Raw genomic sequence first — 60,948 nt, forward strand, 5'->3', positions numbered from 1 at the left:
AATAGTTCAACAAGCTGTAGATATAATATTGGCAAATTATGACTACCAACAGAAGATAATTCACTAGAGAGGGTGCAACACTTGGACTGTCTCAAAACTAAAAGTCAAGTATTCTATTTTTATCTCTTTTTTTGCTGGTCTCCACCAAGTCCTGAAGAAACTAAACAGCATGTTGGCTGCTAAAGGTCTATAATGTTTGCCAAATAATTGCTTACATTGCTTGTAACCTAGAATATTTGAAGGCTACAGGTGAAGGACCCACATGCAGGACCCTCAGGGTGTTTTCACACCTGAGGTAATTAGTGCGTTTAAATCGAACTCTGGTTCTTTTTCCCACTTGGTGGGGTTTGTTTGTGCAAGTGTGGACACAGCAATCGCAATCCCCTGCGGACTAAAACAACTGCATCGAGACCCTTTGGAAGAGTCTCAGTGCTGTTAGAAATGAACTCCAGAACAATTGGTTTATGGCGTGAATGAGATCCAACCTCAATTCAAACCAACTGCCGGGGTGCATTGCAAGTATGAGCTAAAAAACTTCCCATAGCCATATTTGCTTTGCATTCTGGGATACAGCAAAGTACTATACACATGCAAAAGTCTGCACAGGCTAGCAACTGGCCATGAAATGAAATGAAATTCTCAACACTACAAATTCCTCCTGAATTTACTTCTTTTTCATTTCCGCCCCAGACACATCTGGTCAATAAGTGAACTGAAAATTCTCACGTGGTTTGACAAATTTTGTTAGCTTGGAGTTCACTTAAATTTCAAATTGATTACACCAAATTCTGACCCCACCATCCAAATCTTGCAGCCCAAATTGAGAGTCATTAGTCCAGGTAATGCTTTTCCAATCTTTTACTGTCATATTTTGCTCCATCTATGTGAACTGTAGCCTCAGTTTCTTGCCTTTACCTGACAGGAGTGTCACACGTTGTGGTCTTCTGCTGCTGTAGCTCATCTGCAAGGTTTGACATGTTGTGCAGTCAGAGATGCTCTTCTGAATACCTTGGTTGTAGCAAGTGATTGAGTTGAGTTTATTAATGTTTATAGTTAAGATGCATTTGCCTGCATGTGGAACACTATCTATATTATGCTTAAGTACGTTAAAAATACACCCTGAAACCTTTGACGCCCACCTACTTGTATTAACAAACCCAATGATTTGTTCCTCAAGAACAGTGAGAACTTAATGTCCACATTCAGAGATCTTTGAATTTGGCTTTTTTCTCTGTAATTTGTGCATTGCTTTCATGGGCAAGTAGCTTATTGAGAAAAAAAGAATTAAAATGAAGATGACCCTTTTAAGGCAGACTAGTAAATATAACCATGTTACATGTTACCACAGTTTTTCCCAACCTTTTGGAGCCACGGCACATATTTCACATTAGAAAAATCACACGGCACACCACCAAACAAAAATGTCACAAAAAGCATATTAATCATTTTTCCCTGCACACCAGGCATTGTGAAATTGGCTCGGTTTGTCCCCTTTTATACTTTTTTTTGCTTTCTCCTGACCACTACTCATCCTACGGCCTTCATCTGGGTGGGAACTTTCTCCAGGACCTACAGGTCAGACTGACTACTTTTTCTTTTCAACTATTTATCTATTGCTATTATGCCCTGCATCGTCTCACTCATAGCATGACTATTATGTAATTTCTTCTTCTTCTTCTGTTTTAGTGGCAGTTGACAACCCATTTAATTAGAGCAGATAGTCGTACTGTCCTCTAGTGGAAGAGAATGTAATTGTTCTGCTTGTTACTCACGCCGGTCACTTAGAGCACTAATCAGGTGGAACCAGATAATCTTCCACGGCACACCTGATCATTTCTCATGGCACACCTATGTGCCACGGCACAGTGGTTGGGAAACACTGTGTTACCATATAGACATTTTTCAGTCATGGCCTTTGTGTGTAATAAGAGGACAGTATTGCAGCTGAATTTTTGGATTGATTTCTTGAAACTGGTTTGACTTGGGATGGCTTGCCTCTTTCCTGCTCAGGATGTGTGCCACATTTAGTGAAATATTTTCATCTCCTGTGGTTAGACTGTTCAGTTTTGCTGGCCTAAAATAGAAGATGAGATATATTTTAGATTTATAGTCCCATTTACTCCCTTTAATTCATCACCTCCCAGAGCAAACTCAAAACCCAGGAACATCTGTCTCTGTCTTGAAAGACTACTCATATTCTCTGTTGTCCTGTTTTTGTTGTGTGTGTGTGTAGTGTTCACCTACGTACGTGTGCCTGCATGAATGTGTGCGTACACCACATTGAGCCATCTGCTGGCCAGCGCCAAAGCCAGAGGGATGTTGACTCTGTTATTTTATTGATACTGCAGCTAGAAGACAAAATAATGTCGTCTTCCAGGCCTATTTGTTCAGAACAGACTGTCTGAATCTTTTGCGGTACCTTTCAAATGTTAATAGTGGCCGAGGCCAAATGTCTGACTTCAAGGTTTAAAAACCAAGATGCCGTTGCATCATCAACCTCAACATTCTGTCTAGCCTCTGTCCTCATGTGATCCTTTGCTTCGGCCCTGCTCTCAGTGAAAAACTCCCCCTCGGATCCTTTTACACTATTAGACAGGGGTATTTTTCATACAAAGCTTTGATTTACTTTCATCTCGTCCCCTACAATCCCTCACAGACCCCAGAAATGAAGTATGAACTTTAATGTGAAGCTGACAAAAGCAAAGGATATGGTGAGAGTAAGAAAAAGAGCACAATGTGATGCTAGTTAGCTTCAGGGGGGAAAAAGTAAGTTCATTTAAATTTTGGTGTGGCTAATGCTTTACAGTACTCCTGCTGTTGCACATTAGCAAACCACTGGCTTCAGATGTAGGGGATGAATTCCCCCACAGAAAGGAAAGGACACAGTCACTCTGTAAGACTGTATTCAAGAGGTCTTGCTTTTAATTAAGTATTAACATTAGCATGCTTACAGGTCTATAATAATAGGATACTAATGTTTAGATGGCACTGCTTAGTGTGTCCTTCATCTTAGTTCCATGTTAGTAAGTTAACATTTATCAGTTAAAAAGAAGTCAGAATGTTCTTAGGTAAGCCTATCTGTTCATACCTTTACTCAATTTAAAGGAAATCCTTATAAGAGCTGCCGAATGATGTGAAATTCCATATACTTAGGGCAACACTTTAGGCGCTCACATATTCTGTCTAATGCTACTTTCACATTAGATAAAACATTAGTTGGAGAGTGCAGCATGACCAAATTACTGTGACTGTTTGTAGTAAATGTATGTTCTTGTTGCCACTGAGCTAGCTACCTCGAAAGCAGGGACCAAAGCTGCAAAAACATGTGGTCAGTTGCCATGTTCAGAGTAACTTTGCTGTGTAAAGACGGCATTCAAACCACAATAAGACAGTCAGCCTGCTATCAGTCCAGTCCGAATATCATAGATTTGAAACAAAATTCCAGAAATTCCTTAACAAATATAGTTTCTGTAGTTTCTGTAAAAGGAGATATGTGCTCAGCAACCAGAATATAACCACAATATAACCAGTTAGCAACCAGCTGAGTTGAGTCCCCTGTAGCAAAGATGTGACTGAGAGAAGAGTTGTGCTTACTGGCAAAGACTGTGTCTGCATTTAGAAATAAGTTATTTGCAAACTTCCATAAATCAGTCTGAGAGTGGTTGCAGACTGAGTCTGACATAGAATTTTTGGAGCTGGTTGGTGAAACTACTTTATTCACCAAATGCAAAAAAATCAATACAGCCACCAATTTTTCCTACTTCCAAGGAACTTTTTACTCTAGTGTAGTGGTTTCCAAACCCAGGCCTCAAGGGCCGGTGTCCTGCAGGTTTTAGATGTGTTGATGATCCAACACAGCTGATTTAAATGGCTAAATTACCTCCTCAACATGTCTTGAAGTTCTCCAGAGGCCTGGTAATGAACAAATCATTTGATTCAGGTGTGTAGACCCAGGGTGAGATCTAAAACCTGCAGGACACTGGCCCTCGAGGCCTGGAGTTGGCCAAGCCTGCTCCAGTGGAACTGAACTGTAGGCATTTTACAAGTTTTCATGGTTAGGTCCTGTTTCTGCTGGAAGTTTCTTCCTGCTGAAAAGGAGTTTTTCCTTCCCAATATCACATAGCTTGCTAATATAGGGTAGGGTATTGCAATGTAGGGTCTTACAATAATAACAACTTGAACTAATAACTGAACTGAAATTGAAATGTTGTCATTAGCAGTTCTTAAGTAGCATAAGACCCCCTGAAATACATTTTAGGCCGTTCAACTTGTATTTACTTTGTTGTAGTGATGCACGTGGCCAAAACCGACACTATCAGTAAACCCTGGCAGGATCGTTGAACCATTGATTTTCATTCAGAGAGACCCAGACACTGAACTGGATGTTTCATCTATTTAGTGGTGTTAGGGCCTTGCACTTGTGGACATAAACTGTTCCCTTTGGATGAAAATACAGCGAGGAACCAAACTTCAGCAGAACACTAACATTAAAATATATTGTCTGCACGCATTTTAAGTGTCATCCCAGCTAATTTGCCAATATTTTACTGGGAAAGCATCAACCGCTCACCTCGCCCACTCCCTTTCTCAAGCTCTGAACTTCTTGGCATGCCTGCAGTGTCTCTCCCAACAGGGGCTGCAAAAACAGCATTAGCATACGTAGGAGGGGATTTTTTACCATTACTCAGAATCAGATATCGCACACTTAACCGTGACATAATTTTATTTATAATGGCTCGAGACCGAGGGCTGTGTAAATGTCATGTTCTGATTTCTGCATGTTTGCCCGCAAAGGATAAAGACAGAAGGCGTGGAAGTGGAATATGCAGCAATGCTTGGGCAAGGACTGACCGGCGGCTGGTCATAATATACATGTAATTATACAGTTGGTAGTTTTAGCCAAGCAATCTGATCGGGCGACTGTGCCGTCCAGCCATAATGAAGATCAAAAACTGACTTCCAACCCATCCATTAGTCATCCATTTAACATAACTTTTCTGACTTTTACTAAATATGGAGAGATGATCAGGAAAATTGCATGTTTCCACTCTGACCTTGACTTGCTTACTCTATATTCAACTCTTTTCATTGGTCCAGGCTCATGTAGGCACACTGAAACCTGGGCAGCACATGTGTTTGATAAAATCATTTAAGTTACGGATCAGGCAGTGGTCTGTGCTGCTTACGTAAAGCCATAACAAGGCCCATTTAGACAAACAGAATGAGCTAAATTCACCAAAGCCATTTTCTATTTACGCATAATTAGGCTAATTTCTTCATAAACGGTCAAGCAGGAGAGGTTAAAAAAAAGTAGGGATTGCATTTTGGGTCCCTTTTGTGAGTTTAGATCTAATTGCAGATTTACAACTGGTTGATATACCAAAATGGTACACATATAGACACGATGCCACATTTAATTTAAACAACTGGACGAGTCTCACAGTTTTTACACTTTTCACCATTTTTTTAAAGCCGTTGGGACAAAATAGTTTAGGGCAAGATTGACACATACAGTGTATTCCTGCGTCTGATAGCTCAGTTCTGGCGTGTGATATGTAGACATGCATAAAAATATTTTGACTTGGTAAAAAAGATGGAGTATTAAAGACGGAAAAAGGTCAAGGGGCTACAGCTACATCTGGACCTAATCCAAAGTAGTTTGTGAACAGAGCACAGCAACAAAGCCGAAGATGACACACATAAGGAACACATATAAGGATCCGCATAAAGAGCATTTAAATAATCTGGGCAATCGTGGCTCAAGAGTTGGGAGTTCGCCTTGTAATCGGAAGATTGCTGGTTCGAGCCCCGGCTTGGACAGTCTCGGTCATTGTGTCCTTGGGCAAGACACTTCACCCGTTGCTTACTGGTGGCGCCAGTGTCCGGCAGCCTCGCCTCTGTCAGTGCGCCCCAGGGTGGCTGTGGCTACAACGTAGCTTGCCATCACCAGTGTGTGAATGTGTGCGTGAATGGGTGGATGACTGGATGTGTAAAGCGCTTTGGGGTCCTTAGGGACTATTAAAGCGCTATACAGGCCATTTACCATCTGTGCTGTAATTGGTGCTTATATATATACATATATATATAATATACATATACATATATATACACATATATATAATATATATATATACATAGATAGCTAGATAGATAGATAGATGCACATGTGCTAAATACTTTGGAAGTATACACAAAAAGATGATGTTTGATGTTTGATGATGGTGTGTTTTACATTAAGATGTAACACATGCACAATGATTTTTCAGATATTTTTCAGATATATAACATAAAATAACATAAGAAAAATGTTATTAGTCCCAATTGAGGACTTTTTTGTGAATTTTTCTTCAAATTTTTCCACAGTATTATTGTCGTTAGGTTATGTTTCATTTATTCCTTCTGTTCACTCTGCTGCTGTAACAATAATACTGTGGACAAAATAGAAGAAAAATGTACACTGTACAAGGCAGAAGAAATATTTTTAAAAATACATTTATACATCTAATTTTCTATATTTGTCAGTTGTCTTTTTTCTAAGCTTAGCCAAGTAGTTTTATTGCCTTACTAAATAATAGTAGCTCCTCATCATAACCACCTCAACTGTTAGATTCATATCTAAAAATATTTTAGTTTCGCAATGAATTTGTCCATGACAATGGCACTCCTAATTTCTTTCTGTTTCTATCCTTTCAATTTTGTTCGTATTATGTTCCACGAACCAGGTAATGTGCTTTTGGGAGTTGTGAGTTTCTTATCCACTCCACAAATGCTCCACAAAACCAGTGTTCACCCCCCTCCAACCTACCTGACAACCCATAGCAAAATTCCATTTATTCTTTTTAAAACTGACAAGTGATAACGTACATTGTTGTTTATTTCAGTGTCAGGTAGCAGGCACAAATCTGATACTAACTTCCTTGAAGTCAGAAAACTTTGCCAGGACACAAAACTGCTTTGCAAAACCATCAATTGAAAACCAGCATGGACAAAAGGGTCATTGCATGTAATATCAACCAAAACTGAAAAAACTTATCCCTTCACAATTATCAGATATTATTCTGCAAAACACACACACACACACACACACACACACACACACATATATGGGGGGGCATGCCTTGATTTTTCATGAAATTACCTCTAAAGAAGACGTCACCAGTAACTCTCCCCACGTGTACGTTGACCTGAATAAGGAGCCCCAGGTCCTCTGTCTCAGGCTCAAGCTGCAGGTTCATGCAGGTCACAGGTGGCTGCATGTTGGGGCAAGCAGCTCCAGATGGATGTCAAAGGACACCTCTCAATTTCACAAGTCACCTCTAAGGTAAGTCGGCACAGAGCAAGAGGAAGGGCAGCAGTGTCAGAGAGGGTAACAAGAAACTCACTCCGGTTGCTATTTTTGCATTGCACACTCCACGCAGCATGAAATGTCATAATTCTGGCTTTCGTGGCATTGAACGCCAAAGTGTTTTTTAAAACCCTCTCCTTTTTTTCGAGTCCAGTTCCAGTCTGGACTTCATTAAAATGTTGAACTTCAACGGTACAAGCAGGGAAGGTGCGAGTACCAAAAATGAACCTAACATCTTTTTCACATCACTGTCGGCTCACGTTAGTTACAAACTGATGTTCTAATGCTAGAACACATATAAACAGTCATCTAAATTTAGCTTCTTTTTTTTGTATGTCTGTCTCTGTTTAATCTTTTTCAATGGAATTCAACCTGGGAAAGTCCCTCTTTTTAGACTTTGACAGCTATGTTTTTTTTATTTTTTTATTTTGTAGTTCAGGATAATCTGTGAACTTTAGAGTGGAGCCAGGCCTGTAATTATGAGGTAAATTAGCAATAGGCAGTCATGTCTGCCTTTATACAGCTACTCGTCAAACAGAGAGCTTACAGAAAAAGTAAGCAAGTTACACTACAAGAAGTATTGGCAGTACCTAATCGCCATATATTATTTTACATTACGTTTCCTTTATGTCTTCATCTGAGATCTAATTCAGTCTGCAGAGAATAACTACAAACACAGGCCTCCTCATAGCCAATGTCATGTGAGTGTATAAAACATTATTCAGTAATAAAGGCCGTGTTTGGTCCTTGGACAAAACGGCCAAGTTCTCCTTTGCACTGAGATTTGTGCTGTGATGCTCATAATCTTGAAACCATTTGGTCTGCAGAGAGTCCATTGCCCAGAACACAGTCGGTCCGTGTGGTTCCGATAGCTCAAACCAATTTTTAAAGGCTCCACGTTGCTGAATCACTTCCAGCTGCTGCAGTCAGCATCTTGCCAGGTTAGTCATCCATTGATGTATTACCATCTGGCTGTTACCCAAGCAGCTTCTGCTGCACAGAGTTTAGGTTAGTTTAGATTAAGTGGTAACTACTACCACAGTTTGAGGCTGAAGCCAAAGTACAAGCAGTGCAATGAAGCCATGGCTGCTAAATGCTGGCTTAGAAGAATTCCTGCCTGTAATTTACGCGTCTTTCCAAAAGTGTCACTTTACTTTGCATCAGTGAGTCATTATTGTCTTAATATCTTTATTCAAATTCTTTCTTAAATGTGCTGTTGGTTGTTTCTGAAAATTTGTGCTCGGTTATCAAAGACTGACAGTGGGCTCACTTGATGCTCTGCACTGAATTTTTGGAGTTCCTAAGTAACGAATAAAAATTGAAGTTTGTGGCTAAGCATGTACACGATCAAGGCCTCAAACTCACAGTTTGGTATGTATAATATTACTGAATTACGATACCCGTAATGTTAGCTCATGTGTGGGTTTCCAGTAAGCTAATATAAAAGGTCATTGTGAAATTACACCGCACTTAATCATGGGCTTTGGAAAGTAGGTATTTCAAAAGTGTGTGTGCACATGTGTGCAGTCTTTGGGCTGCTTGGGCTCAAAGGGACAAACGCAATACAGACAAATGAACACATTTAAAGGCTATTATGGTGGCTGTTTTACATAAACAGATGCCTAGTTAAACATTCAGCACAAATTAACATCAATATGGATTTACTTGCCACTGGAAAAATGCAAGTTCAATATTTTTTTTTGTTTCTAAGCTTTGTTTTGGTCTCCACCAACTCACGCAGGAAGTATCTATCTCTTTAGGCCCCAGCCACACAGAATACAACCACCAGTCGCTAAGGAAAATTACTGCAATTGGTTGCTAAAGGTTGTTTGCGATTGTTGAAGTCACAAACCAGACATCATGCAGTCATTATGGGTGACTGAAACAATCTGCAATCACAAAGTGGTTTCTCTTTGCGAATGTTTCAAATAGCGAGAGCCAGCAAAGCGCTTGACAGCTGGTTGGAGAATAGAAATTTTTACTTAGCGATTAGAGGTTGTTAGCTAACCCCAACACCTTAGCTACTCGTTAGCTTTTGCTTTTTTTGTTTTGTGTGATTTGTGAGTTTTTATTTGTTTGTTGTTGTTTTTAACAGCATTCATCTACTTTCAGAAATAAGGCTGATGACAGAAAATCCAAACTATGTAATTAACGATACTAAGTAGATACAAAGTAACTACAAAGTAGAGCTAAAGCATAATATATGAGAGCACTAACTCATTGCTCATAACCACTTGCACCTGGTGTCAAAGTTAGGCATTTTAATAGTTTGCATTTTAATCATTTTAAAGTAATTGCCCTTTTCGCGACTTTGCGTGTCTTATTTAAAAATTCCATATGAATGTTGCTGTAAAAGACTGTTTTATTTTAGCTTTCTGCTGCATTTTAATATAAATTATAAAAACCCTTAAGGGAATTATATAAACGCACAATGTACAAAAGCTAACTAAAGCGGAGTAATCAGTTGAGGTTAAAATAAGTATATACTGATAAAAGAGAAACCAAAAGCACTGGCTCTTATATGCTGCTACTGCAACATTTAAGCAGCTGCCATTAACCTTCCTTCTTGTGTCGTTTGTTGTCTTCAGTTTTGTCTTGACCTGTTTGCCAGAAGGTTGCTATGATGTGTTTCTCTGCTTCGGGCACCTGTGTGGGGTAGGAGCTCCGTCTGTGAGTGTGCCAGCTGCTTGAAAGAACAGCAGCAAGTGATGATAGAGCAGTGAGGCCTAATTAAAGAGGTCTTCCAAAGGATGCAGTGCTGATGTCAGTGACACCACAGCTGCAAAGGCCTTCTATCTCTACTCACACACACACACAGACACAAACAGTATTAAACTGAGTCTATGTCACACACCTGGAGGGTCTGGAGTAGTGGGTGTGAGGTGTGGGGGTCGGAGGAAAGGTGCTGAAGTGTCAATCACCTGCTCTGGCTGAGGGAGATTACGTGCTGACTCAGGAAAACAGCTGATCAACAGTAGTCATTAGCTCGGGCCTGGGCTTCCCCGCTACTTAGCTACCTGAATACAATGACAGCAGTACACCTGTGCACAATATTAGGCAACCTTTCTTTAGTGGGCTGCAAGTTTTGTTTGGGTTTTTTCATCTGGTGTGGGTAGGACATAATTCTCTTCTGTGCCTCTCAAGCGATTAGCATGGCCTATCATGGCTGAATCTTGCATACAGTCCATGTGGCAGTGAGCTACAGCTCAGTAAGCTTTAACTTTATATTATGCTCTTGCCCTTGTATTTAGCATTAGCACTGATTGTAATCACGGCTATCAAAGCTACCCTACCTACAGGACCTCACACAGAACAAAAAATCTAAAAAAGCTACACTCTTTGACTGACATAACTAGCATGTCAGTAACATAATATGTTTGGTGTACTCTCTCATTTCTTCTCCGCGGTATTATTTTCCTTTTAGCTTCCCAATTTGTACCCATCTTCCTCTTCTCAGCCACAGAAACCCAGACTGTTGGAACAGCGTCCGGTACCGCCGCCAAGTCTCCTCGGACTGACTTCCTCCAAAAGCACACACACATCGTATTTGTGCTGCCAATTTGGGGGTTAACAACATGATTCTAGTGCTCAAATTAGGGCCCTTTATCATTCCTCAGCTGACCTCAACATCCCTGCTGGGACCTAATGATGACATCATTAACAAGCAGCAAGTGTTGCTGGCTGATAATGCCTGAGATCATGTACAGTAACTGACGTGAGCAGATTGCGATGGTGGTCGAGAGTGTGAGAGCGGAGTAAATAGTCGAACAGAACAGGATGGTGAGTAATAAAGGTGATACACACATATGTAGATGTTTGCAGGGTTGGACAGCAAATAGTTGGGGTTTATCTAAACCTGAGATGTCTGTGAGGTTTCTGCTAACACTCCAGGACAATCGAGCACATTTTTGGTTTGGACAGTGAATGAATTTTTCAGAAATTTCCAGAGTTAATGTTCTTTCATTGCAGCTACTTTCTATCAAAGAAAGTTAGAGCATGAGGAGGTGATAGTGGCCTACAGTAAGTCACACAGTATTTGAAAGTAATTAAGGCCCATCTTTGGAACTTTGAAGTTTCATTTTTACTTGCCCTTTACTCTCCTGAAATTAGGTATAAAAGTGTTTCTTCTTTAATAGAGCAACACTTTAATTGGAGATAGGTGGCAGTGGCACAAACACTCCCAGTTCTCAACTGTACTGGAAATGGACCATTTCAGTCTTATGCAGGACAGTTTCCCTACTCGGTTACATATAGAGTTAATAAAAAGCAACAATAAAAATGGTAAAAAATGTACTTTTTCTGAATAGCAGTGTGCCAAAATTGTCCCATTTCAAAGGTCATGAGACAGCAGCACACATTTTACATGCACCGCTAGAAGGTGCTTAACTTACATCATAAGTGTAGGCTGTAATAACAGCAACAAGGTGTTTTATTGGAGAGGAAAGAGAACCACAGGTTAGAAACCTCTTGAGGTGACCAGGATGACTCCAAAAGAGATTTTCTGTTCACTTATTTACGCAATAACTGGAAAGTTTCCCACTCTACATAATTTGAGTTGCTTTCTGTTTAGTGCTTATCAGAATGATTGCAAGTGTAGTTTAAAGCTTTCAGAAAGTCTGTCCAACCATCTCGGCAAACTGCAATATTCTTAGTTTGTGCTTGTGTGTGTTTAACACTACATCTGATGTCCTTTCAGTCTGAAATGCACTTTACATGCAAAGATAGTAATGGGTAGAGTAGAGCTGTGCAAATATTTAGGTGTGTTTGCTGCCAAGATTATAACTTTTCTAAGGACTTCAAATTACAAGCAGTCAAATTACAACCAAGAAGAACATGCATGCACTCTTTATGTGAAAGCCTTTTATATATCTTTTTTTTTTATCAGGTATGTGAACATATGGCTTCTGTGCCTGAGTTTCTTCTTGTGGATCTTTGACTGTATTTCAAAAGTATGCTTCCTAGTCAGATGGAACGTGTGTGTGTGTGTGTGTGTGTGTGTGTGTGGTAAGTAGACGTCAAGTAAACAGAAAGTCAAAATGAAACTTCAGTTCAAAAGATGGGCTTCAATCCATCTACCAGCTTTTGGCTGATACTCATGTCATCTGGCTCTGCAGAGCTTGTTAGTTCCTTAAAGTTAAGTGAGGGAAATGATGTGAATGTTTGGAGTTTGGGAAGTTACAGGAACCGCCTGACAGCCGAGCCAAGTTCCCTCTAACCCCAATGGAATCCAGCAAGACACCGAATCACAGTACCTGCTGCACACCTTTAAGGACACACGCTCCGACTGCTGTCATGGCTTTTTTTTGTTTTTTGTTTTTTCCAAGTTATTGCCCCTAATTACTCCTTTCTGTAATGGATGTGCTGAAGCACGTGCCCCTCGTTTGAACGATAAGATCACTTCATGGTCCTTTACTACCCCCACCTGGTGAAATGAGGAACTGCAGTTTTCATGTACTGAGAGACACTGGCGTGCTTGTCGTATATATAATTAAAAAAATTCGGAAGACTGTTTATTTTGCCTAATTACATACTCATAATGTAACAAATCAATTATAACGTCAGTGGACCAAAGCATTTTTTTTCTGTAAAAATACTGACAGACTTCTAACATACCAAGAAAAGATGTCATCAGATGACATTTTACTGCTCTTGAAGTGTATAAACTTCATTTTCTTTAAAAAAAAAAAAAAAAAAAAAAAAAAAGTCTACCTGCATGACTGCTGACATAAAATCCTCGATTTGATAGGAGTAGATTTATGAGCACTTCTAGGATGGAAAAAGCATTATCTCTCCTCTCTCCTGTAAAGCCAGCTGCAGAAGCCAGCTGGAGACACTAACAGATTATAAACTGTAGGCCCATAAAACTCATTATACGTATCAGCAACTATCACAGACCCGCTCTCTGCCTATTTCCTCCATCAGAGAGAGGACAGACGAAAACTTATTGGCAGCTGGGGGAAATGCTTTATAATAGCTATCACCTACCAATACCAGAACATATTTTTAGATCCTTTAATGTCTTTTCCTTTTGTTTAACTGTTTTTCTGACAGCCGTTGCATTCTCAAGTTATGCTGCAAGAACCCAGAAGATAAAACGATACGTAAACACAGACTTTTGTGAAACGGGCCACATAAGCTTCCTGCATTACGTAAAAACGTGGCACAGCCAGTGATTTTCATCAGTGTCACTGTCCATGTTTTTTAAATCAGTACATACTTTTCACAGCATGATGACACCACGAGAACTCTGACAAATGTAAAATCAATTTTAACTGTGATGGATTACTGTGGTTATCAGGATTAACAGCAGGCATACACAATACGCACGACTCATCACTTTGAGTCGTCTGTCATTGTTTTTGGATAGATGCACAAGTATGTGTTCAAGTGTGTATAAAGTCTGGATGTTTCTGGATTTAATACAAATTCAAGATAGATCTTTTTTTTATTGGTAACGACTGATTAAAAAAACTGTGGGGCACGAACTTGTTTTAACTTTTAAAGTGGAGCCTCAAGATAACGTCTAAGAACTGTTGCTATAGACCAGGGGTGGAGGGAACTCCAGGCCTCGAGGGCCGGTGTCCTGCAGGTTTTAGATGTGTCCTTGATCCATCACAGCTGATTTAAATGGCTAACCTCCTCAACATGTCTTGAAGTTCTCCAGAGGCCTGGGAATGAACTAATCATTTGATTCAGGTGTGTTGACCCAGGGTGAGATCTAAAACCTGCAGGACACCGGCCCTTGAACCCACCCCTGCTATAGACTGTATATAAAATATGGAAATTTAAATCCCTTCTGACTAAGGACTTGCACTTCCGTTTGCAACCAAGGTATCGCCCCCTGCAATTGTACTTAAGTCTAACGAAATACAACCTTCAACCTTTTTATATAAAGTGATGCCAAACTGAATTATGAATCTGTTGCCTTGCTTTGCTTACACTAGTTGTACTGACCGTGGCTGTGTGATATGATTTGTGTATTAAACTGAAGGCCTCAGTTACACAGGCCTAGAGATCTGACAGTGACCATCTGGCAGCCACCAGTTGCAGGGGACAAATGCGTATTCCCTGACCAGTTGCAAATGATTGCTGACAGTTGCTGTGATATTGACTGCTAAAGCTCCATTCATGCAAGCCTTCCTAGTAGCTATTGGTTGCTAGGGGGAAAAATGTATTCCACAGCTGATTGGCAGTAGGCTAACAAGCGTTTTTGGGGGAAGTGTTGGGAAAAAAACGGTTTGCCTCCTGACCTCACAGCCAATGGTTCCTTCAGTGGTGCTAGTTTCAGTCATTATGCAAATGTACTGTTTATAAGATTGGGGAAACCTGCAGTCAGCTGAGACTGAAGAAGACACTTGGAGGAGTGACGAAATGTTTCTCCCACTGAAAACTCTACGTCCAGATGACCAGAATCAACTTTGGGGGATTATCTGAGATTCATGTCTGATTTCTTTGTGTTTTTGCATAATTGTCACATTCACATGTTTCAGATCACCAAACAAATTTTGATCTTAGAAAAGATAAGAAAAGATGCACTTGACTTTCATGGCATGAAATGATGGCTGGAGGTTCATGATTTTCTGGTAGAGAGCAGAATTCATGATTCCATCAGTTACAGCGAGTTGTTCAGGTCCAGAGCAGCAAACCAGCTGCAGACCTTTCACCACAGCTTGGAGAGGAAATGAGAAGTGTTTGCAGACAAGATGACCACTTCTATCCAAACACCCAGTGAACGCAACAATCTGGTGGCAACCAAAAAAATCACATGAGGCTTTTGGACCATCACCCTCTCTGCAACAGATTTAACCTGGCAACAGCCAACCAGCTCCAGCAACCACTCACCAACTGGTTGGGGAGCACACGTTTTTCCACTGGCAGTCTCTGGTTGCTATGAATGGGTTGCTAGCTGGTATCTAGCTGGTCCCTTACTGTGACCATATCTATATTTTTAGGCACGATCTTAGGAAATGTTTTTGCTGCATTATTTCACATCTTCTTTATTACTTTGTTTGGAACTGCACTGCACAAAACTTTTGCTTCACAAAAGTACTGTCGTTTCTCATTGGCTGTGTTTTATATTATTGGCCTTTTGAGGCAGGTTCATTTATAATTATATACACTGTCACAGTATTTACAATTTATGGTTTATTTTGATACGTATGGTAAAATTTGTATGCACTTATAAGTATGCAAGTGAAGCATGTATGAAAAAGCAGATGTCTGTTAGCTCATACAATCATTTCTTCAGTGCTCTGACTGAATATTTCTATTCTTTCTTCTTTTGTTATATTGCCTGTACGTGAATTGGATGTCCTACCCTGGAATCATGTGATGTACTTAAGCAGTAAGCTTATTTCTGCTGAGAATTTTTTAAAAAGTCATTCACATAGGGGTTGTAACTTCTGTCAGCAACTTCATCTGTCATTAAAATCACACTAAAATACCATTAGACATTAGTAAATTGCAGTATTAAAGCTTCATGAGGTTTTTAATTATGAATTATTATGTTGCCATTCTCTGAGAACACCAGGCACACTTGTAAACACGGGCCAAGCTGCAACTTTTCCTCTTTGCCATGGATTTTTTCAAATGTTTTCTGTAATAAAAATAAAATATGTATCTAATACAAATACTCCTGTACTCTTTCATACTGTTACTGATCTTTTTAAAATCTTTTTAATGACTTTAATGTCTCACATTTGTGGCAACAAGAAAAACAATTCAAAGCATTTGCAATATCAGAGCATTAAAGGAAGTTATTTGTGATGCCTGGTACGGAGGTATTTTGTGCAGTTAGACTCACTGTAAATTGTTTTGGATGAGAGCAATAAGAAAGTGGCTGCACTGCCTGAGTTTTCTCTCCCAGCAGCGGGAACAAAGCAGTAACAATGCTCAAATCTCCTGCCAGATGAAACTGCAGAGGAAAGCCGGAGCAGATGTCTGATGGGAGAAATGTCATGAATTCTGCCAAACCTTCGGGGAATTTCACACTCGCACAAGAAAAGAGATGCTCGAAATTAGAAACAGGGAAAGAGAATCAAAAAGATTTGTCTCAAAACACCAGCATGGGGCTGAGTGGGATGCTTTGTTGCGTGAGAGGTGCTGTTATCACTTGGATAGGTCCTGCAGCCACTGTGGAGACACATAATGGAGCTACTGGTTAAGTTAATGATGTCACGTCTATTACACATTAGCTACATTTGACGCAATAGTTTTACTTTAGCAAATTAAAAGGCTGGGTGAATGTTTTACCAGTAAGAGCGCACGTTATCAAAGGTAAACTTAGTGAGCTTTCTCCTAAGTTACAGTAAAAGTTTGATTCCAAGATATCATTCATAAATGACCCAAATCTCCTGATGTTTGCCTCCTGCTGAGTCGGAGGTGCTAGCTTCTCTCACAAACGTGTGACACCAACACAGATGTCAGAAAATTATGGAATTTCTCTCCCACATCAACACCCTGTTTGTTTAAACCTGGAATTAACTGGTATGTCTTTCCAGTAAGGGGCCAAGGAAACACGTCAACATGACATTAGCATATCATCGCCTTTAAATGTAGCATGACAAACTCAAGACTGATATTTCTGAAGAAATATTACTCATGAGCTATACTCTATATTCCCAAGCTTGCCACTAACATTTGTTTTTGGTGAGCTCAAGCCAAGGTTAGCCACTAATTCAGGCTGTCATTTGATACACTGCTATTAGGCAAATACTTATTAGGCTGCAGACACTTTATTGTGTGTAGAATGAAAGATGTAGCCATGACGTCTCCCACTGCTGTGAAGAAGAGCATTTTAAACCCTGTGACTGTCTCCGTCTTGTCATCCTGTTTTGGGGCTTTTTCGTTTTAACTTTAACTTCTTTTTTTAACATCAGCTGATACTAATGTGGGCTACCTTGTTGGGTTAGCAAGGGGCATCTGTAATTAGATAGGATGCTAACTTTAGCAAAACAGAGGCGTAATATAGAAACTGACTTACTTGAGAAACTCAGCAGACAACTGCTGATAGCTTTTGTCAACCAGATGAAATGACACTAACGGATACAGGATGAGGATGGTGCAAAAGTCCTGAGTCACCCTTAATTTGTATATATTTTGCTGTGAAAATGGGATAAAGGTGCAGTGGTTCATTAAATCATTTGCAAACATACAAAGATGTATTCTGTTCATTTGGACTTTTTCAGCGGAAGATGACTGAAGAAGTCACTTGGATGAGTGTGTTTCTCCCTCTGAAACACTACGTCCAGTTGAAGAGAATACATGTTTTGGAACCTTCAGGATTCTGCAGACTTCTTGAAGGACATTCAAAGTTCTTTAAAGTTTGAGTGCCTTTTTGTTTCTATTCTCTTTCAAGATGATCTCAAGATGATCTTCAATAATATTGGGGCCCCGGGGTCTGGGGAGGCCAATCCATGGCTGATAATTTTCCATTTTGGGTTTTTCTATCCAGACATACTTTTATTGCATTGACAGTGTGTTTGGATCATTGGCGTGTCAGTTAGAAGCTTTTTAGATAGTATTGCACTGTGGATCAAAATCTGATGGTAAAGCATAATCAGTTTTAACCAGTTCTGCAACACCACTTGCTGAAATGAACGCCTTAGTCTGTTGCCACTAGTAAATTGTGTAAATTGGTATACTTCAGCCTTTTCTCCCTGTTTCCCTTCCATATGAAGGGCTTCTTGACAAGCCACCCTTCTGCTGCGACTTTTCTGATGAGGCTTTGGCGAACAGTAGACAGTCTATTTTGCAATCCACAATGCTTGCCCATCCCTTGAGTTATGGTATATTTGTGAATGATTCATAGGTCAGTATTAAGTGAGTTGATAAACAGAAAAGGCATCCCTCTGAAAATGTTCATGTACAACAACTAGACTGAAAATAAGTGAAAAAACGCAGCCAATGTCCAAAGAAAAACTTGGAAAGACCTCCAGAATGCCTGAATAACTTTTGATCAGTCTCTTTGAAAGCTCACAGTATAGAAATTAGGGGTTGCTCCAGACTTTTGCACACTACTGTAGCTCAAAGCACCTAAGGCCCTTATAATGCAGCTATCACAAAAAGACAGTTTGGCTATGCAGAAGAAGTCTCATTTTTGTACTAGTCTGTAAACAATTTTATTTTTGCGGTAAACTTCGCCATTTTATCCTATCCGATTTGGAACTAGCCTCATGTGGTCAGTCACCATTTTTGCCACTTTTACATTAGCTACGTCGGCTTTTCAGCCCCAGTTTCTGCCAGTTGCTAGCGCTAACATTAGCTACATTATTTCAGAGCTTTTAGCAAGGCTGTTGTAGCAAAAACACAGAAGTTATTTTACAATATAGAAGGCCGTGAATTATTACCTAATCGTTTAACTTAGCATTGTAAATGAAAGCCTTTCTCCAAGGTTCCATATAGCCTAAAGTTAACAGTCTATGATTTGGTCATTATTGATTTTGGCAAAAAAAGTAACTACAATGAGATAAAGGAAACTAAAACTGAGACAACATGTGTCTCATTTCTTACAAAATTGAGTATTTATGATAATTGCAGTACTGGTGGTGAACCTGTGATCTGAATATCTTTGTATGTTAGTTGATATTTAAGAGAATATGATGTTTTCTTTAGTGGTCATGTCAGTCTAACAATGTGAAATGCTAGTAACAATATGTCTTTACTATGGTCACGTTGGTCATGCCTAGGCTTACAGTGAAAAATGAAAATAGCACATATTCTCTTGAACTTTTCTTTAGATGCGTGATTTTAACAAATGAGTTCAAGAAACATCTACAGGGTGTTTAGATTGCTCGTGGCACTTTTTGCTCTTTAACAAAAACCAAGAACAAGCACCGAGGAAGCCATATGTGCTTCCAGTCAAGCTTGGAAGTTAGAGCCAAAAAAGTAACAGGATATCATTTGGGTAAATCCTGGCAGTTTGAACCCTTGGACAAAAATCAGATGCTAGTTGTTATAAAACATACACACACTGTTCTTCTCTTTCCCCAAATTATATGAAGAAAGATAAAAATCTGTTGATTATACTTGACAGATATTTTTTTATTTTTTTTATTTTTGGTATTCTCTTTTTTCTTTGTTTGTGATTTGTGCTGCAGCTGGAAATAAGGCTCATGAGAGCAGCTAGTGGGATGTAAAACCTTCATTATTACAGTAATTTCATCCATTTTTGACATTAAAATATTTCAGCTTTAAGGTTAGCTCCAATATAAAGATGCAATGTAGTGATTCCATGTAACTGATCATGTATCTCACATGACCTGTTTCATATTAAGGCACTGACACCAGAATTAACTCTGGATGCAAAATTATGTTGACACAAAGTCCCAAAAACACACTGATTTGCCAAGGCTGTGCTACAGTAGAATATCTGCAAGAATGCTCACAACTAGTGATATAAACTGTCTCCAGGCTTTTCGAGGAACAAATAACAGCTGGAACAATTGCACATCACAGGATGAACCAGTACTCTGAGGAACCAACAAAAGCAGAGCTCAATACCATGAATAAAAAGTTACAGCCATAAACCTTCATGAAATAGAGGGTAAAATAACAAGACTGCTGTCCTGCTATGTGATGGCCACACTGCAGGGCCCCGGTCTCCTCTGTTTGTGTTGGACCAGCTACAGAAATACCCTGATGACCTTAGTGAACTCTACAGTTAATGATGAGTGTCTGATCCCCAAACTACAATATAATACCTAACCAGTATATCATTGTAACAAAAGGCAGGAAAGCTAAATAAGTTAAGAGCTCTGTTGTATTGATCAGGTGTAGATCACTAAGTGTCTGATTGAATGGTTTTGTGTTCAGTTTGTCTCACCTGAGACATTTTCACATTTGTCCCTGACATTTTCTCACCGTGATCTTATCCCCTGGCCACAAGATCAAGGCGCCTTGATCTGTTCATTCATAAAGCAATCAATTATCTATTTCTTGCCATGCTATGACCTTTAAAAGGGTTGTCTATACAAAGTGTACTCAAGGTTATCATCAGGTTTTACCAACAATTAATAACCTAGCTTAAGCATTTTTTAAGCTTCATCTAGTTCAGGGGTGTCCAACTCCAGGCCTCGAGAGCCGGTGTCCTGCAGGTTTTAGATGTCCTTGATCCAACACAGCTGATTTAAATGGCTAAATGACCTCCTCGACATGTCTTTAAGTTCTCTAGAGGCCTGGTAATGTATTTGATTCGGGTGTGTTGACCCAGGGTGAGATCTAAAACCTGCAGGACACCGACACTCGAGGCCTGGAGTTGCCCACCCCTGATCTAGTGGTACAAAACATCTTGTGCACTGTTCAATGCTGAGTTCAGTGTTGACAACATTGGTGATTTACTTGTAACTTGCCTCTGTAATGTACAGTGCTATGCAAAAGGTCTCCAGCCACCCCATATTTTGTCATGAAAATAGGAAATAGGTTCAGCAATTTGTAGAAAACTTTCAAAAAGGATCTTGATCATTGATACTGAGGCAAGAATGGTACTGATGAACAGCACTTCTCCTTGGTTGAGGGTTTTAAAAGTCATGAATTCATAGAAAAGTCATAGAGACAGTAGTCTTTATCTGTGATGTGCAGTTACACACTGGTTTGAATTTGATTTTTTTTTTTTTTAAATGTAGCTAATAGGTTTTATTACACCAGCATTCAGTGTTGTGTTGCTTTAATGATTACTAAGACAAAACAACTGGAAATAGTGTGAGACTAGCTAATGTTACCCAGCATCCATTAGTTTGGAGATTTGAGATGATAAAGTCACTGAATTATGCACTTAAGTCGCAGTTATCAAAATGTCAAAAATTACCAACAGCTACAGTTACAGTACCTAAGTTGGGATATTTGGCAGAATCTCAGATACCTCAGCTTTCCTCACCAAATGTTTGGCTCTGTTTCTGCTGTAGATGTCTTGAATGGATGAATGGATGGATCCAATAATTTGCCCAAAACTTGATAAATCAAAAACAGCTTTATTTTTTTTAACTCATGTTTTCCCTGAATGCTTTACCTTATGTTGTGGTGATCTTGAGGCCAATATATCGAAATCACATTTGAACTGTGTTGAAATTGTGTTATTGTTGTTGCCAAAAGAAAAAAAGGGGGAAAAAAGAGCTTCTCTGAAATTTTTACAGGAAATTGATTGTGTCATCAGGCATCTGTGAGGTCTATTAAATCACAAAAACAATGATATAACTCACAAATCAGACCTCCGTCTCTGCCTGCCGCCGTCTCTCCCTTTAGTCTAGTTTGAGATTCACTCTTGGCATCAGCTGTAGACAGTGCTGCTTTGGGAAGAAGTTCAACTGATATTCATCATTCAGACAGCACTCTCACCTTCTATCCAACTGTTTCCTCACCAGCACTCTTCATGTCTCTCTCCATATATGTCTCACTTTGTCCCTTCCATCATCAAAGTATGCTAAATACATTTGCTGTTATCTTCCCGTGAAAAGAAATTAAATAAAAGGAAATTATCTCATCTTGAATCCATTTTTTGGTCCAAGCATGAAATGAGCCTCTGCTGTGCTTAAAGTCCAATGCTCTTGGGACACAGTGAGAAGGAGCTGACAAGGGGAAGCTTTGGTTAATGAAATCAGACTGTCCTTACTGTCTTTTGGGAAACTTTTCAGCTTCAGTTTGGCTTGCCTTTTTTGTATGCCTTTGTTGTTTTCTGCTTTTGTGTGTTTGTGTTTATGAATGTGGAACTAAGCTGCGTTTCCCGACATCTGTGGGTTTTTTCATCAAGATTTTTCAGATAATCATGACTGAAATTTGAAAGATTGGAGCTGACTCATAGCTTTTGGATTATGCAGGTTTTTTTGTATCATGGTTTTTCTGTGTAATCTGTGTTTTCTGTCATTTCCTCAGGAAAACTAACATTTAAAACTGCCAAAAGTCTGTGCTGTAAATATCTGGTGTTGTTGACAGCAGATATTTACATATCTGGTGTTGTGTGCAACACTGAAGTAACAATCCCAAGGGGCAACCCCCGCAGCTGAAAAATGAAGCCCCTTCAACTTCCATCTTACAATTGCCAACAGTATTAAAAATCATATTTACAGTCTAGTACAGCAAACAAACAAAAGCCTTTATTCACTGCTTTGCCCTTGGATAAACAACTCTAAGTGGGGTTATTTTTTTCTATTTATTACTCCCCCACCTGGATATTGTAGTTAGTGGCATGGTGTTGTCCACTGACAGATGTCCTGACCCAGGCAGCTGGAGCTAATCGTTGAGTCCCAGACCTCATCCACTACTTCAAGTCATGAAACTGGACCTCTGCATTGTCAGTGTGCTACTGATGCTGTTTTTAATAGATTATCTAACACATATCAAGGGTTTCTGTGTGCTATAGAACATCCAAGAAGTTTCTCCTTCAGTTTGCTGAGTAAATCCCTTGTATTTTATTATTGCATTACTTAGCTCTAATTAGCCGATATGTGTGTTGCTCCTCTATATGGTGAGCTTACTGTTAGCTATTAGCCCAAGTCTCCACCGTGACTCCAGACAATCAACATGGCAGCAGCCGAAATGCTGACACTGAAGCTTAAAAATGCAGAGTCCACAACCAAATGGTGTCATCATGGTGGCTACCGTCCATCTTTTATACTGTCTTTGGTCGAACAACTTTGCATCGTCATAAAGGTTTTGTTTGTTGGTGCTGTGTGTCATTTTAAAGTTAATTCCCGAGCGTAACCCCTCACAGAAAAGTCTAGAATATCTGTCCACAGTTTTAGAAGCAAGTCTTGTTTTGTTAATGCTTCCAGACATTTGTTTTGGCTAAAAAGTCTGAAATGGTGGAGGTTGGCACTGGATAACAGGAATGATCGACAGTAAAATAAGACAGAATACATGTGTGAAGGAGAGGAAGGCATACAAAGCGGTGAAGTTGCAAGAAGCAGAGGTAGTGGATGAGGTGGATGAGTGGAAAAACCATCCAAAGCGATGGACAGTGCACAAGAGAGGTGAAGAAGAGAGTGTAGGCAGGGCGGAGTGGGTGGAGCCAAGTGACAGAGGGAAGCAGCAAGAGTAAAAGAGAAGGTTTAGATGATGGCAGTGAGACCTGCTGTGATGAGTGGTTTGGAGAAAGTGGCACTGACAGAAAGAGACACATAGAAATCAGCAGTAAAATCTTAGTAAAGATAAACACACAAAAATTGCTGACTTTTCTTATAAATAAGGCTTAAAAAGGCAAAATAAAAGAAAATCTACAGTTCTGTGGTTGAGCTCTGCAGGAAAACAAGCAAAAAGAAAAAAAGTATACTGGATGGTAATCACTGCAAGGGAAAAAAACACTGAAAATAATAAATGCCACAATGTTTCCTGGTCAACAATCAGGACCAGAACCTCAAAAGATGCAAAATCCTGATAAGCCAAAAAAAACAAGAAACAGGGGATGGGAAACAGTTCATAAAAGCATTTAAAAAGACTCACTGCAGAGTTGTGCAACAAAGTTATTTGAAGAGGGAGCAAAAATCAGCCACTATCATAAAAACAAAAGGAGGAAAGTGTGGAAGATAAACATGGTTGTGCTTTCTTCATGGCTCATGTGGATGTAGCTGACTGATAATTTCACTGCTGACAAACACAGCGAGCTGAATATGAGGGAAAAAAAGCAGTGATCTGTGTGCTCAGACTAGTTCAAGATCTTAAACATATGACTAAAGCAACCAACGATGTTTCAGGGCGAAGGTATGGGGCCATTGTGAAGATCAGTCGCAATGCTGTCGACCAACATACATGTGAAGGTGTCTGGAGCAAACACCAAGGACGAATCAAACATCGCTGTTTGACTTTACATCCTTTTTCTGTTTGGAGCTCGACTTGTGAGTTTGACTCACAGATTCTGCCTGGTTTCCATTTTTTTGTTTGTTTTTGCTCCATTCTCAGCATTCTCATTATTTATGAGATATTTTTGCACACAGCACACAGCCAAGCCTGCTACGTGCAAAGCTCCAAAAACCTGCCCAGGGTCTAACAACAACTAGACCAAGAGAACAAAATAACGGCCCATGTGAAAGAATCAAACAGGCCAAAGCAGAGCTAAAAGATGTATTGGGGTTAATTATTTAAGACGTCGAGAAGGCATTGTTAATATTGATACATGGATGCATGAAAGTGTGCAAACAAGTGCGCCAGGTCTTCTTTCTAGTATTGATGTCAACTTTTTTCCACTGTCTCCAGAAAACCTGCAGTTCCTCAGGCTTGGAGATCGCTCCAAAACACTTTATAAACCTTATAAACATGCTATAGCCATTTTTTCCCTGCACAATCCCTATAAAGAAGACGGATTCTTATATCACTCACTGTTTTAAATTGTATTTAGGTTTAAAGTTATGTATGATTAACTGGATTTGTGGCTTGAACTGCTAGATATCTCATCAGTCACTCACTCAGCTGGAATTCTTGATTATATTTGTGGTTTCCTGTGCTGTTAACTGTACTAACTGATGTACAAGTCCATGCTCAGGTATTTTGATGAGTTCATGTTAAAATACAATGCTCAAATAAATTAAGGGAACACTGTGAAAACACATCAGATCTCAATGGGGGAAAAAATCCTGCTGGATATCTAGCATCGCCATATATGAAAATGATCAACCTGAAGGAGGCAGAATACAAAGACGCCCTGAAAATCAAACTGAAAAAATGACGCAGCAGGTTAGTCAATTTTTCTGAAATGTCATTGCAGCAATTCAGAATGGTACTCAGTTTGTATAGGCCCAACAAGTATGTGGGGGCTATACAAACTGAGTACCATTCTGCATGCCTAACAATGTTGGAGCATGCTCCTGTGGGATCTCCTCCCACATCTGACCAGGGCATCACTGAGTTCCCAGACAGATGCAACCTGGTGTTCTATTGGACTGAGGTCAGGTGAGCATGGGCGCCAGTCAGTGGTATCAGTACCTTCATCCTCTAGAAACTGCCTGCATACTGTCAACAAATGAAGCCAGGAATGATGTGAACCAGGAGGAACCTAGGACCCACTGTGCCACTGTAGTGTTTAACAGTGGGTCCAAGGGTTTTATCCCGATACCTAATGGCGATCAGGGTGCTGTTGTCTAGTGTGTGGAGGTCTATATATCTACCCATGGTTATGCCTTCCAAGTCCATTACAGACGCATCACTAAACCAGTCATGCTGAACGGTGTTACAGGCAGCATAGGGTTCTCCACTGCTTCTCCAGACCCCTTCATGTCTGTCACATGTACTCAGGATTAAAACCTGTCAAAGACCAGAGGGCACCAGTGGTAGACCTGCCAACTGTGGTATTCTATGACACGTGCCAAATGGGCTCGTTGATGCCAGGCAGTGAGTGCATCGGCCACTAGAGGACCCTCATAAAGTCTGTTTCTGATTGTTTGGTCAGAGCCATTCACACCAGTGGCCTGCTGGAGATCATTTTGTAGCTCTAGCAGTGCTTGTTCCATTCCTTCTTACACAAAGGAGCAGATAGCTGTCCTGCTGATGAGTTAAGGACCTTCTACAATCCAGTCCAGCTCTCCCAGAGTAACTGCCTGTCTCCTGGAATCTCCTCTATGCTCCTGAGATGCTGTAGGGAGACTTGGAAAATCTCCTGGCATAGGCAAGTACTGATGTGCCCTCCTGGAGGAGTTGGACTACCTGTGCAGCCTCTGCAGGGTCCAGGTATTGCCTCATGCTCAAATACAAAACTAGTGAAAAAACAGTCAGAAAAGATGAGGGTGGAAGAATGTCAGTGGCCTCCACCTGGAAAACCATTCCTGTTTTGAGGGTTTTGTCATTATTGTCCATCACTTCTATATACAGCTTACAAGCAGAAACCTTTCTGACTGAAAGCAAATAAGTTCCTGTTTTTTTTAGCTTTGGGCTGCATTTCAGTCAGTTGTGAAGATGCAGCCACCTCATAGATCTTATTGTAGGTTTGACCACATTTTCTAAATGTTTTAATAAGTCCCAACGATCGTCACTCATCAGAGTTTTGACGGAGGCAAAGGAAAATCTGGGCTGCTCAGCAGTTGTGAATGGTGATAAACATTCCTACAATCTAATTATCCATTAAAGGAGAAATCAAATGGCAGTAGCTGCTCCCAGCCAGGCCTCACGCCTCGCTCCCCGCACATGCATGTCTACGTGTGTGCGTATGTGTGTGTTTCTATAAAAACTGGGGCTGGCAGGGGCAAAAGATTTTTTTGGTCATTAATTAAACGTAATTACAGTCAAACCAAACTGTTATCAGCTTCTTCTCAAACAAGCAGTTTGGTTGAAACTCGAGCTCCTTTTCTGCATTTGGCTTGATCACACCCACTCGCACTTTATATAAACACTTTATAAATCCTTCCAACTGCAAGTGTCTACACACACACACAGTATCTTCTAGGTCCAAGCAATTGAGGCACTTATTTATAAATGAGGCCTGTCTCAGATTGTTCATGGAGGCTTTGCAACAAAACCACAATCTGCCTAAAGCGAGAAGCCAAAGAGGTAAAGAGCTTTGGCGAGTGGCTTTTCTTTCTTCTTTCTGGGTTTTTTTTCAAGCTTTGTTTCCAACGAGAAAAACTTCCATGAAAGTAATATTGTCTCGCAAGTTCTCCTTTCATTTTATCATTTAAACAGACTGGAATTTTCTGCAGTATATGCTGAAGATCTGAGTCGGTACTCTTAAGTTTTATTTGTTTCTTTGGTGTGTTTTTACAATACCAAAAATAATGCTTCAAACGCACATATTTATTTCTAATGAAATGGAACTAATAGAAGGGCATTTCTGATCTGGCTGACCTCGTAAAGGAGGATTACTTTTTTAGTTTGAAGACAGTTTCGGAGACAAGAGCCATGCTTGAACTTTGCCAGTGTGAGGGAGGGATGGAGATGAGAGACTGCAGAGCTTTTGGCGCGTAAACGTTGCACCGGTCGACCAGAGTCCCATTAGAAACTCAGCACTACAATGGAGAAAGAAGAGGAGGGTGATGATGAAAAATGGATGTATGTGCTGGATGAATTCCATATGCCGCTCTCCTCTCAGACAAGAGCAACAGGCTCAGGATCAGGTTCCCCATCCCAAATACCAATCCTAGACCATCAGTGTGAAAGCAGGAAAACTGACCACAATTAGAATCTAGGGTTTCTTTATCCTCTGCCATCAGGCTTTTATGTATTTTATTCATACAGAGAGTGCTACAATGTTAATGATTTTGCTCAAGTACAGCGTGACACTACATCTTGAGATCGCTAGACTGGTGATCCAGATGTCTGGAGGGCTAGGTTTTTCAAATAAAAGGTTTAGTAGCTCAGTTCACTGTTATTCATTATGTTGTATTGCAGTGTATGACAGTATCATAATCTATATTTCTTCAGCAATGTACTTGGATTTATATTGCTGATATAAGTGCAGAAAAATACATATAATTTATTATTACATAGATTAGTTTTCAGGAATTATAATCGATCCCAGTTACTACTCTGTTACCTCATGGTTGCTCGGATGTTGTGCACTGCTGTTATTTGATAGAGTGGGCCTGACTATCCTTGGGTAAGATAGTGAACCCCAAAGTGCTTCTAATGGTGAGTACTTTGCTTTGCATCAGTAACTGAACCTCTGTGATTTAAAGGCCCTGTACAGGTACAGTCCATGGTTTGCTATTGAGTGGTCCAGACTGTGCGCACTGCATTCAGCCATTTGTGCTGCACTACAGGAGGAGTGTAGTACAATGGCTACACTGCACTATGTGTTATATCTGACATATCTTAGAGCCTCCTACAAAATTAACAAGCTCATGCTCAGAGCTTGATGGAAGCTGGTTAAATAATTGCTGTAATATCTGCCAGTACTGCGTTTCAGTATAAAGCCTTCTGAGGTGGCTTTTGGTGTGATCTGGCATACTTAAATGCATTTTAACTGAATAAAATTCATGTTAAAACTTGCAAATGATGAAAAAAGTAAGAAAACAATACTCCAACTTTTCTTTGTTGAAGCAAATATACTGACTTTTTTTAATATTAAAAATTTTTCTCATTTTTTAATATATACTGTTTGTCAGACAATGATTATGAGCTGAAAACTAATTTGTGGTTATTATAAACTATTGTATAAGCATTTATCTGTAAAAGTATTTCTTGCTGATTTCCTTTAATGCAGCTAAGCAAATCTGTGATATAGACATCACATGGCTAGCTAGCTTGGTTAGCGAGGCGCATCTATTTTCTGCTGTGATATGAAATATAATGCTAGCTTTGGCTAATGAAAAATAGATTTAAACCAAGTTGACCCCCAACGGTGTCTTTTAGTGCAACTGAATGCAGAACAAGACTAAATAGTATATATTTTCCCCTCAAAGTAACCAAGCCCCTAATTATGCATAATGTTCAGACTTTATTAAACTTAAACGGATTACTGATTTATATTTTTTTTAATTATCCGAAACTGTAATGAATATAAAAGTTATCTTTAAAAAGCTGCATTTATTTCTGTCAATTTGGGTCTTTTAACATGGAGTCTCTGTGGACATTGCCTTACTTGTAGACCAAGCCTTTCGTGCCCATTAAAAACTGCAGTTTTTGGCACCCTCACTCTAGCTTCATTTTGTGCCCCTAGAAGTTGTAGCGTGGAAATATCATAATATATTCTTTGTATATTTGTTATAATCGATCGTTTTAAGCAGTTTATTAGAGTTTTCAATGTTATCATGGATTTACACTTAGGGAAATATGGGAAACAGAACCTGTTCTGCTTACAGGGGAGATAAAACTGAAGCATGAGTTATAATTGTACACTTGTGGCTGCATTTCATTCAGCTGTTTCCATGGCATCATGACAGTGAAGTTGAACAGATTATTGCAGACCGTCCTGACACCTGGAACATCAAAACACCAAAATTTCTTTTACTATAAATTGTAAAATTCATTGTCCAATTCCAAAGTAATGGAAATTGCCTGAGCACTCCAAGTTAGCTGATTGATACTCCCTAAAATGTAACAGCAATAATAAATATTTTTTAACCATGTTACATATCACGCACACACACACACACACATATATATATATAAGTTTCAGTGAGTGTGGCTTTGGGCTGTAGCCCTGAGACCGCTGAAAGACACAAATGGAGTAGCTTTTTTTTCCTCCCATGTTTTTCCTCCGACTAGAGTCTCAGACGTCGCTGTGCTGCGGTAAAGAAAATGGAAAGAACAAATTGAAGCAGATAGGCATAGGTCCAGTTTTTCCTCGCACCATTTGTGATCAGCATTTCTCAAACCAGTGACCAGTTTATGCAAATAAAGAACACAAAAAAGGGAGCAGGAGATGTGTGGCTCAGATAGCAGGCCTCAGTAATAATGGGCTGGTAGCATGATGTATGAGCCAATTTAAATAACATAAACTCCCTCGCTTCATCTGGAAACTTGAGACAAACACACACACAGACAGACACACACAGATACATATACATTGTCTATAACAGCCAAGTATACACATAAAACAGCACATATTACATTAACAAACAAACATTACCCTTTGCATTACTCCATGTGCTCGGTTCCCTGGAGCCACGGGAGCCCGAGCTACAACAACTGGGCTACTTCAGTCTATTTGGCCAGTCTAGCTTAATCTACATCAGTCGAGCTTCTGGAGCCACAAGATGTTGGCACTCAGTGAAAAACAGCATGAGAGAGAAGTGCAGACATTTACCTCCTGCTAACTGTCCAATCAGCACGTTCATTCTTCTATTTCTCTGAATTATGTGTCTTCATCTGCTATACTGCTACTCCTCCCTTACAGAGTGTAATTACTCAGTTTACATTCACAGCTGCATTTATTCTTTTCTGGGACATTTCTGCTCCGATGTGTCTCAGAAAGAAGAAACTGAAAACATATTGTCCCAAACTGATGCCTGCTTATAAATGTCTCAGACGAGGGGTCAAAGTAGATTCAGGAATTTTGTCTGTGTCTGACACACCAATCTGTTAATAACTCATCAAAGTACTTTTTTGTTCTGTTTTAGTTTACTAGCTAGTTAGTGAGCTCTGCTGTGTTTAGTTGTTAACTGCGCCCACAGTTTAACGTGTGGGTTTCTTAGAGCATTTTTATTGGAAATAAAACAGTGAATCAATCCAGACTAAAACCTTTGCAGAGCAGCAGGAACGTGCAAAGGCATCATATAATCTCTAGTGTATTTCTCATGGTGATCAACCAGAATCACATTGCAGTCATTTTACCCACTATTTGTGTATTATTTTTTTGGATAATGGCTGATTTGGATAAAGAAATGGGCAAGCATAAGGATTTGGGTTTGACAAGGGTCAAACTGTGATGGTAAGATGATCAGGTCAGAGCATCTCTAAAACTTTCATGGAGTGTTCCCGGTCTGCAGTGGTTAGTATTTATCAAAAGTGGTCCAAGGAAGGAAAAGCGATGAAGCAGTGATGGGGTCGTTGAAGACCAATCATGGGCATCGGAACAGAACTGGGAACACCTGGCACCAGGATGCACTGAGGGAAGAAAGCGAGCTGACGGAAGTAGTTTGATGCTTTGGGGAATCTTCTGTTGGGCAACCTTGGGTCCTGCCTTCCATGTGGATATTATTTTGAGACGTATCACCTACCTAAGCATTGTTGCAGACCACACAACCCTTTGACGGAAATGGTATTACAGTACCTATTGGCTGTGGTTTCTTTCAGCAGCATAATGCTCACTGCCATAAAGCAATAATGGTTCAGGAATGGTTTGAGGAGCACAACAAGAAGTGTGAGGTGTTGACTTGACCTCCAAATTCCCCAGATGTCAATCCAATCGAGCATCTGTGGGATGTGCTGGACAAACAAGTCAGATCCATGGAGGTCACACCTTACAACTTACATGACTTGAAGTATTTGTTGCTGACAAGTTAATGCCGATACCACAGCACATTTCAGGGGTCTAGTGAAGACTGTTTCAACAGATCAGGGCAGTTTTGGTAGCAAAGGTGGACCAACACAATGTTAGGCAAGGGGTTGTGATGTTGTGCCTGATTGGTGTATCTTATCTTGTTACTAGAACACAATTATGAGCTCCTGACTTCATTAAACCCAATCACAGTTAAAATTTACTGTTCTGATGGAAAACCTTTACACTGGTCCAAAATGAAGTAGTTGTGGTTCACATGCAATTTAATTGTCACCTGACATTTGGCACGTGTGTTTTAAAATATTGCCATTTATGAATTAATTTAAGTGCACCTCCTGTCAAGTAAATGCTCTCTTTAAGGTCTTAGACTCTGCTAGTGTTTGGCCCAATGAGAGCCTATTAATTTGTTGTTGTTGTTGTTTTTAAATACCAGTAATGTGGTTAGGCTCTGACCATTTTAATACTTTGGTTGTTTCCTTTGTGTTTGTTTTTGTGATAAATGCTGTGACAAACTGCATCGAGTTTTTTTTTTCTTTTTATGGAGATAAGAAACACGGTAGTGAATGTAAAAAGTGCCAGTTTGGTCCAGCCTGTGCTATTTGACCATGAGGGAAACTTGGAGTGCAGAAAAACAGTAAGCGATTAGCAACGAACATTGTAGACTAAATAAAAAACAAAGATCTGTCCTTTTAACACACGGGGCAGACACACTTATGCAATCAAATATAAATGTATTTTTACCAGCAAACATTCTCTCTTATTCACACACAGACACATAAAAACCATGCAGGTGGCCGACCATGATAACAAACAGCATAATTAGGAGCAGGTGAATGTTATAAAGCACTTTCTACTTCAAATTCGAGATGAACACGGAGTAAAAAGGGAAACGAGTATGTTTCAGCGATTAGGAATAATATCTAAACCGCCACGATTTACCAGATGAAGTAGCGTCTGGCTGGCTTAATGACAGAAAGGTGAGGTCGCCACGGCGAATGAGAGGGAAATGGGGTGTAGGAGAAAAAAACAAGAAAATAAAATTGGTCCTCAGCCTCATGCAATAGCCAACCACCGCCTCTGCAGCTTGATCTAAGATTAAATGTTTTCTATGTTTCTCCAAATTAAATCTGTAATGGGAATGAGATGAAAGATTGAATTCAGATATTGGATTAGCAACCTCGTGAACAGAAAGCTAAAGGCTGTGCAGTAACATCACAGTTAAAGATTTTTGGAGTTTGACATTTTAGGAATTTTAAGGACATGTTGTAATGTTCCATGAGTAGATCCATACTACTGTCTTGCTTGGATAAGAAATCGAGATAAGAAATCTTGGCCAAAGGCACGATCTTTCTAGTTTTGCTTCTGTACACCATCTCAGCGGATTTTAAATCAAACAAACTGTGAATGAAGTGCAGATGTTCTGCTTTAATTTAAAGGCTTTTATGAGATAAAAATTTCATTATAGCCATTTTTATAGATGGTACCCTCATTTTCAGACACTCAAAATTAAACTGGACAAATTAACACAAGGATTGTTTTTACTTGGGTGAAAATCTGTTGCAGTCAACATGTCAATTGAAGAATATCCGATTTCTTTGCTTTGAGAAAAGCTTAGGTTGCATTTGCAGTATGTTTTGGCTCATTAACCATTTGCACTGTAAAGCTCTGTTTTGCTGCTTTTGGCTGATTGGGAGTATAATCTGAGTATAGCCCTGTACACTTTAGAATCCATCCTGCTGCTTCTGTCAGCAGTCACGTCATCAGTCAACACTAGTGATGCAGATACACATTGTTTTTCTTGGCCATGGAAAAAATTCTGTCCTCATCCACCTTAGTTGTCTCCTCTGAACTTTCAGGTGTTTTATTTTTGCTGAGTTGAACAGGAAGTTTGTGTTTGGTCAATTATTTCTTTGTTGTAACAATGCTTCTTGGCAATAAACCTTATACAGCTGGAAATCCTGTTTATTTCCCTTATTGACTCCTGTTTGATATTGTTTATTGGGGTGGATGATTAAAGTCTGAAGAAACAAGACATACTGGCAGTTTAACAAGTAATTCAATTAACAAACAGGGGCATCAGTAGCATGTGGAAGAGCCATACACACCCACAACAGCCCAACGCCTCCTACTTATGCAGGTTACAAACTGAATTGCATTACATTCTTCAACCAGCATTTGTTGCAAGTCAGCCAGTGTCATTGGTCAATCAGGTATAAACAGCACACCCTAGCTGATCCCACAAGTGTTTAATTGGGTTAAGATCAGGACAGCAGACAGACCATCCAGTCCCAGTTTGGAGGTTGTCTCTAATAAACCCCATTCTTTGGGATAAGAGTTGACATCTTGGAGGATAGAGGTAGGTTCTAGAGCAGGGGTGGGCAATCTCAGTCTACGAGGGCCGGTGTCCCTGCAGGTTTTAGATCTCACCTTGGGTCAACACACCTGAATCACATGATTAGTTTGTTACCAGGCCTCTGGAGAACTTCAGGACATGTTGAGGAGCTAATTTAGCCATTTAAATCAGCTGTGTTGGTTCGAGGACACATCTAAAACCTGCAGGACACCGGCCCTCGTGGACTGAGATTGCCCACCCCTGTTCTAGAGTGTGGATATATGGAATTGCCACTGGTTGCAGAATCTCACCTTGATATTGCCTCTAATGATGACAAGCCTTATATATCAGATCCTGGGAACAACATCCAAGAGTGCAGTCCTAGAAACAAAAAAGATACCGCGCAGGACTCTCAACCTCCCAGGCCTCTGGTAGAGGACCCGAGGGATAGAGGCCATAGAGAAAGCCTTGCTTATCTCAGCAACAAATTGCATTCAGCATATGTTTTAGATCCTTTTCCACTGGCCTGCTTGCGGTCTAGACCTGTCATCCATCAAAACATGTTATGACTTGCAAAATACTACAAAAGAAGGCCCAAAACTCGCAACAAGCTGAAATTATATATCAAACGAAACACTTTGCTTTTCAACCTATTACCTTGGTTCTAATATAATGAAATTTTGATATAAGTTTCTTTTTTACCACCTTGTTGGAAGCGTAGTAAACAATATTTATTTGCACAAAAACACGAAGTCACAAAGTCAACAAGACTGTGAACGATAAACTAAGATTTACTAGAGCTGTGAGATTAATAATAAACTATGACTAAAAGCAAACTCGATTACAGAGAACATAAGAGAAACTAAATTCACTAAGTTAATCTTAAACTCAGGCACCTGGGGAAGAGCATGGGCTTCAGGAAATGCAACAGGGAGTCAGTACACTGCAAAGAGAGGAGAAAAGATTTAGTGGCTGAGCCCATGTGATCCGGAGGGGAAGAATCAAAGCTCATTTCTTTAATCTTACAGTTTGCAGGTGGAGAACTGGCAAAAGGGGGGTCGAGAGGTCCGGGGTGAGGCAGCCAGGTTCCAGGGCAGGGAATCCGTGGAGTGCAATGACTGTGGGCGGAGGGCTGGCAGGTGAGTAGTGTGGACTGAAGCTGTGAGGGACTGAACTGCCAAAACGAACCAGCAACCAGATGAAAGTGAGCATTGTCAGAGATGGAACACGAAAGATGGCTGAACGGCTGCAGAGAAAAACACAAGGTCATTTGCATTCTATGGAAATCTACCACCCAGAGGTGGAAACAGCAATTCGGATGATGACTCCAGCACTCACCCAGACCATGACAGAAATGCTACTAACCAACCAAGTCAAAGTAAAACTACAAAACAAAAAGAGGAAGGGCGTGTATGGCAGTGAAGTTAAAACCTACATGCCATTACTTTTAGGTGGCATGCAGAACAGGTTTAATCTGTAAGGAAGTTGACGTGTTAGCATATCATGTGACACGCTAGTGAAAAACTAAAGTGAAAGTATTTTAGAAGAAGCTTAATATGGAGCACAGGTGGTAAGACAATATTTACATGGTTGTTTCAGTGTTAACTTCACTTCATATATATATATATATATATATACATACATATTTCTATACATAGGTTTTGTTGAATCTGTTAGTGGCAGCAGTAAAATTATGGTGATTTATACTTCTGAAAATAACAAAGCTTTTCACATAATCTTTATATTGCTGAAATCTAGTTTGAATAACATGGATACTTGTAAACTATAATGAAAACAAGAATAGTTTTAAGAGACACATAAGACTAATCTACTTTATTTTAGAACATCTTGATTTTTGCATCAATGATGAGTCTCTACTCTTAGTTGCTTAATCAAAATATTCTCCGATTCATCTTACTAACAGTCACGCTTTGTTGTAGTCACAACATGACAACTTGTGCAAACAAGACAAGAAAGGTTCCATGATGTTAGTGACACACATGCTGTGTATCATTCACTGGATTAGTGTTTATTAGTACTGTTTTGATATTATTATTAGTAGTAGTAGTATTCGCAGCCGTAGTAGTAGTATCAGTATTAGGTACTTGTGGATTTTTTGTTTTATTTTTCAGACTACCAACAGCAAGGACTGTGACACAGCCTTTCTTGTTTGTGTGCTTCTTTTTGTAGTGTTTCCATATTTGTTGGATTTGGTCAAAAGGTGCTGAAAGGTTAAAGAGGAACAATGACCAACAGACTACCTGCTTGTGTGTCTATTCCATTAAGCAAACTGTGTGAAGCTGCCAGGGCATTTCTTAAAAACTGTAATCAATTTGAAGAAAGAACACAAGCCATTGGCCATGAACTTCAAGAGCTATCTGATGAATATAAAAAGATGGAAACTGAAACTAGATGGAAAAATCGGACTGGGGAAGCCCTTAAAGGACTGGGATATTTAGTGGCTTTGTCTACAGCGGTTGGAGTAGGACATTCAGTTTCACATGGAGGAGGGGAAAAAGCGCTCGCTGCGGGAGGTTTAGTCTTACTTTCATTATCTGCTGCTGCAGTCAAAACTGGAGACTCAACTGCTTGGAATGCAAATGTAAAGAAGTCACTCACAGAGCAGGACATGATGAAAAGTTTGAAAGCTTTGGTTGAAGAATTCATGACCATTATCGGAGCACAGAAGACCATCCTGGATGATATCGTCACATTCTCGGATGAACTGAATGAAAACTCCTCCTTTGTAAGAACAGCATCTGGAGCACAAGCAAAAACAACTCTTTCAGACATTGAAAAGTTTCAGGGACTTCGAAATGAAATAAACGAACTGACAGAGGATGTAAAGGCCGCACATCTTATAGCTGAGTCAGCCCTGCAGTGTGAGAAAACTCTCGCTGAGCTTTTAAAAATGAGGAATGAACTCAAAGATTTTGAACAAAATTAGTATGAAGTACTTTACCTTTTTTCACTTTTTTGACTGGGGAACTTCAGTGTTCAGTACATGCAGTCGATGAGTGTGCAAGACTATGACTAAGACAATATGCAAAGATCAGTCTCATGATATAACAGGTCAATCTATAAAGCAGCTGCTTAAAGTACAAGAACAGTTGCAACTTAATATCGTACCTAAAATTATTATAAACTGTTATTTTTAAACTGTTTATTTCAATTTTTGTTACAGAAGCAAGGTTCTACTGTTAATTTCAATCATCTGTACGAACAAAGAAAAAACCTGAAAGAAAAAGAAATAATGAAGTATGTACGACATAAACACCCATGTATTGCTGATGACGCCATCTTTTTAATCTTAAGGTTTTCAAACTGCAGGTCTGAAGTCTAGTTCATGAAAAGCTCTTTACTCTTTCCTAGTCTTTCCTATCCCTCAAAAGAAATCTAAATTAGCACTGGAAATTAACACTGATTGGACAGCCTACTGGCCTTTAAAACACTTGCTGAAAGGCAGAACTTATTAGCATTGAGGCATTCAGACGAATGAGATATTTAGCATTCTCAGTTGACTTCACCACCAGATCACATATATGCACAGAATGGTAAATAATGGTTCTTAGTGGTGTAGATAGTGATGCTTATTTGTGCTCAGTCAATAACCCATTCACTGACGTACTATGTTGTTCTACACCTTGTCTTGCTGCAATCAGCAGTTGCTTTCCTTGGTGTCTCTTTACTGCAATAAAACAAATAAACTCTATCTGAAAAAACAATAACTGTGAGTATATCCCAAAAGCTCCTTTGGGTCAGGGACCTGTTTCATCAAAGTAATTTTCAACCTGACATCTGCTTCACTCACAAACTGCAGATATACCTTCTACTTCTTTAAAGTTTTCCTTTCTGTCTCTTTAGAAATGTAACTAATTAAAAATTTCAATATTTCATGTTGCAAATTCAAGGAGACAGGCCCTAAGGTTATGTCCGTATCACAGTGGTTCAGTGGGTAGTGCCATCAACTCACACTGAGGTTATTGTAAGCACAATATCAGTTTTAGTAACAACTGTTCACCTACTTAGTAATATATAGAAAACCAACACATTTATGAACCACACTGACTCTACATAAGGCCACTCTTGCAGCCATACTGATTACTCATGATTAGGCTAATTAGGGATCAGATGAAAGCTGTGCCAGCTCTGGTGATGATCATTATCATATGTGAAATATTGCTTCTTCTTTTTTTTCTTTTCTGCATTTGTGTAAGATGAAGTGTAAAGACAGATACTTTTGGGGAAAGGGCATTTTCTATTAAAGGGGCTGCAATTCATACCATCACAAATCACATATAAATGACAACATTAGTTATGGAGAGAATGAACACCCTGAAAAGGACAGCTAGCTGTACTTGTTTGTGGTCACGGGCAATATGGATACACTTTTCAAAATAAAAAAGAAGAGAAAGAAAGAAAAAACATCAGATTGTAGCAGAGTTCGACATCCTTGTCATGTGTTTCCACTTGTGCTGTGACTGTATTCCTCTTCATTAGTCAGTCAAACAGAGTTGCAGCAGCATTGGGAAGCAAATGCCTTCCATGTGTCTCTAATTGCCTCAGTAGAGGTATTTAACACAAGGTGAAGCCATTAACACATGGACACACTTGTCAGATGTGGAGCCAGGCGGCTCTGGGTGAAAGAGGAGACAACAGCACATAAAAGCTAATGCAAAATCCACAATGTCCATCTAAGGAACCTGAGTGATTGCTCGCCACAATGCTGTGCATCAATTCAGGGCAATTCAGGAAAAGCAAATATAAGAGTGAAGCACTACATTTGTTTGTTTATCCACTGCAACCTAAGACTTTGATGAGCCTGAAAAAGTAAAATCTGAAACCAAAGAAATTTTTTTCAATAAGTTTCTTTAAAAAAAAAAATTGTGTTCTTGTAAAATTATATCTAAACTTTAAAAAATCGTGTATGAAACCATGCACCCATATTTTCACCTCATGTAAACAAAGCGCATGGTTTACCATGTTTTAGGTAATAGCTCCATCTGGTGTTTAACTGGAAACACTGCATCATCCAGGAAAACAACTGATTATATATAAGAAGAACCTGTAAACGCGAGATTAAAGTGTGAATTATCAGAGTAAAGTAAACGTGATCAGTCTTGAATACATAGTAGCACGGGGGTAAAAATTAAAAGTGTAAAGGTCGTTCAGTTTAATTCATTTTCATGGTACTGATACTGTGCTGGTTAAAGGGGACACAGAGCTGCTGTACCTTTGTTTAGTCACTTTAATATGATACTGATGAAATAGTTTACTGAAGGAGGGTTTGGCTTTTAGAGGTACAGGACAACAGAAGATTTCATAGCTGAGGAAGTTTGTTTCTATAGCAATGTAGGGAAATCACATCACAAACTGTAGGACTGCCCCAGGGAATGTTGGTATGTTGGAACGTATGGATAACACAGTGGGAGATTATTATAACTCCTGTAAATTGATGGCTTTGTCATCATTTTTGCTGCCAGCAGGGGGCAGTGTCCACAGACCCTCCATAAACAGACAGTAGCTTCACTCTGCAATGAACTGAAGTTGACTGCCGTCTGTCTCTTGACTGTACAGTTTTGTGACAAAAGTTATAACATAGAAGTTGATATATCCACTGGTCGGCATGTTTATTAAAGTCAAAAATGTTTTTTTGTGTGAAGAAATTGTATAAATATGTGGTTTGGTGTGAAAGGTGGATTTGCTTTTGACTAAAGGCTGTGATGGTTCCATATTGGATACTGGCTCCTGAACGGGTTCAAAATATCCAACATGAGAACAGGACACTGATCAGCATTTGTTGGAGAGTCTGATTAAATACTGCAGTTAGATTCCAGTCAGTGCTTGACAGCCTCGGATGTTCTCTGTCACCACTTCTTTCACACCTGTCTCTCGAAGAGCTTCTCCAGAGACACCTGCAGTGATACAAAGCACATCATGGTCCTTCAGCAGCCTTCCCATAGGCAAACAAAAAGACAACAAGACATAGACTGCAGTGACCAAATCCCGGCTGAATATCTGAGCAAACACACTTTGGCATGTCCATGAACACAAGATCCTTCCTCACCAATTATCTTGACATACAACCATACTGGGAAAGTGCCGCAAAGTAGAGGCTTTCCTCACACAGGGTGGGTACAGCTTTGTACCAAAATGTTGCCACACAGGAACCAACAAAGTCAGCAAGATCCACCCTGAAATTTTGAAACAGCTTGGATCCAGACACCTGCAGCATTGTGAACTGGTATGGCTTTTTCCTTGACAGGGACCATGCTTAAATTTGAACCACTTGATCAAAGCCTGTGACTACATACAGCAGCAACCAAGGTCTCCCCATAACAGCGATGAGACTGATTTTATAGCAGCTAGTAAATGCTCCGTCACATCTGAGTTCCATAGGAATACTGCATGTTGATCTCAAAGACATGGACTGCCATTACTGCCTCCTTAAATTCAAAGTTACTGACATTAGTCTGGCATGTCCCATCTCTTCAGTGATTCCTGGTGTCTGTATGGAAACTGTTTGAAGCATGGCACCAGAGGTTATGCTCCACATTTCATTTAATGAACCCACTGATACGTGGTCCCTGGGCCCTGGTAGCTGTGGAGCTGGCTCTACCAGCTCTAACCTGGAAATATGGATTATCGTCTCTTCAAGTTCATCAGATGACTGACTTTGGTACTAATACTGAATACTGTATTAAAGAAGAGCACATAGGACCAAAACCTTGTGGTTTCTCATCAGGTTTCCTGCTGGTAAACAAAAAGACCACACAACATTGACTTCAGTGTCCATCATCTGGCTGTATACCTGAATACTGCACATATTACACTGTCTTACTGTTTTACTATTAGTATTTCAATTAAGAATGAATTACCAGATTACTCCAACAAATATCACTATGGTTTTTGTTGTTGTTGTTGTTGTGTTGTTGTGTTTTGTTGTTGTTTTTTTCACTTTCCCCTCACCCGCTCTAACAGTCACGGCAGATGGCTGGCCCTCCCTGAGCCTGCTTCTCCTGGAGGTTTATTCCTTCCTTCTTCCAATTCTAGAACAAGCGAGTTCTTTTTTCTTCTTTCAGCCTGTCCTGCCTGACATCTTTTGCAAATTATGATCTGAACTCACTGTTGTGCCAATCATTTGTTTATCCAAGACAACCTCTAGATTCTCTACAAGCTGAGGCCACACATTTCTGATAACAAATATGTGCCCACCCAAGAAAGAGAGACACCAAGATGAAGCGCCCACAGCCAAAGGATAAGCGCCCCAGAGAACCAGAAGCACGGGGCAGCCTACTCCGTCATAGGCTGGCTATCCTGGCATGAGCCGAGCACAAGGCGCCAGGCATCTGCACCACCCGACAGTTAGGTTTAAGTCATGTTAAATAAAACAATAAGCATCATCCATCCTGACATGTTGTTTTTGATTCTTCAAAAAAACATGCAAGGGCCTTGACAACTGGCCTGTAGAAACTGAACTGTCACTTATAAAGTTAGATGATTTCGGGTACACAAATAATTCTCTAGTGTTGTAATATTGTAGGTTCCTTAACTTAAAATTTAAAATGCCTTGAGGTAACTGCTGTTAGGATTTGCCGCTAGTAGTAATTATGCATGTCACAGCAATCTGCATATCACACTTTGCACAATGATGCCAAAAATTAAATGCAAACTGTAATACTTCCACACAATGCTTTGCTAGTTCTTTTAAACTGCATATGATTATGAGGTATTTTATAGCAGAAAACACTTATGATAAGATTCTACATGATAATATTATAGGAAGATTATATAAAAATATTCAAAGAGATACGTCAGATGTGATACAATTATATCACATAGATGTCAAAAAACTCTGAAATGCCAAAGAGAGACTGCTTATCTTTTAGATCTCTTCTCACCAGTACATTGCTAACATAGGTGGTTAATATATAGGCCCTGTCCAACTAACTAACTAACTGTTTCTGCTCTTCGTGCACACGTATACCACATTTTAGATCGCTGAAAACAAAGTTTTTGGAAAAATTCCTTACAGTGTATAAATTTTAACAAACTCCATTTCTGTGTTTACATGTGGACAAGGAAAATACAAGAACAGTTGTCTTGCAATGATTTGGCATCAGACTGTGTTATTGTGGCTTTAAATTATTTCTTTGAATTGTTCTTTTTCCAGATTTGAACGATTGTATAACACGTTTCTTTAATGACTTTAAAAACAAGAATTGGGTGAAGAAGTTTACATTTATTTTTGATTTTCTCTAAGCCACAGAATGCTAAGTGTATGGATGTTTGACAGTTTCTCTGGACAGAATTGGCAGAATTCATTTAAACTGTTGGGGTTTGCGGTATGGACCCTGCTTTTAAGCAGTCCAAAAATGTTAAAAAACAACTGAGATCCAGGATGTGGAGGAAACAACAAACAAACAAAACAAAAAAATCCAGAAGACTCCAAAATAATTAGTTCAAACAACTGCACATAAGTATATGTTATTCTGATGTGTCACTACTTTGCCAAAGTCGGTAAGAAGAACAGGAGAGATTTTGATTTAGTTTTCTCCCTCTGCCAAGTGTCTGATCCACACTCCCGTCCAGTAGGTGGCGATAATGAATCTTTAAACTTCTTTGCTAAGTACAAGCAGACCCAAAAGAAGACGAAGGAGAAGGCTTGGAAACCTTACAATCATTTTTGACAGCTACCAATCAGCCAACAGCTGGTTAGCTTAGTTTAGCACTGCAAGACTGGAGAAGGGGGCACAGCTGATTTTGTCCAAAGGTAACAAAATTCACCTGTAAACATAGGAAAGGCTCACAAAACAGTATGTCTCACTGCTTTAGTGCTACCAAAACAAAGATTTTTAAGGTTGTTATACATTCCAAGTAATTCCTTGAGCAGGACTAATGATTTTATTTAGGCTTGTCCTCATCATGAAGGTGCCGAAAGGCAGCAGAAACTTCAAAAGAAGTCACTGCTGCAGGCCAAGAAACAGAAACACAACTTCTGTTAAACTACAGAGGCTTTTGTTTGCACCAGAGCAAATGGTGTGAAGGTTATGTAATGTTTGGTCACAAAGCCCAGCCCAGTGGCTGTCCTGGAGGCCTGTTTCAGACTGAGCCTGGTTACCTGTTTTCACCTGACTTTAGGCAAAACTAGCTGGAGTTTCAAATTCAAATGTCAGATATCAGAATTTGCTCTAGTCTGCAAATCTAAGACAGGAACATGAAGTCCAGATGTCAAAATAAGGTCTTTAGCCTCATCTATCAGGAACAAACAAATGGTGGAAATGCAAAACAGATCATTTATATCAGTGCTGAACATTTTTCATGATCAACAAGGTTTGCATTTACTTCACTGAAAAGATGGCTTTGTGCTGATGAGATTATTTTTTTATAAAATATTTCTTTGTGTGATCTTTCCTGAACTGCTTATGAGAATATCCGCCTTCGCAGAAGTTTTAGAGAGGGGACTGTATCTTGGGCATTCAGCACTCAGTACACTGTTCTCTACCCTCACAGTACAGAGAAGTGGTTTCCATAGTTCCTTGTTTAGTGGAAATTTTAAAGCAATTTATCTTTTTTTCTTCTTCCTCCTCCTCCTTAAATTTATTATTAGCATTTGAATAGTTCAATTAACTGTTGTTTCCAAATTATGTTGGGATTCTGTGTAAAATGCAGATTAAAACAGAATTCAATCGTTTGAAAATAATTTAAATGATATGTTTAACTGAAAATATTACAAAGAAAACAGAAGCTAGATCACAGGAGTTACAGCAGTTAGTTTACCAATCAGAAGCTTGAATGGGTCAATCCCTCAGAGTCTGTATATCGACGACATACAGACAAGACAACTGATTGAAAAGCCAAACCAATGATTATTCCGAGTAAGTAAGAAGAAAGACATAAAGTAAAGGCATAATGAGGCTTGTAGTAGAAAGTGCCTTCAGTGTGCAATTAGAATAGAAAACCAGTACCAGTTCATTTTCCATGTTCAGATCATGTAGTCGTGTGTCGTTGTTTTGTTTTTTTTCTTTTAGTGATGTTAAGCCAACATTCGTACTATTATAGGAGAGGATTTTTCCCACGAGGGGAAATTAAAAAAATTACCCTGACTTTTTTATTTTCCAAAGACTTGAAGGGGAAAAAGTCGAAGTTCTTTCTCTACTCTACTTTTTTATGCATTTTGTCTTTTTTCCACTCATCATCTTGTTTATTTATTTTTTTAAATTCTCAGAATATAGTTTTTTTTTTCTTTTTTTGATCACGCTGATCACTCCATCTTCTCCTGTGTTGGAGACACAGCAAATATGAGCCTCATTTTTTGAGGGTGATTTTTGATTGGTCAGACCACAGGCCAGTTGATCTTGATCCCAGAGAAGATGATAGTTTTGCTGAGTCTTATTTGTATGTCTGTATTGTTTTAAATTCCATCTGTGACTGTGGAGAAAAACTGACTTTAATGACCTTTCTTTGAAATTTTAAGCTTACAGCCGTTGCTCCTATCACACCTCCCTAACTTACATTCTGAAAGATTGAGCTTCTCTGGGAGGCTCTTTTAATACTATCCTGCTCCCTTTAGGGCTCGCCACAGAGCATCATCTGCCTCCATCTCACCCTAGCATTCTTTTCTGTCACACCAGCCCTCTCCATATGCTCCTTCACTACATCCACAAATACTCCCTCAGATATTCCTCTTTTCCTCCTGCCTGGCAGCTCAATATTCAGCATCCCTTGTCCAATATGTCGACTAACCCTCCTCTACACATGTCCAAACCATCTCAACCTTGCCGCTCTAACCCTCTGATGTATATATATTTCCAGTCCTGTCTATTCTGGTCACTCCCAATCAAAATCTGAGCATCTTCACCATTGTCTTCATCTTCCACCTCACATTTTTTGTCAGTGCTGCCATCTCCAAGCTAGTAATGAACGAATTAGTTATGCAATCGACAGCTTTTCAATCATGTTTATTGCATTCAGGTTTATTCACATTTTACACACCAGTCTAGCCCTTTGGAAACAAGGTTGTATATCCAAACATGAATTTTGCCTTTTTATTGAAAGCAGCTCAAAAAGAACTTAAAGCAGTTGAGTTAAATCCAAGTCTTGTTTCAGTAAATCCAATCATTTGATCCTCTTTGTTTCCAGTGTTTATTGCTTTTGTCTGTTTTCAGGCTTATCTGACTGGGTGGCTACTCAGTGATACGTTTTCTTTCATGGTCTTAAATGTGAGTAATGAGGGGGGGATCATCATTCCCGTGTAATGGTAGTAGATTTGATTAACAATGGGAGAGGAGATTGAGCCATCGATCAGTGTGACGAACCCGAGAGTTTGATCCCTTTTGTTGTACTTGATTGATCAGAGGTCAGCGGGGATTCGCCCTAATTGAGGAATAAACACGTCACGCTGTTAACTCTGAGTCACTGTCCAAACACTGGCAGAGTTTTTTGTGAAAACGCGCGTTAACAGGCAGCTTTTGAAAACGCGCTTCATTTGCGTCACGGCTCGGTTGTTCGTTTGCTCTCCAGCGACTGGCCTCATACTGATAACGCATGATGTGGGACAAAGGTGACAAAACATCATGATCGGATAATTTTATTTGGTCCAGCGAATAAAACGGTGGCAACGAAGGGCGAGTGGTGTAATACTAAAGACGTGAAAGTTATTCTCTTGAATACATTTGAACTTATTTTAACACATGCGGTCAAATCTGTCGTAAAACGTGCATTACAGCATGTCTGAATTAACTTTTCAAATGAACAGAGTGGCTTGTAAACTACAGTAAACCGGACAAATTAGTGGTGTTTATTTTTCTTTACAGCTGGTTCTCTGCTCGTTTCCACCCTTCCTTTTGTGTATTTGGTTTTTTGTCATCAGTCATCGTCCAATCACCTCTTACTGTTTGCTAAATACAAGGGCACCCCGTCATTTATCACCTACCCTCCCACAGGTGTAGAGCTCAGTCCAGTCTGGAGATGACAGCACGAGCTCCGCGCCTCTGCCTCCTCGCTCTCCTGCTAAGATGCGTCACCCCGCTGGCGATCCCGCAGGACCGTTTGGACGCCACGAAAATGGCCAGGCAGAAGCTGGATCGTCTCTTCTATCTTAAGGATATCCCCAGACCAGCGGTGGCTCCTCAGAAGAAGGCTCCTCAGTTTATGCTGGATCTTTTTAACGCGGTTTCCGTCACGGATGGGACCCCGAAAAGCCAGACGGACATTCTGGAAGGAAACACGGTGCGGAGTTTCAGCGATAAAGGTGAGAAGCAACAGTAACGGCTGTTCCGCGAGAATATCTTCCAATGAGTTTGCATCTGGAGCGCATATGAGTAGTAGTGTGCATATGAGTGCGTAAAGACGCAATAACGCACGATTGCGCAGGGCTATGTGTCTGTTTAACAGCCTTCTCTTTATCAGTGTATGGTTTCATCATTTCTCTAAATATGTTTATGATTATTTTGTCATCTGCAGGGCAACCTGGAGAGAGTTTTCACTTCTTCAACTTGTCATCTTTCGGCAGAGATGAAAGAATGATCAAAGCGCAGTTCCGCTGGTTCCGAAAGAAAAGGAAGTTTTATCCCGGAAGGTTTCACACGCCTCATTTCTACAAGGTAAACGCGTCTTGTTTGTTTGCTTTTAAAGGCATATCATTTTCACATTTTTTTCTTATATTGTACAGGAAACAAAAAACGCTGGTTCGTATTTGTGGCAATGTTTTAGAGCACTGACGCTAAGTGCACTCACCCGTTTTCTTTGTCTGCCAGCGTTTGATAATCGTCGGCCTTTAACAGGAATTTTTGAAAACAAATAGTGATAGTTTCTGTTTGTTGTTGGTGGTGGGTTTTCCCTGTTTTTTCTCCAGGTGGCTCTCTATGAGGTGCTGGAGAACCTCGTGAAGCCATGGCGAGGAAACCTCATCACCTCCAGATTGGTTCCCCTGTACACACAAGGATGGGAAGTCTTCAATGTCACTCAAATGGTAACAAAATCCATAACTTAATTTTCTTTGTTTAAAATGAATGTTTGAGGCTTGTTGTGAGAAAATAATTCCTTTTGATATGTTTTGTCTTTGGTCATTACTGCAAAGCTCAGATGATCAATTCCAAATAAAAACGTCTCATAATGATGACGATCATAGTTTGTGTTAGATTGGAGTGATGATGTGCTTGTTTTAAATGTCAGGTATCCAAGTGGATCCAGAACAGTCAGGAGGGCAACGGCATCCTGGTGGTGACTACACTTCCTTCCGGTAACTGGATGGAGTCGGTGTTGCATTCATCTAAACAGAATGTAGAGCTGACAGACACAAGCGCCTACCTGGTCATATTCTCACACGATAAACAGACGGGAGCATCGAACCACTCATACTTTGGTAAGGTGGTGAGAGTGATGTGAGCATGGTGCACAGTGTGACATAGCCGCTGTTATAACAGTCATTGGTGTAGGCAGGCAAGATGTTTTTGCCATTTTTAACTTAATAAGAACTTCTAAGCAAATTGCAAGTGGAATATTTGGACTCCTGCACCTCGTCTGGGCTTTGGTTTCATGCTTGGTGTCCAGGAGACTTGGGCTAGACAAGTCTCGGGGCAGATGAGCAGCATGAAAGAACAAAAAAAGTGAGGCATCTACACATTCTTATGCTAGTCTGCTTAGCACCAGTTGACCGATCAATACAGTTTGTTCACTGAACCCGTCTCTTGACTGTGGCTGTTCATGTGGATCCCAGACGACTGGGTCTAATCCTCGGCAGTTTAGTTTTCTGCAGTGGTCAGTATCTATCAAAAGTGGTCCAAAGAAGGAACAGTGATGAAGCAGCGACAGGGCCATGAGAGGCCAAGGCTCACTGATGCACGTGGGGAGTGAAGGTTAGCCTGTCTGGTCGATCCATCAGATGAGCTACTGGAGCTCAAATTGCTGAAAAATGTAATGCTGGTTCTGGCCATGCTGACCCCTGTCCACTGTCAAAAGCACCAACAATGGGCATGCAAGCATCAGAATTAGACTATGGAGCAATGGAAGAAGGTGGCCCGGTCTGATGAATCACATTTTTTTGACATGATATGGATGGCAGGGTGCAATGTATCTCTTACCTCGGGAACCCTATGCTCTATGGGAAGAAGGGAACCCGGCATAGGCAATGTGATGCTTTGTTCTGCTGAGAAGCCTTAGTTTCTGCCATCTATGTGGATGTTACCTTGACTGTACCACCTACTTAAGAATTGTTGGAGACCATGTACACCCTTTCATGGAAACAGTATTCCCTGTTTGCTGTGGTTTCTTTCAGCAGGATAATGCACCTTGGGTCAAAGCAATAATGGATCAGGAATGGTTTGAGGAGCACAACAACAAGTTTGAGGTGTTGACTTTGCCTCAAAATTACCCAGATATGAATCCAATTGTGTATGTGTGAGATGTGCTGGACAAACTAGTCTGAACTATGGAGGCCACACCTCCATGCTTACAGGACTTAAAAGGATCTGTTGCTAACATTTTGGTGCCGATACCACAGCACACCTTCAGGGGTCTAGTGGAGTCCATGTCTCAATGGGTCAGTCTGTTTTGGTAGCAAAAGTGGGACTGACTCAATATTAGGCAGGTGGTCATACTGTAATGTGTGATTGGTCTATTTAATCCTAATAAGCAGGTCCTGTCGCTCTGCACAGTACAACTGCACAGCTTGTGCTCTCTTAAAGTTGTGCCTTGCTCAACAAGCTTAGCATTAGCCAACATCCACACAGCAACTTCTATACAGCAGTCTATGCTTGCGACATAGAGGAGAAACAACAACAGTGCTGCAGGAGGAATGTTGTCTGTTTCACTTTTTTCCTTGTCTGTTCCATACTGCAGCTTTAAGAGATTTGTGTTTTGCCACATGGGTTTTAAAAGTTGATATTTTTGTATTTAACAAATTGTACATGCCTAAAATTAAAATACTTGGAAAAAATGTAAAAATGGTCATAATTTTCTATCCTACTCTCATCACAGGACAAACCCAACCTGAACCGGGTGCCCCCGAGCACCGCAGCAGAAGGCCTCGTGCATCTTCGAGTGTCGTGCCCCTCGACAGCTCCCAGCACTGCCAGCGCATTTCTCTGTTTGTTGACTTCGAGGAGATCGGCTGGTCGGGCTGGATCATCTCTCCCCGTGGATACAATGCCTATCACTGTACGGGCTCCTGTCCATTCCCACTGGGGGTAGGCGTCAGGGCGACCAACCACGCCACAGTGCGTTCTATCATGCACGCGCTCAAGGTTGCTAGCGATGAGGTGGAAGCGCCCTGCTGCGTGCCGGACACGCTCCAGTCTATGAGTCTGTTGTATTTTGATGATGAGGAGAACGTGGTTTTAAAGCAGTATGACGACATGATGGCGTTAAGCTGTGGTTGTCATTAGCTGCCTGTGTGTCTCCTGGATTCTTTAACACTGGTTAACACATGGGCATGAAACAGTAAGGGTTAAGTTCCTGTGTTTTTGCTGGTATTCACTTAGGCACTGAAAGAGCTATTTCATAGCTACTCGTCACTAATCCTTTGACAATGCAAGTCCAATGACCTACAGTTGTTCTCCATTTTTAAATATTGTTTATATAGTTTATATTGTGGCCCAAAGGCCCACTTCAGGTTCTTCTTCTGGAGTGTAATTTGAATGTTTCTGTGACACTGATATGTCCATGGTGCTGAGCAAGCCCATGTGGTCTGTCCTACAAAATAATTACTTTTTATTTGGAATTAACTTTTACTGTCTCTCAGCGTTACTGTGGTAGCTGCCACTAAAATGCTCAAAAATTACAATTAAAGGTGATGATTTCAAGTATTCATTGTTTTAGTTCAGAAGTGCATCAAATTAAAGCTGTTTTTACATTTAAGCAAAGAACTACTCCAACATTTTTAAAGTAACTTAATTTCTTAATTGGCTATTTTAAAAAAAACAAAAACATATTTGGATAAATTGATTGGTTGAAAATGATTTCTGGGGACTATTATTTATTAACTGTCGTAAAGATACATATCAATGTTTTACAAGGGGATTTGGACTGAGTAATGAGTCAGTGTTGAATTTTTTTTTATATATATTTTTCAAAACACAAATACAAAAATTTAAAAAAAAAAAGTGTGATGTACAAAAAAAAGCTCTGGATGTTGATTTCAAGGCAAAAAAAAAAAGAATATGCAAGTTGTTACAACCTGGTTCTGTAATGTTAGAAACAATGTTACATGTTTGTGTTTTATTAAAGGCAGGGGGGCTATGCTGAATGAACTGGGGAAAATTAAAAGACCCTGCATTGTATTTTCAAGTTCTTATTGTATCATATTAGAGCACACAGGAAATAAAAGAAGCACACGAGTGCCCAGAAACATTCTTGATCATTGTTCGTTGTCTTTGCATAATTTGGTCAGCAGGCAGGTAGGAAAGAGGTGAAGCAGGAAACTGCTAATGTGCTTAAAAAGAATACAAACTAATATTTGATGCTATATTTAATAAAACAGTTTTAAAGACAACTGCAGTGGTTTTAAATAAAAATTCTTTAAATTTCCTTTTGGTAAATTCCAGTGTTTCAGAAACCGTGTTAAAATTTCCAAAATGTACTTAAACTGTCAAAAGAGAAAAACACTTGATTGCACTCCAAATATCCAAAACATTTGTGTATTGTGTTAACGAGAGAGTCTACAGAAGCTTGTTTCCGCCACTGGAATAAAAAATTCCATATGTAACCTGAAAATGTTGAGCTAGGTATCTCAAGATTTTGAGTATATAAGTTGAAATTTTGAGAAAATAACTCAAAATTTCTAGTTTGCTCTGCAAATCAGAAAACTCTGTAAACGATGTCATCTGCTTCTGGGTGACAAGGAAATAACTTCAAATCCTTCAAAGATCTTCCCAATTGGCAGAGGCAACTTTAAATTTGAATTATTTTCTCAGAATTTCAACTTATTTATGTGAAATTTCTATTTATTAACTCAAAATTTCAAGTGTTTTTTCTTTTATTTTTTCTCCACTGGCAGAGACGAGCTTCCATAAGTAACAAAAGCTGAACTATGGCTGGGGCTTTGCTTCCATGCAATACCACTTTGTGCCAAAAGATGGTGCAACAAGTCAAGGTAACCTTCATTTAAGCAGGCGAAAGTACTCACTGTTGTTTATAAAGGCAGCCTGCGAAAAAGGCTCAACCTCTCAAGGAAGCTTGAGAGAGATTGGGCTAAAAAGAAACTGAAGTTAAACAGCAGCACACTTCGCTGAGGATAATTAGAAAAGGTAGAAGAAGGTTCAGGTTCAGTGGTGCCGCTGTGACTCAGGTCGAAGAGCAGTTCATCCCCCAAACAGGAAGTCAAAAGATATGTTTGTATGAATCTGTGTGTTACTGATGAATGAAGCTTATATTAAAGAACACAGTATTATGTTGCTGGTTCAGCCTGTACTCTAACCATTCACTAATCAAATTTAAAGCAAATATGCATAACAGTAGTTGTTTTCTTTTATTGGAATGCATCACAGACACAAGACAGCCCTGCCTGATTCTACAAACTTGCAAAACAAATTCTCCCTCATATCCTCTCCATACAAAACATGAATTCCAATAATACCAGTTGAAGCTTTCAGACAGTATAAATGAAAACATAATCAAAAGGTGCCATTTGGACTTTAGCATGCAAAGGTTTCCAAAATTTTGAAGTATGGAGATAATTAAAATCAATAAGATTTGGTTCAAGTATATCGAATGATAAATGACTGTATACGTCTGGTGAAAAAGGAACTCTGAAGACAACAAACCTTTCAGGTAGTAAAAGAAATGCTACAATATCTACACAGTTGTGGAGACCCAATACAACTGTAATATATAACAAACTGTCAGCATTTACAATAAATAAACATTTTACAATGAAGCCCACCCTCTGTTTACATACATTATGTACATGGAACGTCCATGTCCATTTTACTCAAAAATCTTACGCAAACCCTTTCAACCACATTTAAATTAGCACATTTGACATCATTCATCCAAAACGTCATCATCTTTTGTCAGGTTATGCTCATCTAAAAGTCATTCTCTTTTCACAAACCCATTAATAGCTTCAGTAGCTTTACAAAGCCGACACAAGTTCAGTGTCTCCTGAAAATTGAAGGCAAGAAAAACAAAACCACAATCACAGACCTGAACTGCAAAAACAGTCAACACTGAAGGAAAAAAAACGCCCTGAAATATGCATTGGCAATGAACTTTACATTCCTGGGAACATTTGTGGTGCATTTTCCCTCATTCTGTCTGTAACAGGCCAAATGTAGCAGTACAACAAAAAATATTTACAAGATCAATGATTTCTTTCTGAGATTGCTGTTTTGTACCAGCGTTCAACAACCAAACAGAGAGAGATCCATCACTAAAGTGTTGTTGCTTTTTAATAGTCCTGTCGAATACCGGTATAGTATAAGAAGGCAAAGTTGGTTGGGAAAGAGTTTTAAAACAACAAAAGTATTAAAAACTCCTGGAATGCAACAAACACCACAATTCAGTGATACAAAACAGCATTCCTTTTAAACCCTCTGGCCTATCAGCTAGGACAGTCGAGTTCCTCAGTGCCTATAAACTCCCCTAACATGTGTTCGTTCTGACCATAGAGAGGTTCCAAATATGGATGTGCATCTTTACAGTACATTTGCTTTGATCTCTCTATATTCCTCTGCTCAAAGTCCTCTGGCTCCAAGTGAGGTGCCTGAATTGTAGCTTTCGGAGCCATGGGCGACAGAGGCACTGGGACAAAGCCATGGTAAACAACCAAAGGAGGGCTCAAGACCTTCATAGGGGATGCCTTAGGGACAGCACCTTCTGGTGGCTGGACTGGCAGCTGCACATAGCTTCCTGTTTCAGGATCAAAGAAGGTTTTCGTCTTGACTTGTACAGGCATGTCTACAAAAAAATACTGTCCTGAGTCTGGATCCTGGAGGAGCTTACGCTGGGTCATGGGGAAGGACTGCGTAACGATAGCATGCTCCATGCTAGACTGTCGAGACAGCTGGCTGGTGTGGCTTGATTGGCGGGATAGGGGTGAAGGGCGAGGTACTTCAGTGGCATATGCATCAATACTGTGGCTCCGTCTCAGAGGGTTGTCTCTGTTGGACTTGTTTCTGGCTCGGCCTCTCTGCTGAAGCTCATCCATGATGGATTTCTCAATGCGTTGGGTTCTGGGATCAAGCTTCTCATTGACCGACATGTCAGCACTGAGTCTGCGCTCTGCTCTATCTCCTAAATGCCAGTCAGTGCTTTGCGTTCGATGCAAAGCCCTGTCTGGCACTTGTTTCTCACTGACGTGAGCTTTGTACACAGGCACAGTACTGATGACCCTGTCGCTACTGCAATGTCTTTGCTCTGTCTTATCTCCAGTGTGTCTGCGGCTGCTGCGGCCTTGTCTTTCTGATGCCATACTGGGTAGGGCTTCTCTCCTCTGGTTGTTACTTTCCAATGATTCGTGATCCTGTCTCAGAGTCTCATGCTTGACTTCTGATTTGTTGCAGCTGAGACTTTCATTCTTGTTTAGCAGTTGCTCACTCTGGCTGTTGCTGTTTTTACTATGGTGGCTTCTGCTGTGATCATCCTCAGTTTTTCCTCTGTGTTTTTTCTCGCTCCCCCTGCCATTTCTGTTACCAGTGCTGCTTTTGTGCTCAGACTTATCAGCCTTGTGTCTTTCTGCTCTGTGTTTGCTACTGTTGCTGCTGCTTTGAGAAGGCCTGTGAGGTGACTTTTGGGCCTCTTCTTTCTTTATCCTTCTATTTGCAAGCTTGATTGCTTTTAGAACTGCCTTTTCCGATTTAGGTAGGACGGGCGGTGGCTTCAGCAGACCTGTTTGGCTTTCATTATCACCACCACTTTCGCTGAACCCCTTTGTCGTATCTTGTTCTGTCAGCCCAGCGTTCAACACCGTCTCCTCGGATGTGTCAGCTGTGCTGGTGGTTAGACTCTCCACTCCTTCCGATGATGGGCTTAACCCGGAAAATCGGTCTTCCTCCTGTGGCACAGTGAGGAACCCTCCAACTTGTGACTTCTGTTGGTTTTCATTTTGAAGATTTGAAGGGTAGGCCAGCTGGGGTGGTGACTGAATTGATGTCATCTCTGTAGGCGTAAGAATGTCTGCCAGAATTACGGCTCTCCCACTGGTGGTAGCACTGGATTCATTAGCCAGTGTGAGCTCTGGACATTCCTTTGCATGATGTAGCTCATCCTCGCCCCTGTCTGAACCACTCAGACTCCCTCTGGGTGACCAGGGTTGTATGGTCTTCCTTAATTTGTTACTAAAAGTGTTGTCTTTGACTTTAAACAGGGAAGGGATCCCCAAGGTCGGTGAGAAAGGATTAACAGGTGACAGAGTTGCAGAATTACTTTCACTGTTAGTTAATCTTTCATCTGTATCTGCATTTTCTCTCTCTTTGCTAGCCTTCCATACTTCCAGCTCTTGTTGAGGAGACTTTATGGGTTGCTTTATAGCATCTGGCTCGCTTTCGTGATCGCTTAAAGAATAATATTCCACTTCTGCCCTGTCCGAATCGCCTCTTGTGTTCCGCGAAACATTTCGCACTGCCTCGTTAACCACCTTCACCTCTTCAATTACATTTTCAAAGTGGTGGACTGTGCTCTCCACAGAGAAGTACGAGGATTTCGAGGACAAGCTGGCCTGATCGGGCGGGCTCTGAGTTACACTAACACCATTCACCAGCAGCAAGGGCGATATTATCTCTCTGGGGATTTCATTACGAGCTTCTGAATCCACATTTTTATCCTCAATGGGTTCATGTGTTTTCTTAGGTTCTTCAACCGTTACTACATTCTTAGTCACCGTGCCATCAGCCATGATTAAATGATCTGGTTTTAATGGGGCCTTTCGCTTTATCCTGCATGCCTCCTGTGCCTTAGCAGTGTTGTTTTCAGCTGATGCACTCCTTGGGCTCATATTTATGTGCAAGTTGTTGCAAGTTGCACTGAACTGTGATGATATCAGACTTTCCTCCAAATTCCACCTCTCTTTACTGGAGTTGATTTCACTGTGACTGGGCACAGCATCTTCACTATCTACCTCTTGTACTGCTAAATCTTTCCCCATTGCATTAAGGTGTACCTCAAGATTTTCATATCTCCCATCTTTGTTGCAGACATTTTCATCCACAGAGTCTTTCTCGCTAGCAACGCTTCCACGTCTCCTATTACCTCCTTTTTTGATCCTAGGAGGAACAGGAGGAGCGTCGATTTTGCTGCCTACAGTTTCATTCATCAGGTAATCTCCACTATCCTCAGACGTCTGTCTGGCAACTTGTTTTGAATTAGCCTCTGGATTATCGTGACTAGAACGATCGGTAAGTTTGTCATTCAAATGTCTGCCTGTAGATTTTTGGAGTGTGTTCACCTCACTGCTAGTCTTGTCCACCCTACCGCCTGATCTGTGTGTCTCTCCAAGTCTAGGTTCAGTCTGTGCCAAAATCTGTCTCAGGTGATTGTGGTCTCTCAGATCACTCAACATTTCTTTTAGTTCCTTTTCTTTAAGCGCAGAAGTGCTGTCATTTTCTTTTTCTCTCCTCAGTGTAACAGCATCTTTTGTAGAGTTTTTACTTTGCTGTGCCCTTGTTGTATAACTTTCACTGCAAAGTTTCTCATCTAACTGTGGATTTGTATCTGTTTCTGTTAATTTATTCTTCCTCCTCTCCCTTTCTGAGATGATCTCTTCGAGTGCCATTTTGGCTTTGTCATAGTTGTCATTTATGAGCGCTTTGTTTACAATAACATTGCTATCTAACTTTGCGAAATCCTCCTGTTTGTTCTGCTCCTTTTCTCTCTTTGCAAACATTTCTCTCTTGGCTGATGTGTTGCCTCTCATCGACAGCATGCCTCTCTTTATATTTCGAAGCTCCCTTGAGATCAGATCATTTTTAGCCTTCGTCTCCTCGTCTATGTTAACCACCCCCAGTTTGCTCCTCGCGTTTTCGAGAATGCGATTACCAAGCCTGGCTCTCTCCAGCTCTTTCAAAGCATTCAAATCATTAATTATGTGCTCGCTATCTTTAATTTCTCTCACCTCATCATCCAACTCCACTCTTGCGTTCGCGTTCGGATTGCCCTCTTCATTCTCCTCGACTTGTTCATCATCGGTCACTGCAAATCTCTGATATTTTATATAGTTGTTCTGTCTGGCTGAGAATATATATTTTAGCTTGCCTTGTTTCTGGATGGAATCATTTTCTTCTGGTGGAAAATCTAGTTTTGCATCCTCCAATTCATCATTACGCATTTGCTGTTTATCAAGAGGAAGTTTAATATCAGATTTAGCAAAATTTCTCACTGGAACAGGTGGTGGCTCTTTCTTAACATTACTATTTTTGCTAACCTGCTTTCCATTATTCAGTTCATTCCTGTTTTGGGATAAAACATTACTTTCTGCCACCAAACTCTCCGTCTTGCTCCCTAACACCTCCTCTGAAACATTCTGATCAATTTCTTTCTGCCGCAGTTCTTCTCTGTCTGCTGTGTGTTTGTTGATGCTATCTGATTGAGCTTTATTTTTGGCTGCACTAATTGCTTCTCTCGCTGCTCTGATCACATCCACTGTGCTTATTATTTGGCCATTGGCCTCTTTTTCCTTAGACGTCTGCTGTGCCCCAAAGTCTTTATCCTTCCTGTCTTTCACTGGACATTTTGTTTTCTCTGGCACATTTGGGGGCCTTTTCCCTACTGATGACAGACCCTCATTCTCAAGCGTGTGTGGTGAAATTAGGGGTAAGCAATCTTTGATGACGTTTGAAGTGTTTGGTGAAAGCCCCGTGTTCGCTGGCAGTGCCTTAGGGGAAAGCTCTTTGTTTACCATAAGCGGCGAAACTTTCTGCGCCTCGGTTGGTGCATCTGTATGTGCAGGTGTGCTCTGAGGGACTTGAAGATATTTTATATCACCGTCAACAGAGCTGGCTTTCTTGTACAGATTCAAAGAAGGGTAGTTTTGCTTTTTAGCCATTGAGCTCTTGTTCTTTTTTGGGTATATAAAGGGGGGTGTGGGGTTTTCTTCCCCAAGAGCCTCCCTTTTGCTCTGCAGTAGATTTGACAACAAATAATCGTCTGACAGAGGCCTGTCACACGTTTCCTCTGTAAGATCAACAGTTGGGGATCCGTGGGATTCCAAAATAGGACTGCAGACTGTCAGTCCATCTTTCGTCATGGCAGGTGTGCTTAAGCCAGATCCACTGCCTTCAGAGCCAGCTTGTGGATTTTTCTGATTGTCGTCTGTGCCGCCTTCAGGCAGCTCCACAGTTTTGAATTTAGGGGGACTGTAGCGGCTCTTCACCCTTTTCCTATTGTCTTTGAGGTTGAAGAGGATGCTGGAGGCAAGTGATTTGTAGCTTTCCCGCTTAACTGGAGGTTCAGGGGTCCCCTTGGCCTCAGAGTGCGGCCTGAGCGGAAGGTCAAATGCAGAGGGCGAGAGGACCGTTTGGAGGATTTCTGATGTTTCTGTCGGCTGCCTGGAGGGAATGAGCGGAGTCATCAGCTGGCAGATGCTGAACGGTGTAGAAGCTACAGAGCTGACCTCCTCAACTGCTTTGACTTCCACAGATATGACTTCCTTTTTGACCAACAAAAGACTTTCATCCACTGTTTTCAAATTGTTTTCTTGAGGAGTCATCCCAGGCTGATTGACCAGAACAGCACTTGTTGCTCTGGACCTGTTGCGCCTCCAGGGGGCAGCAGTCCCATTCCCTCCATCGGATGAGCACCTCTTCTCAGCTGGAGCCACTGAGGGCTTTGGTAGGACCTTTGGTGGATGTGGGGGAGGGATGGGTTTAGGAGTGGGAGAACAAGGCTGAGCTTCTTCTTTCTGAGATGACAGAGGCTTCTCCGCATGCAAAGTTTCTTTTCTACATGCCTCGGTTAGTTCCTTGTATAGCGGCAACTCGTACATTTTAGGGATATTATCTATGGGGAGAACGGAGCTCACTGCGTCCCCCTGGACAAAGGGAAACTGGTTAAAATCATTCCATGTCTGAAAAGGACTAAACTCACTGTGGAGAAAAAAGTTTTTAATGTTAAGTTTTCTTAATTTGACAGTGGCCTTCCCATTTTTAATCCTTTTGGATTTTCCTGTAGGAAGGCCAATGTCTTTGCCTGTTTTGCTGGATGAGCCATCACCAGACTGATGCTGAAGAGGGTTTTTGTAACGATGATCTGTGAGACTGGTGTGATAATCTGAGGAGAATTCTGACAGCTCTCTTTGAATGCTGCGAAGTGCTGTTTTATCCCACGATTCTCCATTAGCATCAGTCGTGCTTCCATTTTTGATTAACATCCCCTTGCAGCTTTCTTCTGTGGCGCTTAATGCTTTGAGGAAAGATGACATGTGGGATATATTTTTCTGCTGATGGTGTTTCCATGGCTGGGTGTGGTTTTTCTCACTTTTGCTTTGCCCCTGTTTTTTAGATTCCTTAATTGGATTCTTTTTAAGTGGCTCCTCTGCCAGAGGTTTGTGGCAGCTGAAAGGCGAGTATCCACACAAGAATTCGTCATTGTAAACTGCATCATCTCCAACGCAGAGACTTCGGAAGGCTCGATCGGTGAGAGTGCTAACCTCCCGATCGGTCTCATCCATGAACATGTCCGTGAAGCCATTGGGGAAGCGGTGATGGAGCATGCTCCCTGCCCGATGGCTCATGTGTCGCTTTTCCACGCAGCTCATGATGTCAGCAACTGTCTTTGTGTCTTTGCATCACCAGCCCTGCCTCCTGTACAGCTGCTTCTCCTCTGCAGGCTCCAGTTTCTTCCTGCTCAGGCTGACATCTGGAAAGCGGTGGGTTACGTAAATTTCCTAAAAAAAAACAAGCAAATCAGTGTCAGTTTTCACATAAGCTTTTCTAAAACCCTTTAACTAGTCACACAGTTTAAGCAGTTAACTGTTAGCATTTGTGCAAGTCAAGAATCCAAAGATTGTTGTTTGACTGACATGATTACTTTAAATGGTTTTGAACTCTAGAGCTGCACTGATGACCTTTATGTACACAACATATGGTGGCTACAGCCATGCTGTCACTATGCAAGCAGTAGACAAACACTTCATACCATGCACTGGGTTATTTTAGGCATCGCATGATGCCTTAAGCTGTGAGCACCAAGCATGGGATGAAAACAAATGCTTCCCACTTATAGGAAAAATACGAAGATTTTTGTTATTTATGTCCACATATTTGAAATAATGATATTCTTCAAATGCAAATTTAATTTAAAAGAAGAATATTGTTATTTTAAAATGTCATACATTTGTTCAGCTGTTATCTAGATACATTTTTTGCTAAGCTTTAGATGCATGACAATATTGACATGAATCTATAGAAAAGAAGGCAGGAAATTTGAGTAAATCATCAGTCAGTGTCACAGATCAGCAGCAGCTGCTCTACTGTAGCTTCCTGTAGCTATGTGGGTGAGGTTTTAGAATAGCTCATTAACCTATTTATACGGCCTGACCTGGGAGCATAGCCACAGACATATAACTCAAGTCTTCAACTATTCACACAACCATTGCTCTCCATATAAGAGGTTTGATTGAGACAAATATAACTGTACACACTTCATGAATTATAGATATGTTTAGCACATTAAAATGGAATAAATGAAAAGCAGGACCCTCTCCAAACAAGTGTTTACATTCACAGTCAAGAATGATTGTCAGGAAAGGTGGATACATTTAAAACAGAGAGTAAAAAAATAAGATAAATTAATATTTTCATATTTTATTTTATTTTATTATCTGACCCTAACAGATTAAATATCCCAAACTGAGTCGCTTTACTGTATCCTAGACTACACTTACAGAAGACTTTGGCTTTCCAGGACACTTCACTTGCCAACCATCTTAAAGCTCTTATAACCAGAGATCAGTTAGTGCCACGGTACTTTCCCAGCATCTGCCTGTGTATTTATACCCAAGTAATGAGTTATCCATGTCACCTATACTGTATAAAGGCAAAAACCACTGGAATGTAATTTTAGTTGTCCTCATTGTTCTCAATGTTAGTGTATCTGATGTAAATAGAGGTGCAGTGAAAGTAAAATAAATAAACGTGGTTATTTTAGAGTAAGAAAACTAATGTATGTCTGATTTTTTACATTAGTGTTTAGCACAAAACCTAGAAAAAGTTTAAGGTTTTAAGGTACATGTCTTTGTATAAATATCACACTGCTCACCTTGATGATGGGTCTTTCATGCTGAGTTTAAGAGTCCAAGGTTTGCATAAAACCAAGTCCTAAAAGTAGAATCCAAGGATCCACCTGTTGAGAATACGTTTATAGTTAAATGTTGTCAATCGCGCTCAATAAATTTTCCTGGTGTGGATGAAGAAATAAAGAAAGCTCACCAAAGTGAGTCAAGCCCTGAGATCCATGTTCGAATGCGCTGGTGTGGCCGGGCTTCTGATTGTGAACTCAAATGATACCAAAATAGACGCACAAGTCGGTGTGGCCAAACTGAGCAGCAACAGAGGGCCCAGCTAGCTTGCTCACATTGGAATATCCAGTGGGTGTCGAGTGGCAGGGCAAGACAGACAGGCAGGATGAAATGGACACCGTCATTGGTTATTTTTATAACAAGGCAGTGAGGGCTGATAGGCATGGGCCCACTCTTTACCTTTGCCAACCCTGAAAACATGACAAGGCCTTCTTGTCAATAGAGATTAGCCATTGTTTGGGTTTATCCTTGGACAATAAAGACGAATGATGTACACTTTTATGGTTACACCACTCGCTAGCATTTGGTAGCTGACTAATTCTGCTACTGTCTCCCAGGGAAACAAGCTTTCTGATATAACTCATGGCATCACAAAGTCCCTGAAGTGGAGATTGGCAGCTGGAGGCAGACGTCTGCTGACTGATACGGCAGAGCTGGGCTCATTCTTGTTGTTGAAGCTCTGTTTACAAGACTATGTGTGACTGAGTAATCTAGTTTTAGGACCAGCAGCTGTTGTTGCTGTGAGATTACGATGAGACGGAGCTAGAATTTTGTTGACTTGTTACCCTTTGTGAGTCAGAGAAAGTCAATAGGTGAGGTCATATGTAGTGGTTAACCTTGTGTAGTCTCAAAATGGAGAAAGTTGAGTGTTTGAGAAACGTTGGGCAGCTCAAATTTATTTTATAGGGCAAAATATAGTCACCAAAAATAGGTCAACTGTAGCCTTTGCAACAGCTGTAGCTTCACTTATTTTAAGTGGAATAACTCAATTAATTGGAATTTTGACTTTTTTCAGCAGCTGGTAAACATCAAGTAATTTTAGTTAGCTAATTTAGACATGGCTATTTCACTTGCTATCTACTGTCATCTTGGCTAGCTCAAGCATTCAGAGACCTGCAATAGTACAGAACTGTAAGGAATATGCACTTGCTAGCCTTTTTTGTTTAGGTATGCATTTATGATAAATG

General features: G+C 40.3%; 2 protein-coding genes and 1 long non-coding RNA gene across 3 annotated transcripts; 1 reads left to right on the plus strand and 2 right to left on the minus strand.

Annotated features, from left to right (window-relative positions):
- Positions 1 to 34,314: 34,314 nt before the first annotated feature.
- LOC120441481 lies at positions 34,315 to 37,233 on the minus strand. The gene is made up of 3 exons (XR_005614137.1): positions 36,151 to 37,233; positions 34,558 to 34,777; positions 34,315 to 34,474 (listed from the first exon to the last, which is right to left on the minus strand). It is a non-coding gene; the product is annotated as an uncharacterized LOC120441481 (long non-coding RNA).
- Positions 37,234 to 42,150: 4,917 nt separating this feature from the next.
- LOC116330316 (bone morphogenetic protein 2-B-like) lies at positions 42,151 to 49,883 on the plus strand. Its single transcript, XM_031752584.2, has 6 exons — positions 42,151 to 42,304; positions 45,477 to 45,784; positions 45,997 to 46,136; positions 46,388 to 46,504; positions 46,708 to 46,897; positions 48,511 to 49,883. Exons 2-6 carry the CDS (start codon positions 45,502 to 45,504, stop codon positions 48,915 to 48,917), a joined length of 1,137 nt encoding a protein of 378 aa, XP_031608444.1. The 5' UTR covers positions 42,151 to 42,304; positions 45,477 to 45,501; the 3' UTR covers positions 48,918 to 49,883.
- A 1,131-nt stretch (positions 49,884 to 51,014) lies between these two features.
- LOC120441373 lies at positions 51,015 to 60,010 on the minus strand. The gene is made up of 3 exons (XM_039616059.1): positions 59,892 to 60,010; positions 59,722 to 59,805; positions 51,015 to 58,348 (listed from the first exon to the last, which is right to left on the minus strand). The coding sequence occupies exon 3, from the start codon at positions 58,217 to 58,219 to the stop codon at positions 52,073 to 52,075; it is 6,147 nt and encodes a 2,048-aa protein (XP_039471993.1). The 5' UTR covers positions 58,220 to 58,348; positions 59,722 to 59,805; positions 59,892 to 60,010; the 3' UTR covers positions 51,015 to 52,072.
- Positions 60,011 to 60,948: the final 938 nt, after the last annotated feature.

The sequence above is a fragment of the Oreochromis aureus genome, linkage group 8 (genome assembly GCF_013358895.1).
Source record: "Oreochromis aureus strain Israel breed Guangdong linkage group 8, ZZ_aureus, whole genome shotgun sequence".
NCBI lineage: Eukaryota > Metazoa > Chordata > Actinopteri > Cichliformes > Cichlidae > Oreochromis > Oreochromis aureus.

What these genes read in the sequence shown, in the direction of transcription:
- LOC116330316 (XM_031752584.2), top strand. Translation starts at nt 45,502, where the DNA reads ATGACAGCACGAGCTCCGCGCCTCTGCCTCCTCGCTCTCCTGCTAAGA. An exon ending in ACACGCCTCATTTCTACAAG is followed by an intron (nt 46,137 to 46,387) that starts GTAAACGCGTCT and finishes TTTTTTCTCCAG; the next exon opens with GTGGCTCTCTATGAGGTGCT. An exon ending in TCTTCAATGTCACTCAAATG is followed by an intron (nt 46,505 to 46,707) that starts GTAACAAAATCC and finishes TTTAAATGTCAG; the next exon opens with GTATCCAAGTGGATCCAGAA.
- LOC120441373 (XM_039616059.1), bottom strand. Translation starts at nt 58,219, where the DNA reads ATGAGCTGCGTGGAAAAGCGACACATGAGCCATCGGGCAGGGAGCATG.